This window comes from Coptis chinensis, chromosome 4, assembly GCF_015680905.1.
Source record: "Coptis chinensis isolate HL-2020 chromosome 4, ASM1568090v1, whole genome shotgun sequence".
NCBI lineage: Eukaryota > Viridiplantae > Streptophyta > Magnoliopsida > Ranunculales > Ranunculaceae > Coptis > Coptis chinensis.
This window is the reverse complement of record NC_141459.1, coordinates 62252400-62324488: the sequence shown is the minus strand read 5'-3', so window position 1 is coordinate 62324488 and position 72089 is coordinate 62252400. Positions and strand designations below refer to the sequence as shown.

Here is a 72089-nt window from a genome sequence, read left to right as displayed (position 1 = left end):
TTTAAATATGATGTGGTGGTGGTGGTTTGACTTGACCGACTGAAAGAAAACGGTGGTGGTGGTGGAGTGGTGGTGGCAAACACCAAATTTTGAATTTTTGGTGGTTTTTAGTTATTTAAATCGGTGGGGGTTGTGGTGGTTTGGTTTTAGAGAAGATTTGGGGTTAGGATTTGATTTTTGGCGTGGGTTTATGGTATTTTCTTTTTAATTTTTATTTTTCTAGGTTTGGAGCTTTGTTAATGGCGGTGGAAGATGAAAAAACGATGAACTGTTGCTGAAGAAGGTAAAGAGCTTGGCCGGTCATGCCGTCGTGGGTTGGTTTGCGAGGTTGGGCCCAAGCCCAAAATCGAAATTTTTGATTTTTTCGATTTTTTTAATTTCAAATCAAAATTGCCGCTTCGTTACCGGTCCGATTTTTGCGAATGAGATATGGAAATGATCAGGAGGGAATTTCCTATCCAATGATCCATAAAACACTCTATTCCGACTTTGGATGACATACGAGATAGTGGAAAACGCCTCGAAGTGCGTGCATGACGTAAGTTATCTTGAACGAATGAACTCTAAATTAATAGATTATGTCAATCCGAAGCGTAATACAATAAAACGGCCTAAACAACTCTAATGGGACATAAAACATTTATTACGGAAACACGAACACCCCACCCCCAAACAAATTTTTACAACGAAGCTTAGAAAATTTGTTTTTAGTAGTGGGTCTTTTAAAGTCAGATTCCCGAGACTTCCTAGATTACTATGTTTATTTTATTTTTTATTTTTATTTTTATTTTATTTTTAGAAGGAAAAACGATAAGCAATAAAGACATAATTCACACCATAGAGAAACATGACTCAAAAATCCGAGAAAAACATGCAAGAGTGGAAAACGTGAACTATGTGAACCGTGGACTTAGGATCCGGTACTTACAGCCACACACTCCATAGGGAAGGCCCGGTTACCTTAATGGTGCACTCACCAATATATTAAAGTGAAAGGAAATGCACCAAACACAGAAATTGAGTCGTTTATAGTCAGATACTCGAGACTTTATCTAAAACATATGTATGAACATGCAGTTGATCATATATCAACAACCGAAATAGTTGTGGATCATTCCATAAATAAATATCATAGAAAACATATCCAAACACAATGAAACACCAAGATTCCCTATAACTCAACCTAGTGAAATGAAAGCGAAGTCGGATTACCCTATTGTGTAACCTATCATGCACCTTCTTTTTAATTTTTGAATGAGTGGGTGTTCTAGTAAATAAGTGTGGAAAAGTGAATGGTTGTGGAGAATATGGTAGATATGGATAAGTTCTAGAAAGACAGCTTGTACACAATGAGGATGTGGTTTTAGCACCGAACTCCTTCATTGTGTGTGTAGGGACTGTCTCAATTCTGAAAATGAAGGTGTCAAATAGTTTGTCCTTCTGAAGTATCTGTTTGCTAGGAGGATTTAAAAAATTATGAAGCACAGGAGAAACAAAAGGATCGAGTGCAAACTCGAGGTTCCTTTGAAAGGGTGGAAGGAGGGGAATCGAGGTGGATGTTGTGCAAGTTAGTTCTTGATAGGGTGAATTTTCACCTACTCGAAAAAACTCATCGAATTCCCCATCTAGATTGGTCATATCCACATTAATATGGTAGTCCTCTACATCTTTGAGAAAGTCATCTATCCCGCCCCTCATCAATAACATGTGTATCGACTAGTGTAGGAATGAAAATGTTGGAGTCCGACTTTCCAAAGGAAAGAATTTTGGTAATATGATTATTAGGGGAGCGTGTTGTTGAAATAATCTCGAGCAAAGCTCTCGATCATGCTAACCTCTCCATCCATAGGCGAATCGGGTAATCGTGTGTCCTTGTTTTAAAACATTGACTTCAATGACAAGATGGCCAAAAGACATGGACATTGAACCATCCACGGCAATTAATGGCGCATTGGCGGTTGCGGAAAGGGCGCCCTAGAATGATCGGGACAGAGTCGTTAGCGACTTACGTATCGAGGACTACAAAATCAGCCGGATAGTAGAAATCCACGAACTTTTACCAATTACATTTTCGACTACACCCTTAGGATACTTAATAGACCGATCACTAATTGCAGCGTCATTTTAGTGGGTTGCATCTTGTCTAGACCTATTTGTCTATACAAATAAAATGGGAGTAAGTTAACACTAGCCCCCGTGTCTAATAACGCGGTCGTCATTATAGGAATCTCCTAAGGTGCATTGTCTGATGGGACGACCGGGGTCCTTGTACTTAACAATTCCATTATTTTCGGATAAGGTTGGGAATTGTTACTGTTAAAAAGCGTCTTTTGGTATATTTGTCTTCGCCTAGTAGTACACAATTCCTTAAGAAACTTAGCATGATGTGGTAGCTTTTTTAATAGCTTCGAGGAAGGGAAGGTTTATAGTTAGATTCTTGAAAACGCGTCCCTAATCTCCTCGTAATTTGTATCCCTAGTTAACATGGCTAATTTTTGTGGAAACGGTGGTTTCGTCTATATTTAGCAATGGTATCACTGGATGTTTAACCATGGCTTTTCGTTTCTTAGGTTGTGTTGTGGCGGGTACCTCTACCATGGTAGGCTCTTCGTTTCTATGTCGGTATCTAGTAAAGTAGTAGGTGTAGGTTACTCTTGGTGGGGTAACTATAGGCATAGTTACCTTGTTATCAACCACTCTGCCCGAGAACGGAGTGGTGATGGCATTTATCTCACCTACATTTTCAAATTCATTACTAGTATTATCCGTTACCTCAAAGGCTGTGTTTGTTGTTTTAGGATTATGTATTGCGTGACTTGGCAACACACCTTTGGTTTGGGCTTTATCTTGAGCCAACTGTTGGGTTAAATTATTAACGGATTGTAGAAATTTTGTTGGTTAGATTGAGCCATAGTTTGGAAAAGTTTTGGCTCACTTGTATGAAGGTGTCAAGGCGATCCGGTTGTGTGGGTGTAGTAGTCCGCGTGGTGTTTGGAACTATTTCCGCGTGAATTATTTATAGGTGGATTCGATAATTATTATTGGTAGGAACGATACCTCTATTAGCATTATAATTATTATAATTACCTTGACCTTGTGCTTGACTTTGTCGAGGTTGCACTTGGTTGTTATAATTATTAAAATTACCCTGACCCTGTCCTTGTCGTAGTGGAGCTTGGTTAAAGCTGTGTGTTGGCCTAACATATTGATTATTCACTACAACAATTTTATGATACAACATCACTTTTTTAAGATCACTTTTATGAGTGTGATGTTGTACCTAATATTTGACATCACTTGTTGTAGAAGTGATGTTATTAAATCAGTGTAAATTTGTTTTAAAGTCACTTTTACTGAAAGTGACTTAGTAATAGGTGTACAACATCACTTTTAAAACTGATTTGAATTTATGATGTGGTTTAGTGTTTTAAGATCACTTTAAAAACGATTTGAAAATTAGAAAATATGAAATCGCTTTTAAAAGTGATTTTAAATGTAGAAAAAAACAAGTCACTGCGTAAGTGATGTCATGTGGTTTCAGTTTTTTATTTTCTCGCCAAAAATTAGCTATTACCCACTTGTGTTCGGTGTTGGACGAAAAACTTGAAAACCCAAAAACTGAAGCCCACCAGCGGTTACTATGGCCCTGTAGGCAGAAGTCGAAGTTAGAATTAGATTGGTTTTAGGTATATGCCCTCTATCAAAAAAACAAAAGGTATACACCCAAAAAATTGGAAATTGAAACTTAATTTTTACCAGCCACAATGAAATTATCGTTTTCACGCTAAGATTAGAACTCTTAAGGGTGGCTAGTTCATCACCACACCAATTTACACTCAACACTTCATCAGGCGGCCATAAACGACGGTAAGGACTCAAGAGCCATTGTTGTGTGCACTCGTTCCCGCTTGCTACTTGGTGAAAATCTTGAGCAAGCCCGTCTGATTCTCAGGGATAGTTTCGTTAAATTCGCCTTCTAAAAATTTTAGTTCAAAGGTTGATTCTACTCCACCTCGAGTCAAGTCTAGGGCTCCTGGCCGTATTCTTCAGCACAACGCATAAAATTTTCATGCCAAGGATTTGATTAATTAACTCTCATCTCTCTGTGGATTCAGTTTGGGTTATCTACTCTATCTTCAATAATCAGGTACATCCACAAATTGGGGGTTTTTTTTTTGTTTTCTTTAAATTTAATTCAATAATAATCATTGGTATCCTGTGAACTCGATCAGTTCTTTCTTTACATTTCACATTATACCCTTTTTTTTTTCTCGAAGGACACTGAAACACTCAAACGGTGGGTTTTGTGCCGTGTCAGGAGCGCCGTTTGGAAAAAAAAAAGGTACTTATTTGCTATTGAAATTTTTTCCTTGCTATTCTTCTACTTATTTACTTCTAAGTTTTTCCCTCTTTATCTATGTTATCAATGTTGGTTCACACAAAGTTCAGTCGGCACAGCTTGATCTAAGCACCTTGAGTTGGTATACATAAATCTGGGATATGTGTTACGTATCAAAATTCTAAAATCCTTGTTGGTGATTGCACTGATTTTTGCTCTAGCTGATGAGATAATGATAAGTTCTCACTAGTAACTTGTTCTTTATAATTTTTGTCTTGATAATGAAGATACAAATACTCTTAGTATTGTTTGCCTCTTAAGAAGGCCGCTTGCATGAGACACAATCATATTTGAACAGCTAGTTCATGTGAAGGGTGCAAAACAGTATGTACATTTAGTAACACTCTATCGTGATTCAGTATCTTAGTTGAGATACCTAGATGCTTTAATTTCCTGTGCTTTAGGTTAAGAATGGACTCAAAGCCTACTTGTGCTTATATTGGTAGTTTTACCTACCTAAATTGTTGCCCTATTACCTTCAGATTACCCAATGCGTGCGCAGGAGGATCAACTGGGGTAGTAGAAATCTGGTAAGTTATGGGGCATTATTCATATGAATCTTGATTCTTGAATATTAATGCATGGACCCCAGCCGTGCTCTTTTTTGTAGTTTGGTAATGCATAGACTTAGTGTGAGTATGCTAAAATTGTTTATAGATTCTATTGGTCTTGTATAATGAAGTTGTTAGATTCTATTGACCCCGTTAATGGAGATTGTAGTAAATTGTTTGTATAATTTCATCTGAAGCCTCTTTTTCTTTTCATCATATCTGTTAAAATCAAGGTACCATCTAGCTTCAAGGAACTAGGTAAGACTGATAGTCACACCATTAGCATATAGTTGTAGCCATCTTAATAGAGTTTGAAAGTCAGCTTTTGAAGCTCAAGTAACCAGACTGCAGCGGTCTGTGAGTGGTGGTCTATTTAACAGTGTGACATCTTATCAGTTTCTTAGAATTATTTAGTACGTTGTTGTTATTATAATCTTCTATTTGCACTTATGCTATTTGATATATATATTTTTTTATATTACATTCTTTTGTCAGATCGTGGTTTCTGGAAACCTATTGCATAATACTTCCATGGGAACTTTGGAATCATTCGGATAATAATTCCGATAGTAAAGGTACGAAGATTATGATGTGCTTAATTGTGGATCAGTTTACTTGCAATCATTTTATTCTTTTTACTCGTGAATTTTCATTTCGTGCTTAACCATGCATCCTTTAAGGTTTTATCTAGACTATATTGGGTATCTCTGCCAAAGGTTGGATCCTCTTGGTATAGCTTTTACTTCCTTTCCCTTCTCTCTTTCTCAATCTCCCTCCTAGGTTATTATCAGTATTATTTTCTCCTTTTCTTTCTTTTCTGACCATTGGAATTGTTTGGACAACTTGTCTATGGTAATTTCTTACAATCTCCATTGTGGGCAAGTAACTTTTCTTAATCAAGATTAGGTTGACACCTAGTATTTCTTTTCTTATCCTTCCTTTACCTTTTATTTTTCTAGAATGTTTCTTGCTTATATTTTTCATGCCTTGCTGTTTTTTTCTCTTTTTCTAGTCTAACTTCTCATGGATAATCTAGAGGCCCAGACTTATGAGACATTTGAGACAGGTACAGTAAAATATAGTCAGGTGAAATTTTGCATCATAATGTTTTTTGACCTTTCAATCGTATATATATGTGTTCTGCTTATTTGTATGTAGTTTCTTAGGCTACTCTTGCGTTTTCTCTAGTAACTAGTCAATGTTCGTTTGTGATAAAATGGATCCATAAGCTCAAAATGGTAAGAGCACTCAAATATTTGAGAGGTTGATGGTTCGAATCCATCTGGATCCAATTATATTTTTGTTTTTCAATTTAAATTTGTGCTTTTCTGAATCAAGCACCCCTTTTTAAGTGATGTCAATGGGGTATATTACATCACGATAAAAGTGATTTCTATTATTATAACATAACTTTTGGACATCACTTCAGAACTGATGTCGTATCTTTACCTTTACAACATCTTTTCAAAAGTGATCTAAAATGTTACGACATCACTTATAGACATCAATTAAAAAGTGATGTTAAAAACACAAACTTTTAACGTCACCACTAGTAACATCACTTTCAAAAGTGATGTGATACAGTTTTAACATCACTTTTTCAGAAATGTAATACAGCTTTTCTATTATATTTATTGTACCCTTGAGGTGTGACTTGTTGGTTATTTCTCCAACCGAAGTTGGGATTTTGTCTCCAAGGGGCGTTAGGTTCACTATTAATGGAAGAAGCCTGTTCATAGGCTATAGGACAGTGGGAGTCGGGATGCTCAGGACTCCAACAGAAACTACATGGGTTTGAATTTACATTCATGACGGGGATAGGCTTTTGTTGTACAGAAATGGCCTCTACCTTTTAGTGAGTGATTCGATTAGAGTTTTAAGCTCGAATCATGTTTAATTTCAAACATACCGGGCGGCCTTAACTGTATTAGTAGAACAAGCGAGCCGGGGATATCATCACTACCCCCCAATTATTATTTCGCTTAGTTTGGTCCTAAAAATTTATAAGCCTCCGAGGCTCCTTTACTTAAGAAACTACCCCCATTCATAATGTCAAGGACTTCTTTATGGTGATGTTGAAGTCCTTTGAAAAGGCACTAACTAACGTGTCTTTTTTGCTAAGTTATGGTGTGGACACTCTATAAGCAGATCGGTGAAACGATTCCAAACCTCGAAAATGATTCATGAGAATTTTGTCGAAAGAAATGAATCTTGGAAAGCATCTCATCCGTCTTTAGGGGTGGGTAAAAATGTTCCATAAACGGTGAACAAGTTTAGCCCACGAGTCCATTTAATTAGGCTTGGGGCAGTTAACCAAGACGCGCCTTATCAGCTAAGGTGAAAGGGAATACCCTTAATTTAATTTGTTCCGCACCAACCGTAGGATGGTGGAATGTTGTTAAGACTTGTTCAATCCTACGACGTAAGCCGATAAGGTTTTTCATGGTCTAAACCATGAAAAACGGGTAACAAATTAAAAATATTTGGAGGGATTCTGAAATCCCATTTGGGTCTGCTAGAACGATGCAAGATTTGGGGCTATCGCTCAAGGCTTTGTAGAAGTCCGAGAGGAGTCTCTCTTTCTTCCCCATTATATCGGTGTGGTGTGTGTAAAATAGTAGCTAGAGGTGTAGTGTGTGGTATACTAGATAGATTTGTTTGTTGGTGTTGTTGTGTATTTACGTTAGGTGTTTTGTTCTACCCGGACCTTAATCTCATGCAAGACTAAGTCGAGCTTAACTAAACATGCAACACTCCAAACAATTCGATATACTAGTATAAAACCTCTAACGAGGGAGATGCGAGGTTTGGAAGGAAGGAATACCGATTGCGTCCTTGCTTCGCTTATAAATAGCGTCTTGTTTACACTTGTTCAGTGTATATAGCAGGTTAGAACACTGAAAAATATGAAAGATCAAAGTTCGAATCAAAACCGCCGAAATCCGAAAAATTTAACACGAGACACGCCAGGCTCGCATAGATAAGGCGCTCCGATGTATTTTCAATTTACAGTGTTTTTAGGCTGGTCGCTCCACATGGATAACATAGTGTCCGATAACACTCAAGGTCAAGCTCAAGGAGAAGGCCTTCGGTGTAAATTTTGCTCGAATTTTTCAACTCTAAAATGGGACGACCACAAGATGATTCAAACAAGGGTGGGTGGGTGAAATGGGACTTTAAAAATAGTACTAACACTATGAAAACAATACGAAAGTGAAACTAAGATGGCAGCGGCGCCATTTGATAAAAGTAAAATGAATAGTCTACCTACGAAATGAACGATGAATTCACAATGTAAGTAAACTAAAACTGGACTTTACGAATCTATTATCAATCTTCTACTCTCGATGCGAATTGCACTAAGTGGAGTAGGAAGTTCGTTCCACTCCTAGTTCCCTAGCATGAATTGTCTTCTAAGTCTAAGAAATCAGCCTTAAGTCAATGAGAGCTTTACGAAATGTTATGCTAACAAGACGCGTTATTTTAAATAACTAGATATAATAAATAACAAGATAAAATATAAACTAAAGATAATCTACGAAGCTACGGAAATACGATTGTTTGACTCTAGATAAAGAAATAGAGGGGAATTAAATCCACCTCGAATCCAACTTAATAACCTAGTATAGATTGTCGTATCTCGATTCTTACGTTTTCACGGCAAGAATTTTGAGTCTAATCCCTAGTGTTCATGGCATTCCTACCGGATACTAACTAGCATGTGAGGTCGTCCACCCATTCTCATGGCGAAACACGACCTTCTAGAGTGGAATAGATTCTACTACCAAATTTTATACTAACCACTAAGTTTTCATCAAGGCTTCATCAACCCCTCTAATGGAGGTTTAGCCTTGAATCATTCCGCAATCATTTCCATTTAAATTAAAACTACACATAATAATAAGCATTAAAATTTACTAATTTAAACAATAATGAAATCTAAATTAATGACTAAAATGAAATAAGAACAAGAATTGAAATTAGATCTAGAAATGGAAATGACAAAATCAAAATTGATAAAAAATACTACTTTATTGATCTAATCAAATGAAGAACAAGATCCAAAGGTTTAATCTAATAAAGGATTTGAAACTAATTAAATAAAACAATTAAATCTAGATCTAGAAGCTATTTTAATGGCTACTTTCTATTCTAAGCTATCTACCTAACCTAACTGCCATTAACAATGAGTTAAGCTTTTGTTCTTATACATTCAGATCCAAAAATCGTGCATGGGCTTGGAGCCATGTTTTGGGCCGAGAATCCGGCCCAAAACCCAATTCTTTCCAGTCCAAAAAGGCCTCTTCAGCTGCAGTTGGCTTCCACAGACTTTTCGTCCACTTCTGCTCCTCTGATTGGGTCAAGGCTTGGACCATTGCAAAGCTCTTTCCGAGCCGGTCGTTTTGACATAAGGTAGGCCTCAATCCGAGGTCTGAGTCCAAAGATATGGCATTCGGAAGTTCTGCTGACTTTTGCTCCTTTATCTCGCTAAAGTGGCACATTTCTGCACATAATGGACTTTGAAGCCTGAAATGCATAAAAACACGTAATCAGTATTAACTCTTACTTATTATTCACATAATTGGTCTAACAGTATGATTATTAAGGGGTTAAAACTACAGTTTTGGGCTCTTATCAGGACATCATCAACCCGACTTCTTGCGGGACAGATTCCTTCTATAATCAACAGCACACCTTACATACAATGTCATTACCCAATCCATCGAGTTTGTTTATTCACAAATGAATCTCACTCATTGATGATTTAAAGTAATGTACAATGCACGTAAGTGCCCGTTATTATATCCAGATTAGGAGGACAAGCATCCATAATAACAGAGGCGTTTGTTCTCTTACATAGTCAGTATAAAGAGAAACAACTTCACTTGGTCCTGTTCAATACACACAAAGTGTACTAGTGTAATCCCATAGTCAAGATAGACTAATACCAGATTATACTACAACCGTACTAATGGTTTGTCCAAATCCATCTAGGTTGTGAACGATTACTTATACTTTATAAGGTACTGATGATATGATCTTCTGTGTGTTCACACCATATCATCTACAACATAAAGTATTAGACACATACATATAACTAATATGCATAACATTTGCCCATATGATTCTTATTCAAAAAATGAAGAATTAGAGTTAATACAAAAGTAATTCTTTTAGTATATAACCTTATCAATGGGCACTGAACCTCTATTCTGGTCACCTAAGTTTTCTTGTCCTTGAGGTTGAGTTAAATGGTTAAAGTTTGATGGTTGTGGTAGTGGTTGTGCATAAACAAGAGGACAATAGAAGTTGGAATGCTCAAGATTAAAACAGACATTACAACGAGTAGATTTAATGTTCATGACAGGAGTGGGTTGTTATTTAACAGAGATGGCATCTACATTTTTAGTGAGGACATTGATAAGAGGTTTAAGCTCGGGATCAGGTTTAACCTCAGAAGAAGGAGTGGAGCAGGAAGAGTCGTTACCTCCCCAATTGTTGTTCCTCTTAGATTGATCTTCTAAGAATTTATAAGTCTCCAAAACTCCTCTACTAAGAAAACTACCCCCAGTCATGATATCTAGAACCTCTTTATGATCATGTGAAAGCCCTTTGAAGAAAGCACGAACAAGCATGTCTTTTGTAAGGTTATGATGCAGACATTCTATGAGAAGATTAGTGAAATGGTTCCAGGCCTCTAAAAAGGATTCATGTGGGTTATGGTGGAAGAAATGAATTTTTTGAAGCATTTCATCATTTAGTGCTTTATAAAAATCAAAGAGAGGTGTCTCTAGTTCTTTAGGCATTGATGTAGGTGTAGTGTGTGAAATTTTAGATAGGCGTGTGATATTGCGTCTACAAAAAACAAGCCTGATTATACTAGAATTGAAACTCTTCTGACAGAATAGACGAGGAGTGTAAGAAGGAGTACCTGAATGCCTCCTTACTACGCTTATGAATAGCGTCTTGTATACGCGAGCTTAGTGTATTTAACAAATTAGAAACACTAAATAACTTGAAGAAATGGAAGTTTGTACTAACCTGTGAAGATCGGGCTGTTCAAAAGAGGGCGCGGGGTGCGTTCAGAAATTGCCTATGAAGGGCGCGGGGTCGCGCTCCAGTCTAACTCGAGTTCCAGGTGCTTCAGCATAAGGTGCGCTCAGAATTTGTCTGTGAAGGGCGCAGGTCGCACTCGTGCTTGAAGCAATGTCCAGTGAGTTGCGCGCGGGGGGCGCTCAGAACTTGCCTGACACGGGCGCACCTTTGGCATTGTCCAGTAAGTTTAACGTGATCCAAAAAATTTGAAATTTTTACATTAGTTTTCTAAGACGTCTATCAAGTAGCCTGTAAAATTTTAGATCAATCGGAGCTATGAAAGTCCTTCTACTACCCTTCAAAGTTTGTGAAACAGTTTTCGGACACAATACAAACAACTGAATGGTTAACCAATCAAAATAGAGCCAAAAATTTCCAAAACTTTATTGGATACTCCTAACAGATCCTATGTGTTCCTGTACAAGTTTTAGAGGAATTGAAGTTCTACAAACCCTCCTTATCGGCTGGTGTTCCAAATATTAAGTGTTTGCAAAACTGCAGAAACATACTGAAAACAATCCACTAGTTAGGTGGCCAAAACAATTCAAAAACTCATCAAATTTTTACTATAAACTCTTGACTTATGATAGATACTCCTGTAAAAAATTTAAATTTTTTGAAACTGTGTAAGTAACCCTACTCGTCTGTTTTTCAAGAACTTATGATTTGGAAACTGAAATGCAGCACTGTAAATATTGTATTAGTTCACTAGGTAAACCAACTAGGAAAAATCGGAAACAATTACAGTAAATCAATAACACCTTAAGGATTATGCCTGTAAATTTTTAGAATTTTTCAAAATTTACAAATACCTTTACTGCAGTGTTTTCCTCTGTGAATCCGCAGCCCCTATGCCTAAAACAGTGAACAGTACCAAAAATACAAGAAATAAGAATGAAAAATTAAAAGGGTGGGTGGGTTGAGAATGGAGGATTGCCCCTTGGATTCAAGCAATTGAATTCTTGTCCTGAAAGAGTTTAAGATGGCAGCGGCACTATTTGATAATAGCAAATTTACGTTAACTAACTATCTATGCGTAAACACAAATAATCAATTAACTAAATAAGTGTATAGATCAATATTCCTACTCTCAATTTATTATGCAATATATAAAGAGTACGGATTCGTTCCACTCATAAACCATCAAGACATAAATAGAATTCAACTAATCAAACAAAAGGAACAATGGTGAGAGTAATGATTTGAATAAGAAATTAACTATTATGATGATACTACAAATTTATACTAAATTAACTAACAATATAATGATGTGAACCAAAGATAGAGAATGTTAAAAAGAGAATTAAATCTACTTTTCAATTCCTAGAAGTGTTAGAATAGATTGTTAAGAAACCCTAATCTTTATATTCTCACTAAAAGGTTAAATATAAATCTGAGAATTTTATGATCCCTAATTCAATTATACCATCTCTAGTCATAATCAAATTAGCATGAGATGAAGGTTTGTTTTCCATTCTCAGGGAAAAACTCACGATCCTCTAGTTTAGATTTTTCTCTTCTTATCTCTAAGTCAAAAAAATTCCAAACTTTAAACCTTAATCAACAAATCTATGCTAAACAAATCAAGTCATCTCAAAGCTCCATTAACCTCCCTCTAATGGGAGTTTAGCTTTGATTCATTGGACTGAAATTACTTAAACAATAAAGGGAAAACATAATAAAAGAACTTGAAGGTATTTTTATTGAAGGTTTAATGGAGGCTACAAACATAAACTAATTCTAACCCTAAACTAAACTATAGAGGGAAAGAGAGAGAACCCTAATTACACTAATTAAACTAATGGGGGATTAGCCAATCTTTGTTTTAGCTTTAACCCTCTTTATATAGGAGAGGGTTAGTTTACAATTTCATGCATGGGCTTTTAGGCTAGGTTATAGACCCATAAATCAAGTCCATAACCCAATTGGGTAAATCCAAGACTTCCAATTCTTGTTGTGTTACTATAGCATGCTATTTTACCAACTTATAATACTTTGATCGAGTCAAGGCCTAGACCATTTGAAAGTTCTTTCTGAGACGGTCATTTTGATATAAAATAGACCTAATTTTGAGGCGTGAGTCCAAAGATATAGCCTTTTGAATTTCTATTGACTTTTCTTCAGCTCTCTAATCCGGTTTGACTTTTACTTAACAGTGTTGACTTAGGCTTTTTAAGGGTTTTTTCTCCGTTAAACTTGGGCTTTCTTCATGGAACTTCTCTATCAATCACTTTAGCTCATTTTAACGCCTAATTAGTAACGAATTGACATTTATTCAACTCCGAAGCCTGAAATACTCAAAAACACGTAACTAGTGATAAACCTATATTATTAATAACATAATTGGCTAAATATAAATACTATTAAAGGGTTTAAACTACAGTTTTGGGCTCTTATAAAATATTGTATGCCAATTTACTTTAGAACCAGTGATACTGAGTTTGGGGAAGCTGAATTGTATGCCAGTTCCTTTTTCATCCCTATGCAGCCTGAACTGTACGCCAGTTCTTTCAGACTGCGATTATCCTCGATAGGTTAAGCCTTCAGGGAATCTAACCACACTAACTGTTCAGTAAACTGTATGCCAATTTGACTTGGAGCCAGAGATAGTGTTCTTGGGAGCCCGAACTGTATGCCAGTTCCATGAGCTCACAAACCATCAAAAATGGGAGTTACTGGGAAGATCTTGGTTGGATCCAGATCCTAACACACAATCATTGCCCTGGAATTATATCGGCATGATGGCGCTGAGGAAGACTCCCCCACTGTTGTTCTAGCAATAACCTATTTATTTTTTAAATAAATATGACCTATCATTATTAAACACAGTGTTGTGTTTAAGGCACCAAGTTACTTTCGCAAAGACACATGGCCCCTCTGGGCACTGTGTCTCTATTACGATCGAACTTTCAGTTACAGTTAACTTGAATGGCTCCCATGATATCCTGATCAGATTCTGGTTATGCCTTATTTTAACCTGTTTAGCCTACTAGGGTCACCTATTGTTGTTCCAAATAAACTTTGGGGGCATCAGGAGTAGAATATACATAATAGTACATGTCATTATATGTTATATAACATAAAATGCTTTAAATGTATGCATAAACTAGAAGAGCTGCAGAGCTCAGTAAGTTAATAGTATGTGAGCTACAAAGCTAAATATTACAAACCCATAGAATATTTGTTTTCTAAATCATGAACTGAATAGTTAAGTTTTTACTTAGCCTGTTAAGCAGGGGTAGAATCAACATTCGATTCAGCATCAGTACTTGCTGCTGCACCATCATCAAGAACTCCTGGACCACTCTCAAGAACTGACTGTGTGGTTGGACTGGCTAGAATGGTTGAAGGCTGAACAAAACACTCACCTGAAACTAGCACTGGCAAAAAAGGAAGCTGAACGGGGCTTCGGTGTCTTCTTCAGAAGATGAGGAGGCATCAGGCATAAGTTCATTCTGAATTGTGGAGATACTGGTGTTCAGATCAGGAAATAAGATGAAAGGGTTGGTCACCCGCCCCTGATCATCCAACGGAGAAACATACCCAGTAACCTCAATAGCCTCCTCAAACTTAACTTGTTTTGCTGCATTGAAGGACTCTTCAGAAACATCAAGTACTCTCAGAACAAAATGAATGGCATTTTTAGCTGACCTCTTCTTCACCTCCTGCACCACTTTGGAATAGAACTCAGAGGTCTCCGCCAAGAGATCACTAACCTTCTTCTCAAAATGTAGGCACTTCTCTTTGAGAGCCCTCTCATAACTAGTCATGACTTTATTAACATGGGTAATGGCTTGGCCAAGGGTTCTCATCTCGGTATTCCTGTGGTGAAGCTCCCCTTAGACTTGATCATGCTTTGCTTGCAGGATGGTGAAGTGGGAGCACAGTTCCAAGAACTTCACTTTCTAAGAGGCAGCATCAGCAACTCCTTTTTGGGCTTTATCTAGAGAGTTGCGGAGGTTGGAGATCGTATCTCTCATATTCTTGAAACCAGCATCAGATTTCTTCTCTTTTGCCAAAAGCTGGTCAACTTGGATCTGCAGTCCCTCAGCTCTTTTCTCAGTAGCCTCTTTCGCCCAGATTAGCTCACCAGTAGCCATGTTATTAGTGGTTGTATCGGTGAAGCCGCAAAGATTGGTTATTTCATGGCCAAAAAGTTATTCACTAACTGGAAAAGAATATAGAATGTGTAAGTAACACAATGAGAGAAACAGAACATTGAACAGAGAAGAAAGTCTTACCTTGGCAAGATGAATAGCAGATCTGTGGAAAGACAGATCTAGACTACCAGCCATATTGGCTTCAGCCTTATCAATAGGAAGTCGTGCAGCTTCTAGAACTTCAAGCGTGATATCAACATCATTAACAGAGTGTTTGTTGGTAACAGGAAGTTCATCAGTTCGGCCCCAACGCCTCATCTCCACTATCATCTCCCTTTTATGAGAATTTGGAGATTGTGGCGAGAAGGGAATGTCGTCACTCACCGTCCTCCTATTGGCAAATCGAGGAGGGGGGAGAGCAACATTTACAGCAGTTGTCTCAGCAACGCCCTACCCCTTTTAGTTATTGGGGAGGGAAGGATCAATAGTCAAAGGTACATAGTCACCACCATCTTCAAAACCTATAGGAGGATCTTAAACTGATAAAGGGGTATAGCTACTTTCTTAAAAGACTTACCAGAGGGGGGAATACTCACAGGAACCTTGAAAAGTGTTTCTTCATTCACAGTCAGAGGGCAAAATTTCATTTTCTTACCAGATAAGGCAACATCAGAAGCAAAAGCAGGATCAGCTCTCTTCAGTTTATAGCAGTTGGATGCACGTACTTCCCTCTTGAAATTGCTAGCAACCAAAAGTTCATGAGGCAGTTCAAGGCCCCTCCTGCCAGTGATCACACAATCATCAGTGACATCAGGCTCTTGAACTGTACCCGATGTCACAGCATCACTATAGGTGGCCACATAACTCTTCTCTTTGCGGTTTCCTCTTCTTATAGTACTCAAAGAGGATTCATCCTGAACTGGAGGAGGAAGAAGTCCATCCTGATCCACAGGAGGAGGAAGTACTGTGCGCCCAGAATTCACAGTGTTTATCCCAAAAGGGGAAAAGCCGGGGGAAAATTCTAGCAATTCTTCAGCAGACATGTTAAAATATTCAAAAAGATGGGTAGGGTCAGGAACTATCACCCAAGGAATCCTTTGTTCCTTGGGGATCTTCTTGATGAAGTCCACCATAGCAACATCAGTTGCAGTTAATTGATTCCAGGGGGAAGAGTCATTTAAAGAATAATAGCAAAGAAACTCAATCGAAAGACTCTTATAATGGTTACAAGATTCGTGAGAAAATAGACTTACTGGTTGGAGCATGAGTGTGTTTTTTGGGAACAAGAATTCCCACTGGCTTACCATCAGCATCAGAAGGACGAACATCCCACGCATCACCCAACACATGAAAGTGGTGATCAGCCCAACCCTCGTCACTCTGCTTCACCTCGAAAAAGACAATCGGTGAGTTCTTGTCTCTGGTCATGAGGTAGTAGTAAGATTGGTCATGAATACACCGGACCTCATAAAAATACCTAAACACCCAACGATTCAGAACAAATCTATGCCTCTTTGCCAGTATGGCAGAGTACATGACAGTTCTGTATAACAGGGGTGCTGCTTGACCAAGAGCAAGATTAAAGTGGATCAGACATTCTCTTAGTAGTGGGTCGAGGGGAAGGGTGAGTCCGACCCTAAGTTGACCGATTGTGATGAGCACTACTTCCTTGTAGACCAACTCATCAGACAATCTCCCCCACTCCAGACTAATATCATCATGGATGTGAAATTTCTCTCGGATCAATTCTAGAGAAGAGAGATCCCTGAAGTTTATAAGTGACCAATTGGGATTCATGATCAGAAAAGAGAGAAAGTTTCGAGTTTTGGTTAAACCCTAAATGGGAGATCAAAGGGTTCTATATACATGGAAAAGGTAGCGGAAGAGATAATAAGGGTTCTCTCACAAGATCCTTTATATACAAATAAGATGGACGGTTACGATTAGCCCAAGCATTGCATCTTTTCAGGATGGAACTGCCATCATTACCTTTTTTGGGAAACAACATATCTATTTCAAGTCATCTTAGCACAAGCACTGAGGACAACCTAAACCCTAGGACTATCAAAGCTCTTCTTATATAAACCATAGTGATTCACTCTTAGGAACTATGCAAAATAGGGTTTAATTCTCCTAAATAAACAAGGAGATACGTAAACATCCGTCAGGCGGTTCAACCCTGAACTCTATATCATCTCATCCCTTCTCCTTCAAGAACAGGGCTCCTGAATCACAAGGCACAGAGGAGGATCAGGGATACTCAGAAAATCCCCTACATCTCCTTCTACCAAGGTCGGATGTGCAGGCCGTTTGTTTCTGGTGACACCAGACACATTGAGCTTTCCAACGTTGTATGGTGGTGTTCCTGGGTTATCCTGGGAAGAAACCTAATTACCGACATTTTGGACGCTACATAGCAGTATGGAACTGGTAGTTCTAGTGCTCACAGATGCAAGTAGGTGTCTACCTATTGCACTGAGGCTGCAAACCAACTCTAATCTATGTTCTTAAAAGTCGAGAATTATGATGGGACTTTTGGTCTTGGCTTCTTGACTTTTTTATGGAATGGGGGTAGTTTCTCTACTATCCGCCTGAGCCATAATAGACAACTTCACCTCCGCTCGACCTAAGAAAAACTGGGGGTAAGTGTGTATCTTATCATCGTTGCTTACAACTTTGTTTTTGACAGGATTCTTAATGCCGTCGCTTATAACTTTGCCTAAGTTTTCCTTCGACTGACCAGTGAAGATTCTAACTTTAAAAGCATACGATGCGTGACATCAGGAATTAATTGAACATGGTTGGTCACATGAGAAATTGACTCCAGTGTTTATATTAAGTTTCGGATCAGATCCTTGATGGAGTGCGCCTCCAAGAAGGGTAATCAATAGCATTTGATCGGTGAACTGCATGCTAGTTCGACCTGGATCTAACATGCTCACTAGCATTTGATCGGTGAACTGCATGCCAGTTCGACATGGATCTAACATGCTCACTAGCATTTGATCGGTAAATTGCATGCCAATTTGACCTAGATCTAATATGCTCACTAACATTTGATCGGTGAACTGTATGCGAGTTCGACTTGGATCTAACATGCTTACTAGCATTTGATCGGTGAACTGTACACCAGTTCAACCTAGATCTACATGCTCAAATTCTTGATGGATTGCACTTCTAGGAAGGGCAATCATCAGCATTTGTTCGGTGAACTATATGCTAGTTCGACCTGGAATTTAGAATCCTCGATGGGTTAAGCCTTTAGGGAAAATGACCACACTATCTGTTTAGTAAATTATATGCCAGTTTGACTTGGAACTAGAGATAATGTTCCTGGGGACCTGAGTTGTATGCTAGTTCCTTGCATTCCCATGACATCACGACCGGGGTTGCTAGGAAGATTTGGGTTGGATCCAAATCCTAGCACATGATCACTGGACTAGACTTCTGTCAGCATGATTATGCTGAGGAAGACTCCCCCAACGTTGTTCTAGCGATAACCTATTTATTTTTTAAATAAACAGGACCTATATCGTTATTGAACATAGTGTCGTGCTCAAGGCACCGAGTTACCTTCGCGTAGACATTCAAATCCCCTAAGACGTTGTTTCTCTACTACGATCGTACTCTCTGTTATGGTTAAACATGAATGGCTCCCATGATGTCCTGATCAGATTCTGGTTATACCTTTATTTAACCTGTTTAGCCTATTAGGGTCACCTATTGTTGTTCCAAATAAACTTTAGGGGCATCAAGAATAAAATAGTATGCAAAATAGTGAAATACTAGATGAGTTAAGCTACTTAGTCACTACTGCATTATATAAGCAAAATGCCTAAGTGCATGCATAAATAAGCGTAGAAGTTAAGTGAGCTACAAAGTTCAATATTACAAAACCACAGACTATTGGTTTCTTATCTTTTTTGATGTCCTAATATCATAAAAGGTGTGTGCGTACAAATTCCTTTGGTTTAAGACACTGGTTTTGTGATGACACTCAACTTTGTGGTTAGTATAATTGGTGGTCCAATCAGTTCATGAGACACACCTACATTACTAAGATAGATTACTTTTGCCTACGGTTAGTCTCTTTGATGATCTATCGGACTCGTGAATTGATCCGGTAGAGGCTTCTACACGACTAAGGTAGAACACATTGTTTCTTTTGCACTTCACTAACTCCAAGTTATTCCAAATAAGCTATGGAGGCATTTGGACTCAAGGGTTTGAAGTTGGTAAAGTTTTTTGGTTTCAGTCCATGTATATATAGACATGAACTGAAGAGCAAGGTAAAGTGAACTTAAGTACTCAATTTGGTATATTAGATGGAAATGTGAAATCACAAGTGTATCATATCCTAGATAAGTTGTTTGACAGTTTAGTCTGAGCAAAGACACTAAGTTGTAGGCAACTTCAGAGAATTTCTCGCTCAATGAACCGGCGCTCAGTCTACATGTAAATTAGAGTTCATTTTATATGAGCGCTGGAGGTGTTAGTAGCACTTATTCAATCATAACTAAACTAGTTACTGTTGGAGATGAATATGTGTTAAACATGGATCTAAGCCAGCCAAAGTAAAGTTCTGAAGTGAAACGCAACATTTGCATTAGATCTCCTGCCAAGAGTCACATCTCAGTGGTGTCAGCTAACTCTTGACAGGATAAGGGGTATCTGTAGGGGTAATATTCTGCCAGTGTCCTAAAGACACGTGGTAGAGTGAGATTACACTGAAGGATCGTTATTAGAAAGGGAATATAGCATAAGATAATGGCTTTAGAATTGACTTGGTTAGTTCTAGTCAATTCCTACGAGTTCATGACAGTTCCTTTAGTTTGACTAGTCAGTTCCGCAAAGTAGTTCAGGAACTGGGCAAGTCAGTTCCGAAATTGGTCCAGAACTGGATGACGACCTTGTACAGCTGTATTTTAGTATTAAAAGGACTTTTGAATGTGTTTAGAATAGGTGTTCCATTTATAGCAGACTTCTAGGTCTAAAGGCTTATTATGGAAACCTAGTCCAACTATGTCTCCTTCTATGTGATAACTTCTATTATGATGTTGATCCTATCTTGACAAGAAAAGAGGAAACCCTAACGAGAGGATGGTTCTTGGTAGTCAAGGAAACCTTATTCTGGGGCCTTCCATAAGTCACTATATATAGGAGGCAGCAGTATGGGAATAGGGGACGGATCCCTAATGGCCAAGATATAGAGGTGGCTCTCTAGAGGCCGACTTCTAGTCATCTCTTCTTCCCCACTCAGTATGCTATTCAGCTGCATAAAGAACTACAGCAGACTTGATTCCTGAAAGAGGATACGTAGGCAGCCACTTCGTGGTTCAGTCCATATTATCAAATACTCCTATTAGTTTCGGTAGATACGCTTTGAACTAGAACACGGTGTGAAGACATCAGCAGAGGATTGTGAGAACCTAGAAAAAACCCCACAAGTGGCATTTTTGCTAATTCTATATTCCTCAGGCACGTCTTGTGTACCTCCATATGGTTGTTGTGAATCGAAGTCATCTTTATTTGCCTCCTCATTATCAGTGACAGTCTCTAGCAATGAGAAGCAACACAGACAGGAACCGTCAGCAAGTCCTACTATAAGAAGAAAAACTGACAACACAACAATGAAAATCCCAGTTTACCTTCAATCGCGAAAGATGGAGGTACACTCTGTTCATTTCCACCATCTGAATGAAGTACTATAATGGAAGAAGTAGTCGCATTATACTGATTTGAAGTAACCTCCGGAAAGAAATCTGCACGTGTTCACCTAATAGTCAGTATTTACGTAAATGTCTGTCAACAACATGGTACAAGTTATAACAAAGATACTCAATTACCTGCCATAACCTTTTGATAAGTAGCAAAACTATGGGGCTCTGCAGGAACCACATCTTTGGCAATTATATGATCTCTCTGACTTTGTTATCCAAGTGGATTATATTGGAAATACAATTTAGCACAATGTTAGCAACTAAACCAACGACTATCAGCCAATAAAACATAAACAAAATGTGTTATGTACCTATAGGTTCGTCTACTAGTGTGAAAGACTTCTTACGCGCTAATGTCTTTTGGTTCAACAAACATTATTTTATAGGAGATCGATGGTTGTAGAAGGTGATAAGCACCCAAAACTGTTTTATAAACCCCATAGAGACATAACATTTGAGTTAATTATGTGTCTAATAAATATAAATTAATTATACTTTCGTGCTTTCACAGGTTTCGACAGTTGATGACAAATTTGTAGCAAAACCTGCATTGTAGCATGAAGAAGTGGTACATAATAGTGCTTGAACGTGAAGCCTTATCCCTTTGCCCATTTGAAGCTCACAAAAGGCCAAACTAAATCTCGTGGACTCAACACCAACCATTTCCGATTCAAATCAAGACAACAGCGCAGAAAAGTCGTGGAACTTCTGAAGATCATATCTCCTAATTCTAGACTCCGAGTTTGACACAGGAACTGTCAAATTTATCAATGCGACAAGCTCTACGCAAAGACGTGTAGTTGTAAAAACCAGCATGGCCCACATGGACCCACCACTGGTCAAAGCACGTGGGAGTGGGTCCATCCACTTAGTGTGTGCTGTATTATTTGAGCACTATAATTGATGTCAAAATTAAGTAGTGCACTAAAATGTATAAGTGGAGCACTATATTGATTATTTTTAATGAATGGATGAGAGCAATTATGCTTTGCACTCATTCATTCCACTAGAAAATATTGTAAGTAAGATGAAATTCCATTCCATACGTAGATTTCATTCCATGATTTTAATTTTATTTAGTTTTTAGTTTGAGAGCTTGTAAGTCTTTAATGGAATCCTCTCCATACTCTCTCTAAGAAAGCAATCTCTTCTTCTTCTACTATTTCTTCTTCCTATCTTACTTCTTCTTCTTTTTGTTTGTAGTTCATTCCTCCTAGAATCATGAGCTAAAGCCCTCCCTTGGGGAAGGTTAATGATGTTATCATGTGAGGAGAAGCTCCATTAATGGAGTCTTTCATTACTTCAATTTTTCACAAGCTTGTTATCACATCAACTCCACAATAGTTGATGTTGATAACAAGCTAGGACTTGTTAGGTTCTTCTAGAGATAGAGTACTATAACAAGTCCTCATGCTAGTAGGTTTTCTTAAAGATAATATAAATCCACTAAGGATAAAACTCTAGTTCTATTCTTGGGTTTGTTTATGAACCTAAGAATATGATTATAGTTTTTGTAAGGAAGTCTTTAAAATGGTAGTTATCCTTGCTGAGTGGACTTAACTCTCCACATCTTTTTCTCTCTCTCAATTCTCTTATAAGTAGTTAAAAGATAAATTTACATTAGTTGTAAGTTTAAAGAAATCAAAGTCAAGTGTAGTGTAAAAACATCAAATCAAACCCTTCTCTCATATAAGTTCTCTTGTGAAGTAGTTGAGTAAAGTTGTGAACCAAGTGCGCTAGGAGTTAGGCATGGGACGAACCCTTGCTCAAGCTAATTATAACATGATTTGAGAACAAGGTACTTGATATAAACCTGCTGAAACTTGAACTATCAGAAGGTTTTCAACTTCTTCTTTAAACAACTCAATATACACATTTGGATTCTTCAATTTGCTTAGTCTAGGAGATGATGTGGTAGAGTTGTGCTTCAACTGAACAGGTTCATCATTCAATACAACATGCACATTTGGATTCTTCAATCTATTTATTCCAGGAGATGATTTGGTAGACTTATGCTTCAACTAAACATGTTCATCCTTCAATTCAACATGCACTTTTTCTTTCATAGCAACACCTTTTCCTTAACTTCTTTGAACAACAAATCTTGCAAGACTTTCTTCCTTAATAACCCATACCTTCATAGTTTTGGTTAGATACTTTTCATGCCTCTTGATCATGTTTACATAATCTGTATTTCGTGGCTAATTCTACATGGGTTCTTACTCATCAAGTACCACAATGAAAACTCTAGTCTACTATTTGAACAAGCATCTTCAACAATACTAACGAAGCCTTTATACAATACTGTCTTACATAACACTCTCAGTTTAACCTCACCACCAACATACCTATACAGACCATGATTGTCGATTTTCATTTCATCCCCCCGTAGTAAATTAGAACTTCTAAAGTACCACCTAAAAACAAAAACAAAAAATCAGTTTTTTAAAATAGTAAAAGCTCCCACCTTTAAAACTGGGTTCACATTTATGACACAAAATCTACAATAAATACTAGATAGTAAATAATTGATAGTAAACAAAAGAAAACTTTTGGACCACCTTCAAAGCATAGTAAAACCCACGGCAGCAACAACCCATGCAAAACAACATATATAAAATAAGAAGAAAACAATAATAACCTTTAGACCCTAAGCTTTACTTTTGTTGATGTTTATGTTATTGTTTTCTTCTATTATTTCATAAACAAATCGAAAAGGCGAAAGACAATGAGAAAGAAGAAGAAAGTAACAAGTTTTTGTGTTTTTGAGATTGGTACAAATAAAGTTTTGGAATTTGGGAGTGCGGAAACCGAGGTATAAGCTGTCTATGTGACAATAATATTAAAGTTGTTGATAGTTATTTAATTTATTGTTATTTTCAATATGTGATAGCTACTTCTCTACACTGAACAAAATACTATCATTTCTTTCCTCTAATTCGACTTTAATCTAACGGTCCAGATTTTTTAGTGCGAATATTTAAGATCGTCTTATAGTGTATGTTGACTGTAAGGTCACATCATATAAAAGAAAGTGTTGCAGATTGTGTAAGAAGAGTGAGAGAGGGTTTGTCTCCCAAGTCTAAAAGGCAAAAGTGTCAAATTTCCTTTGAATATGTCAAAATTGAGTGTTTTGGCTAGATTGAGAAGAAATAGTACTTTTCTTGCCTTGTTTAGGATATTACCCTATTATCATTATGTCATTATGCAATGTATCCCGAAAATCAGAAATTCCGAAGACGATTATGAATAAATGACATTGGTGTAGTACTTGCACAAACTATATTATTTTGATTTTGACATGTTTCTATAAGGTGGTCAACATTTTCCCTTTCATAGGTGCATTTTGTTTCGGTAAAATCTGAGATTCTACCTTAACACCCACTACTGTCAATTTCATGTGAGAGCGATGAGACTGGACCGCATTTGCATGTAAGGCTTTGTAAGCTATGCTACATTTGTTAATCTTCCAGACTTCCACCCAAAATGGCCACGCATCATCGGTTATTCGTTACAATTCGCCGGTTATTCGTTACAATTCGCTATTTGTGATCCCAAGCCAGTTAAGTGTCTCTGAGAAGATACGCTGAACAGAAAAGACAAAATGCCCTGAAGAGCTATTTCGAGATTTCCTATCCTGATCGTAATTAGAAAGCAAGAAATCAACAAAAATCATTATATAAGATGCCTCACTTAGTATTCCTAAACAAAGTACAAGAAATACATATAAGATATTAACTTGGAGACAATGGGCGATACGTTGTAGACATATTTTTTCATTTGCAGCACATTATGTTGGCGTAACCGTTAAGGCCTTAAAAGAATGTGTTGATGTTTAAGATGCACAGAGTAACTTATATACAAGAAAAGTACTTGAAGGCATGAACCATGTCTAAATGACACCAGAAGTCCCTTATACACAGTACGCATCCCAATACCATGTCCAATTAAGAGATAAATATCTTCACCCTTGAGGAGGTTCCAGGTAGAGATTGTAGTCTGTTACTGAAATTTACCAGTTCCTCTTGCTTAGCCCACAGTAATCCTTTAGCTTTAACAATAGTAATCTTCTTTAAGGCCATTGCATTCTTCAGTACAAACTTGAGAAACTTTAGTTCAAGTTCACACCCTTGGAGATTATGGATCTCAACATATCTGAGTTGATGAAGTATGCACGCAAGTGAAAACTGTTCATCATTTCCAGATCTGTATTGACCCTAATTACAGGAAAAAACAATAGTTGGAATCATATCCATTTCTGTAAAAGAACCAACCAAAACAATTTCATTGCTCCATAGTTATCGCATTCACTTATGTGTCTTTTCAAATCAAATATACTATATGGAGCTTATGCTGTAGAGTAAAGCCTAAGAGAATGTTCAGTTCATACCTGAGCCATTTGCAGGGAAAGAGTTTTTAAATAAGGAAAGAACCCAAGAAATCTCACGACTTCATTAAGATAAAAAGCATTATACTTGCAAAGCATCAAATACTTCAGATTATGAAATGGCTTGTGCAATCGATCCAAGACACCTGGGGACGCTAAGAAAGCCTAACAAACCAAAAATGAGTCATCAAAATAAATGGTTGTACAAACAGAGCACAAAATAAGAAAAAAAAATGCTTAAGCTGATAAAAGTGAATTACACTATCCGAGAAGATTAAAGGTATACAAAATAATAACATTCAAATAAGGAAGAATACCATTGTTATCTAAGTAGTTCCAATCAGCAGATGCTGGTATATTGTTGAATATGGCATGATGCAAGTGCCACAAGGCACCAACCTTTAACTTAGACAGTTCTCACCACCAATAACTTGGCCTAGCCTTAAGGGGTTTAGTTAAGCATCTGCAATATGCTATGTTACATGGACACTTCATATTTCAAAAAAAATCAACACATATCCACATGTCCGTGTCAGACACACACGGACACATATCGTATGTGATATACCTAACTTTCTAATATTTAGCCGTGTCAGACACTTTGTATCCATGTCGGATACAGACACATGTGTCCGTGTCAATGTAACTTAGGTAACATGCAGTTGTTGGATTTTCCACTATTAAGGAAGGGTGGTCTGTGATCCTACCATGACTTGTCTCCTTTGACCAAGGGCAACACCTTTCTGGGCACATACATCAGCACTTTGACGTTCATTTCATGCCGCGTACTATTAAAAGGTAGCCCTACAACCGAACAGTTAATTGTTCCAATTTTGCATGAATGCTCCACTGAACTTTGTCCCTATGAAATACTTGTGCAGCAGCATCTGAATCGCTCTCTATCCACGAGTCTCTCCGTTCTTCTCCAATGGCTTTAGTAATTCCTTCTTTACTCAATAGAATAGTTGTAACTACATAATTGGTGGTGTTACACAGACCTCCAATGAATGCACCCACATTGTATATTTGTTCCAATACTCCACTTCCATTATGCTGTAACAGGTGGCTTTAGAGTTTAGACCCTCCATCTATGTTCAACTTGAAGATGTTAGTAGGAGGAGCTGACCAATATCACTCAAGCTTCGACATTAAAATTGTACAAAGAGTTAAGGTATTGAATACTGTCATTTACATGCCAGGATGAGTAGTTATTTGAATATCTGTCCTGGTAGCATTCTTCACTGCGTACAACAAGCTGGCAATAGATCCTGCATGATAGATCTTTTAGCCTTGAAGTATTTTAGCATATCAGCATGGTGTAGACCACCTGTTTTCACAAAACCAGTATGCTACTGTTCTCCAGAATATCTAAGTATACGCATTCGAAGAATGGGTAAGCCTGTGTTTCAACTTTATGTTCGCAATCAACATAACGAAGCAAGCTTTAATTTTCATCTAAAGTAGTTTGTCATCTGCATGCAACCGACCATGCATAACCATGCATAATTCCCATCACAGTAGGTTTAGGGGTCCATCTTCGCCAGTGTATATTAAGCAGTACAAACGAGGTTTTGGCCTTTTTATGACAACCTTAAGTCGTTTTAACAGAGAAGAGGCCATTGGTTGAATTCATCCGTAACACTTGTTTCATTTTTTGTTCAGGTACTGGAGCCAGAAGTTCTAAATATAAATACCCTGACCTGATTCAGGTACACCCGATTCAGGATGCAAAAGAAGTTCCATCCATTCATATTGACGTACTTTCTAAGAGAAGGACGACTTGCCTTCCAGCCAATAAAATTCTAAGACGTGAATATCATCTCCATTTGATCATGAGTAGTGGTTGGGCAGTTCTTCAGTTTAACTTCACTTCAAACAATTGATGTTTCGTCCCCCCCCCCCCCCCTCTCCCTCTGCATATGTACTTACTAAGAGACAATTTGATTGCCTTCCCAAATCTGTTGCCACTTTCTATTCCATCTTTCCAGCCAGTAAAATAAACTAACATGAACATCATCTCCATTTCCAGAGACCCATGACTAGGGGTTGGGCAGTTCTTTCAGCGCTAACTTAACTTCAGTTCAAACATTTGATGTTTCAGATCCCTGCTTTCTTAACATCTGGCACAGTGGGCATTTTCATTCTGCAATGCCCATGCTTGCTCTATTAGCATATCCATGTTGATGCCTGTGAATTCTTCATTCCAATGCCCCCTTCATCTTTTGGCATCCGCGCATTATCCCACAAACAGCAATCAACTTTTTTCAGACGGATTACCTGACAAAAGAAAGTTCCTAAGCATGGTTACATATTCTTTTTTAAACTGAGGTCGGTCACTAGTAGTCTGCCATATTATGGATTGTTACACTAGTAAGCATGTGTTTAGCAAATCGGATCTCCCCTTGGAAACAGTGCTCTAACAGCCCAGCTTAATGATTTTTTCTGAAAGTAAGTCTCAACTAGCAGAGCTAGGGCACACCCAAATACCTCTCAAGTAGAGTTCCCCATTTAATTCCAAATGTATTCTGAACTTCCACCTTCTTGGCATTAGAGATGTCATTCATGAAGGTATTACATTTCTCCTTACTGATGATTTTTCCAATAGATTGTTAGGTCTCTCTCCAAGAAGCCAGACACATTCCCCAGGATTCTTTTGCTAGCATTGGTGATAAGGAAGATCACAAGCAAACTTTAAGTGAGTAAGACTTGAATAACCAGCTGTTCACCACCATTCATTTTATCCTATTACTAGCATAAAGCCATTTGATCCTCTAAATAGACCCTCCCCAAAGGCGAGAGAGGGAGGTCACCCTGTCTCAGTCACCTCTCTGTATGCATCAAAATAACCAATAGGAATTCCACTTAATATAATAGATGAAGAGTGATTGTTTATTGCACCCTATATCCAAGAGATTTGTTACTAAGTGAAGCCAAAGTGTTTGAGAACCAGTCAGAGAAAGCTCCAAATGAATGTCTCAGAAGCCTGATTCATGTCTATTTTCATACAAATACCTTTATTCTTGAGTTTACTTCACGTCTCTCTTAGGTATGAAATTGCACTGTTCTTTTAAGATAACTCTCGTAGTTTTATGAGTGACCCTGGTAGCAAAGATCTTAGTGATGATTGTAGCTGATCTTCGACATATAAATAGGCCTTTACCAGTTTGGTCTACACTCTACAGGCTATTTTCGCTTAAGGAATTAGTACCAGGAAAGTGGAATCATAGCTTGCGGGTAGCCTGTTTTTGTTGTAGCTTGCAGCTCTAACGGCATCTCTTTGTATTATGTGCCAACAAAATTGGTAAAAGAATTTATTGAAGCCATTTAAAAGTCTGAATATAATCTAGTTCCTTCGTGGAATCTGCCCCATCTACAATGGTTGAACTACATAAAAAAATGTCTAGATTACTCGACAGAAAATTTCTAGTTTTCTAGATTACAATGGAATCTGGCCCATCTACAATAAGTGAGAAAGTAGTGTATAATGATACACTCTTTATAATTTGTCTTGATTGTTTTATTTCACTCTTTAAATGGTGAGGCTGATTAAGACAATGTATTCACTACTTCACTAGTGTTATTTGACAGTAGTGATCTACAACTTCTATGTTTACTATGTAGCAAAGAATACCATTTCTCATGTAAGGTTCTTGTCAAAATTTTCACTTGTAGCGACCGTTAATGTTGTACTGAAATAAATAAAAAATAAAATAACAAGCTACTTGAATCATAAACTTACCTTAAGCCAGTGGCCAGAATCAGTGGTCCATGTCAAAGTTGTTACACTATAAAGCCCTTCAAGAATTCGACAGACACGCTGAGCATTCCCTTCCAAAGAGAGACTAAACTGAAGCTTAGCACTAACTAGAGAAGAAAGTTTCTCCAGAGAGTAATCTTTATACATGTCACATTCTAATCGCAACGATAAGAGGTTTGGAGTACAAATCTTGATCTTACAAGGACTAGCCTCAGGAAAATAAGAGTGATTGACCACCAAATTCTTTAAAACAAAAGCAGAAATAGTGAAAACGTTGAGGTGTTTAGATTCACAGTTATGTAAGAGCAAGATTTCCAAAACTGGGCAACTCAAGACTAATTCCCCATTCAAATCGCCTTTTGGAAGTTTCGCTGATACCAATTTTAAAGTTTTCAGATGTGCAGCTGTACCCACTGAATTTGGCAACTGGACTGGAAAATCAGTATGCAAAGTGAATACTCTAATTTCTGAAACAAATACAGAGTGAGGCAATTCAACGATTTCTTGTTGCCTAATATTCACATGAACCTCCTGAGTATTTTTTCTCACTGCCGCAATGACCATGGAACAAATGCGGTCTTCACTACGATCACGGTCGCAAATAAAACAATCAAGACAAAATTTATAGACAGGGGAGTTGTCACGGTAAAGAAGAACATTATGAACAAAGTCAATGAAACATTTACTTTCACCACTGCTTTTCCAAGCTAAATCATTGAAGTTGAGATATGGAAGAGATACCCATATATACCTCCATCTTTTTGAAAGAAGGCTTGTTTGAATAATTTGAGACATGTCCAAGAAAGAGAGAATATGATGAAGAACTTCTTCGGGTAACCTACTAATCCTGTCAATCTTTTTCTTTATTTTTTCAGGGGATTTCAATTTCTTATTAGGATTTAAACTCCCTTCCATCTTTCAATTTTCACTTACAAAACAGCAAACACTTTTGATTTTTATGTTTAGGAGGAAGAGGAAAATGTTTGAGCTGGCATGTACTCTGGGATAAAATGGTTCATAACAACTCAACAAGCTCAAACTCGAAAAACGAGCAAAAACTCAATGTTCGAAACGAAGAAATGATGAAACTAGGTTTAGTCTACCACTAGTATATAGAAACACGGTGGGCTCTGAACGAAGAAGGTGAATTACCTGAAAATAACAGAGCAATTGAACTGTATTAATTTATTAGCTTAGATGTTGAACAACGTATATTACTTGGATACTAAAACCCTCACCATATGATATATGTAACAATGTGAAACATAATTTAAGGTAATGGTCTTAAAGTAACATACAAAGGAAGCATGTGTGTGAAAAGAAAAATGAAGTGATCATGATTTCCTAAGATGTTTTACTTTGCTCATTCAATTTAACAAGTAAACAGATTAAAAGAGTTAAGATAAACAATGACATCTCCAAGACAAGAAAAGTGAAGAATACATACCAGTATTTTGTATCAGCAACTTTCCTTTCGGTCACTAACTTTCTCGTTTGCAGGTTCGTCCTACTTATACGCCTTTTTTTCATCACTCCAACTCTCCGTATTCACACTTACACAAACAAATCGGCCATTGGGCTAGCGGGCCCGGCCCATTAAATGGATTAGTTATATATCCACATCTTCGGGTCCAAACCCGCACCATTTGACCATTTCCATGATAGCATATATCAGTCAAAGAAATTCTATTCCATTATCGAATCGGGTTTGGATACACCTGAACCGATTCTTGCCCCTGGGGAAATATCTCTACTACTTATAAGGGGAGTGGGCGAGTGAGCCGTTTGAGCTGTAACTCGGTTCTAACAAGTGTTGTTTTATTGACACGTGTCTAATGTTAGCCATATGAGCTGGAATTTTGATTTTTTGTGGGACAAAAATTTGTTATGGGCTGTTTTTCGGTGCTGACAGTCTCTTTATAATATTTCACTTTTGGGGCCTACTACTAAACTATTATAAAAGTAAAGTTAAATTAGATAAAATTAGGCAAATGTAATAAAAAAGGAAAGTGTAGGCTCCCCAAAAACAACTCTAATTTTTGGATCTAACTTACGACATGACGGATCTAAAGATTTATAGGGTGTGGGCAAAATAATAAGAAAACGAATTTGCCCACAAACAACAGCTTTTTATTGGTCTAAACCATTTTTGAGCACATAAACAATTTTTTCGGCATAATAAACAGTTTTTTGGGGCACCAACTCCACCAATCAGCACATACTGTCTTGTGGACAGCAATTAATAGTATGTCCACAAAGTTATTCTAGAATAATAAAGGGCAACAAGAGTAGTGGATCCTTGTTAAAGTCAACAAAGGCTGTCGGAATTTTGGTGGGCCTTTGGGCTTTTTTTGTGAGACTTCTGCTGGGCGGGATTCGGTTGGGTTTTTCAGTGGTTATGTACTAGTCTCAACTCTCAAATAAAAACACAACCAAATTCTCTTCCCTCTCACTGCCTTCCAAATTTATAAGCAGCCTGGTCCGGTCGTAATGGAAGGAACAAAGTTCCGTACCTACCAGAATCCATCTGTATCAGCTGTCCTAACAGCAAACAGTCTCCGTCCAACAAAGTCTACTTTTCTAACAATCTTTTCTCTCTCCACTATTTCCGCTTTCCTTCTCCTCACCATCTTTTCCAGGTAACCGCTTAACAACATTCTTGTCTAAATCATTATATTTTTCATTTTAATTAACAGTCTTTCCATTTTAACTTATTGTAGGGAAGATGGGTTTATTAACAATTTGAGACTTGTCAAACATGTTTCTCAATCTGCGGCATGTAAGTAGACACTTTACTGAAGCATAATGTCAAATACATACTATACAACTTTTTTAAAACTTAGTTTTCCTTGTGTTGTTTTTTCAGATTTGGTTGCGAAGATTATACAGGTTATCGTGGGTTTCGTGTTCGTAGGGACTGTTATTGCCTTTGTTAGAGCGTTTTTATTGCAAAGAGCTAGTGGAGGAGGATATTCTTCTTCTTCTACCAGAACAAGTGGTAATAAGGAGCAGAAACATCTCTCGGAACATCAACTAGGACTTGTTGGAATAAAACCAAAAGCAATTGAAAAATTAGAACCTGAGTATGAGTCTCCTGCTAAGAAACCCCCCAAGTCTAGGATGCCTTACTCGGGAGGATGGTCTTCTCCTTCTACTGCCCTTTTCCCATTACATCGGAATAATGGCTCTAGTCCAAAAAGTCCCTACAAGGCAGGCAGCACTGTTAGTGGAAGTAACAAGATGAGTTCTCGTTATACAACACCGTCATCGTCTAAATCCCCTGGATCTCCGTCTACTTCACTGTATCTTGTCTCCTCGCCTTCTTTGCAGGGGTCATTAGTGAAGACCTCTCCTGGACTAGAAAGAAATGTGTCAAGTCCATGGTCAAAGCAGCGCACCCCTCCTCGAAAGGATATTGCTAATGAGGAAATGCTTGAACAGTTCTTGGTGGATGTTGATGAAAAAATTTCGGAATTGGCTGAAAAGCAGACTACCACTCCTCCACCAGCCGTTGGTGGTTTTGGAATAGCTAGTCCTAGTACTGTGAATTCTGCTAATACCTCGGGAACTACAAGGAGTACACCACTTAGGCCTGTAAGGATGTCCCCCAGCTCTCAGAAATTTAGTACACCCCCGAAGAAAGGTGAGGGCGACCTTCCTCCGCCCATGTCGATGGAAGAGTCAATTGAAGCCTTTGAGAATTTGGGTATATACCCTGAAATTGAGGAGTGGAGAGACCGTCTTAGGCAGTGGTTTTCTTCAGTGCTATTAAATCCACTAATCGACAAGATTGAAACAACTCATATTCAGGTCTGTCGTCACCTTTTATATTTGCATATTGGAGTCTTAGACTAAGGAAAGTCCGGTTTGTTTATCTTTTGTTTAATTTTGTGTCTAATTATCCTTGTGATTTTAGGTAAATCATGCAGCTGCTAGACTTGGTTATGCAATCACTATTAGTCAAGTGGGTAGTGACTCCACAAGTAGCACAGTTCCTTCAACAGTGTCTCCGGTCGATGGGACAAAAGAATGGCAACCAGCATTTGCGATGGATGAAGATGGGCATCTTCATCAGCTCCGTGCTAAACTAGTGCAAGCTCTTGATGCTCCTACTAGTAAGTTTACTGTATTTGGGTTCCGTGCCTATGGCACTATATTTTGGATTCACTTCATGCAAACAAACTTTGGGGTTTATTACTATACACATCTTCTGATTCCTACGGACTTCGAATGTTTCGTGTAAAACTGTTAAATATTGTTTGTATTTTTGACATAGTTGAAGCGATGCGCATCTTCGTACTTTGTTTTTCTTTTTATCTCATTTTAGTGTCACTTTCATCTGTGACGTGGATTTGAAAATATCCAGTCTTGGTGAGTTCTTTCCAGTTACCCGCTTTGCACTGTTGATGAGCCCAAAATAAAAATAAAAAAGAAGAAGATAAATTCTAGGAAACGATATTGCAGATTTGCAAATGATAAGTAGTGGCGTTTTTGCAAATTGCAAAATGAAACATTGGCAAAATGATATTCTGCCATGTGTGCCTATTGTCAACCCCCCCTCCATACACCACACCCCAGGAAAACAAACACACACACACACAAACTTTCGCTTTGTTTTTTCACTTCGTTTTACCTTCAAATGTTTTCTATTTTTTCACTTTTGCCAATGAGTGGGAACGTGATTCTCCCCCTGAAGCAAATGCAATAGTTTAACTCACAGCTTTCCATGTATCTTCCCTTCAATTTTTGTTTTTTTTTTGTTGAGCAAAGTTGTTTCCATTAATATCAAAATGTTACATAGATATTTCCTTCCTTGTCCTCCCATACAGTATTTGAAACGTTTTCATGAAGGGGAGGTAAAAAGAACATACAACAATCATCATTAACCTCACCTATAGCAGCAAGCAAATTTTCTGCTGTATTGCCTTCTCAGAAAACACGACTAGTACTTACGTATTCAAATGATTCAATTAGTCGTCTAAAAGCAGCAACTATGTTCCAGCAGTACCATGGTTCCTTCTCTTCTCCCATAAGTACTTTAACTGCTCTCATAGAATCTGAGGCCACTTTGACCTATGTATAGTTCATCTTCGAACATCCCCTTAAAACCATTTCATCTCCCTTCAATATAGTAGCAGAGATTGGTCTACCTCCTATATAGTAGCAGAGATTGACTGCACCAAATTTTACCCCATATAATCCTCCATAGCCCTGTTTAATTGCTTTCATAGCTCCATCAAAATTTATTTCTTAAAACCTTCCTCAGGTGGTATCCATTTGCATAATATAGGGCATATCCAGCAAACATCTCACCTTGACTACTTCAAAAATCTGTTATACTTGTGTCTGTATATATAACTCCACATCTCTTAAATTCTATTTCTAACTACTTCCCATGTTTGGCCTGTATTTCTGAACTTCCTGAAATTTCTCTCTCCCTTCAAAAGTGTTATGTTGCTTATCGATCTGTATTTTGTATTTCTTCTGCTTCTGTTGACAGCAAACCAACCTACAACCAATTTACTGCAACCCGAGCAGAAAAACCTGCTACAGGAGTGTGTAGATGCAATCACTGAACACCAAAGGTCGCACGCACTGATGAAGGGCGAGTGGGTTAAGGGATTGCTGCCACAAAGCAGTGTCCGGGCCGATTATACAGTTCAGAGGATTAGAGGTAGGGTTTTCCTTCTTGGCTTATTTTATGATTGTCTCTGAGTTTCTTTTCTGTTAAAAGTGAAGCTGTCCTAGTTAATTTTGTGCAATCTATTTGACCAGTACAACACAATGTTTCCACTTGTGACATTGCAGAGCTTGCAGAAGGAACTTGCTTGAAGAATTATGAATATATGGGAAGTGGGGAGGTTTATGACAAGGTGAATAAGAAGTGGACTCTTGAGCTTCCCACTGATTCTCATTTGCTGCTATATCTATTTTGTGCTTTCTTGGAACACCCAAAATGGATGTTACACGTGGATCCTACATTATATGCTAGTGCACAATCTAGCAAGAATCCGTTGTTTATAGGAGTTTTGCCTCCAAAGGAGAGGTTTCCTGAGAAATATGTCGCTGTCATATCTGGTGTACCTCCTGTTCTTCATCCAGGAGCTTGCATTGCCGTCGTTGGAAAGCAAAGCCCTCCACTTTTTGCATTGTACTGGGACAAGAAGCTGCAGTTCTCTCTTCAGGTAACTTCAAGATTGAATATGTTTCATTTGAGATGAAAGTAGATCTTGGTTTATGACTTTTTTGATTGGGATTTTGGTAGATTATTTTTCCCCTGTATTTACGAACTGAGTTTAAGTAGGATGACGAGACCTACTATTGAGGAGAAGTGTATAATCATAGTTATTTGTTGGGGTATCATATCTGAATTACATATTAGAGTATGGTTATCATAATCCATATCGTGTAGTGTCTTAAAGATAGAAACCCTACATTATTTTAGTAAATGAAAAACTCATATGTTTTGTTCGTTTTTCATGTTCCAATAATGTTGCATGTACAATTTACAGTATTAACATGTGTATTAAAGCCACAGGTGGGTTATACCCTACCGGGATGGTATTGAGTAGAATATTGGTCACCATATTTTCTGTCTTTTCCCAGGGAAGAACAGCTCTTTGGGATGCAATCTTACTCCTCTGCCATAGGATAAAGCTGGATTATGGAGGGGTAGTTCGGGGTATGCATCTTAGTTCAGCAGCTTTCAACATTCTCCCTGTTATTGAATCGGAAGCTGAGAATTGAAAGAAATCATACTATGGTGATTTTTTTTTTTTAAGAAGTCCCCTAGGTAGCAGAAGACTGCCCATAAGTTTTTGGAGGGATAATGGATCTACTAAGATCGGTTGACATTGCTGCATGCTTAACTGTGGGTAGAGATACTGAGCCAATAAACTGGGAACAGATTTTCTGGGAACAGTTTGGTTCTAGAACCTTGGTTTTATGTTTTGGATGTTTATCACTGTGAGGAATCAATTAATTTGCTCAGAGTGTTAATTAGTTGAGTTAGCAGGAGGCTCCGGCTATTGATGTAATTTGAGTGTTAACCATTAGGATTCAAATTGTTGAAGTTCTGCCCAAGGAAACAAGTGTTTGTTCTGAGGATTGTTCCTTAAATCAAATTCTGGTGTACCTTTAATAGACTTTTTGCTTAATGAAACCACTTCTGATGTCATATGTAATCCTTTGCTTTTTCACTTGTTTGCTTTCTAGTTTCAGAAGTAGATACCAAGGATGTTTAAATGTTGCAGTTCGTGTCTGAAGAGGTCATTAAAAAAGTCTGATGAAAAATTTATTACTTTTACCACTGCTTTTCCAAGTTAGATCATTGAAATATTAGATCTGGAATAGATACCTATAAATCCCTCCAATATGCATTAATTTAATTTTACAAATCCAATCCAAATTATTTTGTGTAGTGAGTAGATGCTTAGTAATAATTTGGAGTTTTGGACCACATAAAGCCTAAATACAATTTTCTTATTGGGGTTTTTAGGTTTTGCCTCCTAATATTTAGCCATAATTAGGTTTTGGCCCTTTTTTTTCATTTATTAGGGTTTGGTCCCTTTTTCTCCAAATGAACTAGCGCCAGAACCAAAACCGGTCGGTTTAAATAGATAATTTTCTTAAACCCATTTTTGCCCCTGCACAAGCTTCTCACGTGACTTTTAAAGTTGTGGAGATTAAAAGGTAACGTGACATACCCTTGGTAAATGTTTCATTAAAAAAAAAACTTTAACAGAAGTATGTTGTTGGACACACATAAATTAATTGTAACACTGCTAGTGGGTATGTGCGCAGAGGCGGAACCAGAATTTTACTCAAGGGGGCTATTATGAAGTTGAAATGTATAAACTTTTTTATGAAGGGTGGGGCCTAGATGAAACTAATGAAAGTAGGTATATATATCTAGAATGGACCTATAGTTTAACGATATAGATCAAAGATGAAATATCCGATATATCCGGAGATTTTATATGGGTGAGATTGATATTTTAGAAACATGCCCAAAAACATATTAATATGACATCGAAATTTTGGGCCTTGGATGAAAGTAGGTATATATATCTAGAATGGATATATAAATATAAATATAGTAATGCCCATTAATTGGATTATAAATATTTTTTTTTTTTGGTGGGGAAGTTAGATGGGGGCTATAGCCCCTGTTAGCCCTTTCCTAGGTCCGCCCCTGTATGTGCGCTATTCATTAACATTGCTAAGGGATGCTTGGGGCATAGAATAAAAATCTTTTGAAGTCTCTTGTAAATAGGATTATTCTGTAACACATATTAGAATAAGAAAAAGTTGTTATGTTATCTACTTTTACCATGCATGTAATGTTATGGTTCTTGCGCCAAAAGGTCACTTTGTTGTTAGAATTATCGTATTACTGAATCATTGTTTTATCAAACCAGACTTTCTTGCGCTAAAAGGCTTCTTCTAAAGCAGTAATAAGAGGTGTCGACCCTAGAAATAAAATCAAGACTAGTTCAGATATAAAGAGAAGTTATGATGTAAAGTTGTGCAGGCAACCTAGCAATATCAATGGATTAGACTCTGTACATACAGTAGAATGTAAAAAAGAAAGCTCTCAAGTTTTAGTATCTGGTATCTCCAATTCGATGGGTTGTATTTACACTGGTAAGTCTAGGTCCAATGAATCCTGAAGTAAACAAGAGACAAGCCTCCCGCTCTCTTCACAGGAGGACCATCTCGCAGAGTTGATTGCTTTGATAAACATGTCCAGTCATCAAAATATAGTCTGAAAACAACAAGACATAGCAACTGACAGTCGGCATGTCAATGTATTTGCAAAAAAAATCTAACAACACATAAAAAACAAAATTCACCTCACTGGGTTTGGGTGAGTGGATCATAATATAGTGGCTGGGTTATACCACTTGGTGCTGATGGTATTTCTGGTGCAGAAATATTAAACCACTCAACATCGACACCACTAACACTTCCTCCTCCTCCTCCTCTGTTACCAATTGCAGTCCTTCCCCTGGTACTGTTTCCTCTACCTCCCCTGTTACCATTTCCTCTGCCCTTCCTCCTCTCCATGTACCTCTTAAAAGTGGTGGCGCAGGAATGACCAAAGGGACCCTTGGTTGTTGACTTGTCTCCCCCATGCTCACATTTGCACCAGATTGCTGACTAGTCTCCCCCATGGTCATATCTGCACCAGATTGCTGACTTGTCTCTCCACCTGACTTCTTTTCTTTTTTTGTCCTTCTAGGTGCCGCATCATGCTGCTCTCCTTGGCAATCTTCACTAATACCTAATACACAATACAAGTCAAAACAACATAATTCATTCAACACTAATCCCCACCAAAATAGAAACACAATTCATAATTTTTTACATGTCCTCTTTGGCTTTGGCGGCATGTTATCCTTGCAAGTCCTACTATTGTGTCCTACAACTCCACATTTGCTGCATTTTTTCATTGGACCCTTGGCTTGAGGTTCATCTTCAACTCTTATCCTCTGCTTCTTGGGTCTACCAGCTTTTGACTCAAATGGAGGAGGAAATACCATCTTATCAAGCTACACCAACAAAATAGATATTTAACAATACATTAGTTACAATATAACAGGAAGTATTTAACGCAAGTATTTAACATAAATATTTAGCAACTTACAACTTTCCAGTCTTCTAAATTCTCAATGGACATCACATATCCAGCATACGTCTTTTTAAATGAATCAATAGAGAAAAAAGGACTAGTGTACCTATAAACCAAGTATTGAGTCATAAAATAATTTAAAAAAAATTTATCAATATTTAATGAAGTTTTACAAAACTTACTAGATCCATTTATCTCTTCTCTTTCTAATGACAACAACTGCATGTACACAGGGGATGCCTGTAATTTGCCACTTACAACAGCTGCAAGTCATCTTCAACAAGTCCACATTCCACTTCTTACCAGACTTGGTCATCACAAGTGAGATGTGCTCAGCTACACCTGACACTTCATATTTGTTGTATTTTTTCTCAAATGTCTTGATGATAGCAAAAACCCTAGTAACCAACCCAATGTAGCAACTGATAAGAGCCCAAAACTGTAGTTTTAACCCTGTAACAGTCATACTTAGACCAATTATGTGAGTAATAATTAAGAGTTAACACTGATCACGTGTTTTTATGCATTTCGGGCTTCAAAGTCCATTATAATGCGAGAAATGTGCCATTTTAGCGAGATAAAGGAGCAAAGGTCGGTTACTAAGGAGTTTCATGATTAAAGGCCAAGATTCAAGAAGACAAAGCCTTCAAGCCCGGCCAAAACTGAAAAGTCGACGCTGGTAGAAACAAAGACACAAAAGCCAGAACTCCGAAGGCCATATCTTTGGACTCGGACCTCGGAATGGGGCCTACCTTATTTCAAAACGACCGGCTCGGAAAGAGCTTTTCAATGGTCTAAGCCGTGATCCAATCAGAGGAGCAGAAGTGGACGAAAAGTCTATTGAAGCCAACTGCAGCTGAAGAGGCCTTTTGATCGAAGAATTGGGTTTTGGGCCAGAGAATCTGGCCCAAAACATGGCTCCAAGCCCATACACAATTTTTGGATCTGAACATATAAAAACAAAAGCTTAGCTCTTTGTTAATGGTAGCTAGTTAGACCTAAAACTATAGATAATTATAGATCTAGTTTTCATGTAATAAAATTAAGTTTAGTTTAAATTTAATTCTTGTTTTAGATTAAACTCTTAGAATCATTATTCTTAATTAGTTTGATTAAATAAATAGCTAGTTTGTCAATTTTGATTCTTGTCATTTACAATTGTGTAGATCTAATTTCCCTTATTACGTAGATAGCTAGACTTAGATTAGTTAGATTATTAATTTAGTATTTGAATCATTGTTTTATTATTCCTTAGATTAATAAAATAGTGTTCTCCATAAGTTAGTTTCATTTCCATTAATTGTTTAGTTTCAATTCGTAGATTCAATTAATTGTCATTATTAGTTTAATTAAATTATTACATTAGTAGTTTTGAATTGAGTTTAAACAAGCAAAGTTTCAATCTTTATATCATGTCTTGTTTGAATTCCATGGGAATGATAGCGTGATGATTCTCGGCTAAACCTCCATTTGGGGGTTGAGAAGCCTTGATGAAAGCTTGATCCCGATTATCGTAAAGAGTCGCCGTAATTTCCTTTCCACTCTAGAAATGATTAGTTCACCATGAGAATGGGTGTAATCGCTCACATGCTAGTTATGAATTGGTAGAACTGTCATGTGTAATTAGGGATTAGGAGTAACTGCATTATTCTCGCTGGGCGATTCAATTCGGATCTGACGATTCGTGGTTAGTAGGATTAAGTCGAAGTTAAGGTGGAATCAATCCCCTCTAACTCCTTATCATAGAATCAAACGAGCATTCCCATAGTTGTTCTAATAGTCTACTAGTTAAGCGTCTTGTGGGTAGTTGCATCATAGTCTAGTTGCCATTTCAGTAAAATCTCTCATTAGACTTTAGTTTTAGAGTAATTATAACGTAGAAAAACAAAGATCTTGAAGGAAGGACTAGGAGTGGAACTAATCATCTACTCCACTATATATCATAGGATTGAGAGTAGAATCTTAAATAAAATTTAGGCACATAAGATAGTTTTAGTTTACTTACGTTTTGAGTTTTATCGTTCATTTCGTAGGTAAACTATCAATTTTATGTTTTATCAAATGGCGCCGCTGCCATCTTAGTTTCACTTTCGCATTGTTTTCGTAGTATAACAACTCTTCTTAAAGTCCCATTTCACCCACCTACCCTTGTTCGATTATAACTGTGGTTGTCTTTTTCAGCTTTAAACTTCCTCAGAATTTTTTTTTTTTGCATGGAGCGTGACTCGCCAAAAAAGGGCCTCCTACCAAGCTATCGAAGTTCTTGGAAGCGCTGACCAAACAAACACCAGAAACTTGAACTTACACCGGCGACCCGCCTGAGAGGAATTTTCCGGATTTCTACAGGTTTGTTTCAAACTTCGATTTTTTAAGTTTTTTAGTGTTCTAACTTGCTATTTACACTGAACATGCGTAAACAAGACGCTATTCATAAGCGAAGCAAGGACGCTATCAGGTATTCCTTTCTTCCATACCTCGCATCTCTAGTTAGAGGTTTATACTAAAATATCAAGATTGTTTGGAGTGTTGTCGTGTTTAGACTTAGACTTGCATGAGATTAAAGTCTGGTCGGAGAAAAACACCGAACATAATTAACCGTCAATGTCAACAAACAAATCTATCGAGTATACCAATCACTACACCTCTAGCTACTATTCCACCAACCACACCTGACATAATGGTGAAGAAAGAGAGACTCCTCTCTCCGACTTTTACAAAGCCTTGAGCGATAGCCCGATAAGAGCCCAAAACTGTAGTTTTAACCCTTGTAACAGACATACTTTTAGACCAATTATGTGAGTAATAATTAAGAGTTAACACCGACACGTGTTTTATGCATTTCAGGCTTCAAAGTCCATTATGTGCAGAAATGTGCCACTTTAGCGAGATAAAGAAGCAAAGGTCGGTTACTAAGGAGTTCCGTGATTAAAGGCCAAGATTCAAGAAGACAAAGCATTTCTAAAGCCCGGTCAAAAGCTGAAAAGTCGACGCGGGCAGAAACAGCACACAAAGTCAACAGAACTTCCGAAGGCCATATCTTTGGACTCAGACCTCGGAATAGGGCCTACCTTATGTCAAAACGACCGGCTCGGAAAGAGCTTTCCAATGGTCTAAGCCATGATCCAATCAGAGGAGCAGAAGTGGACGAAAAGTCTGTTGAAGCCAACTGCAGCTGAAGAGGCCTTTCTGGACTGAAAGAATTGGGTTTTGGGCCTGATTCTCTGGCCCAAAACATGGCTCCAAGCCCATGCACGATTTTTGGATCTGAAAGTATAAAAACAAAAGCTTAGCTCTTTGTTAATGGTAGATTGTTTAGTAGAGAATAGTAGATTTTTAGGTTAGAAAATAAAGGAGCTTAGAATAGAAAGTAGCCATTAGAATAGCTTCTAGATCTAGATTTAATTGTTTTAATTAAGTTTAATTTCAAATCCAATTCTTGTTTTAGATTAAACTATTAGAATCATTACTCTTAATTAGTTTGATTAATAAAATAGCTAGTTGTTAAATTTCGATTCTTGTCATTTACATTTGTGTTAGATCTGATTCATTTACTACTTGTTATTCAATTCTTAGTTATTAATTAGATTTTAATTATTGTGTAATTTAGATTAGTAAATTTCAATTCTTTATATCATGTTTAGTTTAACTTTAATCGAAATGATTATGTAATGATTCTCGGCTAAACCTCCATTAGAGGGGGTTGAGAAGCCCGATGAAAGCTTGATTTCACTCACTATCGTAGAATCGTCGTAATTTCTTTTCCACTCTAGAAACGATTAGTTCACCATGAGAATGGGTTTAATCGTTCACATGCTAGTTATGAATTGGTAGGAATGCCATGTGTAATTAGGGATTAGGAAGAACTAAATTGTTCTCAAGGGCGATTCAATTCGGATTACGATTATGATTCGTCGTTAATAGGATTAAGTCGAGTTAAGGTGGAATCAATCCCCCTCTAACTTCTTATCATCGAATCAACGTAGCATTCCCTTAGTTATTTTGATAACCGACTAGTTGCATCTTGTGGGTAGTTGCATCGTAGTCTAGTTGCCTTTTCGTAAATCTCTCATTAGACCTTAAGAAGAATACTTACACGTAGAGAACATTTACATGCGGAAGGACTAGGAGTGGAACGAATCACTCTACTCCACTATATCTCATAGGATTGAGAGTAGAAATCTTTGATAAATATAGGATCATAATTAGTTTTAGTTTACTTACGTTTTGAGTTTCATCGTTCATTTCGTAGGTAGACTATTCAATTTTATCATTAATCATAGCCCTAAATCTTGCATCGTTCTAGTAGACCCAGTGGGGGATTTTCGAATTCCCCCAAACATATTTAATTTGTTACCCGTTTTTCATGGTTTAGACCATGAAAAACCTTATCAACACATGCGTAGGATTGAACAAGTCCTAACAACATTCCACCATCCTACGGTTGGTGCGGAACAAATTAAACTCAGGGTATTCCCTTTCACCTTAGCTTAATAAAGGCGTCTTGGTTAAGCTGCCCAAACGCCTAATTCTCGTGGACTCGTGGGCTAAACTTGTTCAAATTTGTTTATGGAACATTTTTACCCACTCCTAAAGACGGATGAGATGCTTTCCAAGATTCATTTCTTTCGACAAAATCCTCATGAATCATTTTCAGAGGCTTGGAATTGTTTCACCGATCTCCTTATAGAGTGTCCACATCATAACTTAGTGAATGACACATTAGTTCGTGCCTTTTTCAAAGGACTTCTACACCACCATAAAGAAGTCCTAGACATAATGAATGGGTGTAGTTTTCTAAGTAAAGGAGCCTCAGAGGCTTATAAATTTTAGAGGATCAAACTAAAGTTTAAATAACAACTGGGGTAGTGACGATATCCACCACTCCGCTAGTTCTTCAAATACAGATTAGGGTCACGGTATGTTTGAAATTAAACACACATCCCGAGCTTAAAACTCTAATCGAATCACTCACTAAAAAGGTAGAGGCCATTTCTCGCTCAACAAAAGCCTATCCCGTCATGAATGTAAATTCAAATCCATGTAGTTTCTGTTGGAGCCCTCAAAGATCCCGACTCCATCGGTCCCTATAGCCTATGAACAGGCTTATTCCATTAATAGTGAACCTAACGCCCCTTGGAGACAAAATCCCAACTTCGGTTGGAGAAATAACCAACACGTCACACCTCCAGGGTACAATAATCAATATGTTAGGCCAACGCACAGTTTTAACCAAGCTCCACCACGACAAGGAGAGGGTCAGGGTAATTTTAATAATTATAACAACCAAGTGCAACCTCGACAAGGTCAAGCACAAGGTTAAGGTAGTTATAATAATTATAATGCTAATAGAGGTATTATTCTAGTCAATAATAATTATCAAAATCCACCCATAAATAATTCACGTGAAATAGTTCGGTCCACACCTCGTGACTGACTACTACACCCACACAACGGATCGTCTTGACACCTTCATACAAGTGAGCCAAAAACTTTTCCAAACCATGGCTCAATCTAACCAACGCCTTCTACAACGTTAATAATTTAACCCAACGGTTGGCCCAAGATAAAGCCCAACCCAAAGTGTGTGTTGCCAGTCACGCAATACCTAATCCTAAAACAACAAACACAGCCTTTGAGGTAATCGATAATACTAGTAATGAATATGAAAATATAGGTGAGCTAAATGCCATCACCACTCTCCGTTCTGGCAGAGTGGTTGATAACAAAGTAACTATGCCTATAGTTACCCCACCAGTAGCCCCTACACCTGCTATTTTACTAGATACCGAAATAGAAACCCAAGAGCCTACCACCGTAGAGGTACCAGCCACAACACAACCTAAGAAACAAAAGCCACGGTTAAACATCCGGGTGATACCATTGCTAAATATAGCGAAACCACGTTTCCACAAAAATTAGCCGTGTTAACTAGGAATACTAATTATGAGGAGATTAGGGGACGTTTTCAAGAATCTAACTATCAACCTTCCCTTCCTCGAAGCTATTAAAAGCTACCACACCATGCTAAGTTTCTTAAGGAGTTGTGTACTACTAGGCGTAAGACCAATATACCAAAAGACGTCTTTTAACGTAACAATTCCCAACTCTATCGAACATAATGGAATTGTTAAGTACAAGGACCTTGGTCGCCCCACTGCATAATGCACCTTAGGAGAGATTCTTATATGACGACCGCGTTATTAGACCCGGGGCTTAGTGTTAACTTACTCCCGCTTTTATTTGTATAGACAAATAGGTCTAGACGAGATGCAACCCACTAAAATGACGTTGCAATTAGGCGATCGGTCTATTATCCTAAGTGTGTGGTCGAAAATGTCTTTGGTAAAAGTTCAAGATTTTTACTATCCCGGCTGATTTTGTCATCCTCGATACGAAGTCGCTAACGACTCGTCTCCATCATCTTAGAGGCGCCCTTTCCGGCGCAACCGCCAACGCGCCATTAATTGTCGCGGATGGTTCGATGTCCATATTTTGGCCATCTTGTCATTTGAAGTAAATGTTTTAAAACAAAGACACATTTATCGATTCGATCTATAGATGGAGAGGTTAGCATGATCGAGAGCTTTGCTCGAGATTATTTCAACAACACGTTCCCTGATAATCATATGCCCAAATTTCTTTCCTTTGGAAGTTCAGACTCCAATATTTTCATCCCTACACTAGTCGATACACATATTGCGGATGAGGATGACATAGATGATCGACTTTCTCAAAGATATAGAGGACTATCATAGTAACGTGGATATGACAAATCTAGATGAGGAATTCGATGAGTTTCTTAGAGCAGATGATGATTCACCCTATCAAGAACTACTTTGCACAACAGCCACCTCGACTCCCCTCCTTCCACCCTTTCAAAGAAATCTCGAGTTTGCACTCGATCCTTTTGTTTCTTTTGTGATTCATAATTTTTTAAATCCACCTAGTAAACAAATACTTCAGAAGAACCAAGCATTTGACACCTTCATTTTCAGACTTGAAACAGTCCCTACCTACACCATGAATGAGTTTTGTGCTAAACCCACATCCTCATTGTTTACATGCTTTCCTTCTACAACTTATCCATATCCACCATATTCTCCACAACCATTCACTTTTCCACACTTATTCACTAAAACACCCTCTCGTTCAAAAATGAAAAAGAAGGTGCATGCTAGGTTACGTTATAGGGTTATTCGACTTCGTTTTCATTTCACTAGGTTGCGTCATAGGAAATCTTGGTGCTTGATTGTGTTTGGATTTGTTTTCTGTGATATTTATTTTTAGAATGATCCACAACTATTTCGGTTGTTGATATATGATAAACTGCATGTTCATACATATGTTAGATAAAGTCTCGAGTATCTGAATATAAATGCCTCAATTTGTTGTGTTTGGCGCATTCCTTTCATTTCCAGATATTGGTGAGTGCACCATTAAGGTAACCGGGCCCTCCCTATGGAGTGTGTGGCTGTAAATACCGGATCCTAAGTCCACGTTTAACATAATTCACGTTTTCCACTCTTGCATGTTTTCTCAGATTTTTGAGTCATGTGTTTCTCTATGGGGTGAATTATGTCTTTTTTGTTTATTGTTTTTCATTATAAAAGTAAATATATATATATATATATATATATATATATATATATATATATATATATATATATATATATATATATATATCGGTTTGTCTAGGGTGCCACTCTTATAGTGACACCCTTTATCTCACACTTCTCTGAGCCGCCGGATCTAAGCCCTCTAGATGTGAAGATCTAATTCACCCAATTTACCGATATTTACCGATATTTCAAAATTTTGGTTTATTTCAAAATAAAAAAGAAACGAAAATACCAAAACAAATTAAATTGGGGTTCTCTCTCTCTCTCTCGGCTTCTTCTCCAATTTGAACCAAGCTTCTGGATTAAGGTATTTTCGAACATTTAATTCGTTTGATTTGTTGTTTAATTAGTAAACAACAAATTGGGTATATTGTTGGATGTTGTTTAAACGGTTGAACCTAGTAAACTTTATTCTTGGCAATTGTTTAAAACGTGAAATTGGGTGAATACTGTAACAAGCAAACAAGTTTAAAACGCTTGGTTCAACCGTTTATTGGGTATGAAATTGTTTATATTGTTGTTTGGAACAAGAAACTTGGAAGTAAACAAGTTTCTGTATTTGAAGAAAACATTAGACAACCGCGTGTATGAACTTTATTCAAATTGGGTAACCTTCTGTGTAGTGAATTTATTCGAATTGGGTAACCTTTATTCAAATTGGGTACATATAATAATTTTGCAAATTTAATTAGCTTTGAATGGTATTTAATTTAATTAGCTTTAATGGTATTTTCGTTGTCGTATTCTTCATGCTTTAATGGTATTTTCGTTGAAGTTTGAATGTTATTTAATTAGCTTGAACTCTGTCGTATTCTTCATGCCGTATTCTGGCAGAGTTTTGAACTTCTCGGGAGTAGGTGAACTCTGTCGAGTTTTAAATTGTCGAGTTTTGAACTCGGCCGAGTTTTAAATTGGTCGAGTTCGTGAACTAGCATATTCGTGAACTCGTTAGAGTTTTAAATTATGTGAGGGTTTTGAACTCTGTCAGAGTTCGGTGAACTCTGTCGAGTTTTGAATTTGTCGAGTTTTGAACTCTGTCAGAGTTCTAAATTATGTCGAGTTCGGTGAATTCGGCCGAGTTTTGAACTTTGTCGAGTTTTTTAAATTTCGTCGAGTTCTAAATGGGCCGTCGAAGTTCGTGAATTCTGTCAAAGTTTTGAACTGTCAAAGTTCGTGAAGTAGCATATTCGTGAACTCGCCGAGTTCGGTGAATTAGCATATTCGGTGAACTCTGTCAGAGTTTTGAACTCTGTCAGAGTTCGGTGAACTCTATCAGAGTTTTGAGCTAAAGTGGATTGATCCGGTCGACGTGGCTAAGCTGAAAAAAGAAGGGAGTCCTATATATTCTATACTGTATTGATGGCTCATTTTGGCTCACTTCCTCGATATGGGATCGAAAATGTTAAGTACTCAGATTTCTTAGAGAGGTAGCGGGTTAGCTGTACAAGCAATTCAACCTCTTATAGGGGGGATGGGGTTTAAAGTGACTTCTCTAGAGGGGCAGCCCAGAAGCAAGATTCTAGGCAGGCTTAAGTGGGGATTTTGGTCTAGCCATTAGAGATAGAGAAAAAGTTGAGCCAACCAAGGCTTTGGTAAGAAACCAGTAATATGCTTAACACACCCAAGTCAAGGGCTACGAGTGGGGATTTCTAGGGAGATTCAAGCTGTGGCGCAGCTAGCTTTAGTTGGCATAAGAACAAACAACTAAATGGGTATCCTTAGCCTTTTGTTAGCTTCGGTGGCCTGGAGTCTTCTCTGGGGGCATCTCTTCTTTATAGCTTTATAGATTATGAATTCGATTCAGAACACGCAAGAAAAGCGTTGATGGAACCATGCAAACAATGCTCATTAACTCACTAGCGTCCCAATCAAATCATTCCAAAGTACTTCCCCCATGCGCCCCATTTCGGAACAAGCTCTTGGTGAAAAAGAGGGGTGTAGTCCGAACGAAGATTATCCGTCGAAGTTATTTCCTTTTTCTTGAGAAAGCTCGCCGAGTAAGGGAATGCTCGTGTAGTCGACACTTGCACTAAGCTTTTAGAAAATCTTCCAAGAAACCGAATAACCTGGAGTCCGGTCGTCCCCGAAAGTGATAAGCACCGCTAAACCTCGATTCGGTGCCTAATTTCTTCCATAGCACCCTTTATTAGAATTAGAGCGCAGTGGTGTATTGATCGGACATAATGCTCCCTTTTCGTCATAAGGCGTGGTTTCTCACGCCCTATAATGATGATCAAATCACGATCATGGGATAGCCCGGTTCTAATTCTATATGCGGATTAGAATTGAAATTAAAACCGAAGCTTATTTAGTTCCGGATGATGTAGAGCCAATTCGAATTTATTTCCTTAGGTTCCTAGCTCTCCTCTCGGGTGGGTTGGAAAACTTTCATATCAAAGGGGTTAGCTCTATCGAACGAAGGTTAGGTTTTCAAAGTGGTAGGCTTAGAGCCAGCAATAAAGCTAGAAAAGTCTACCGCGAAAGTGAGTAGTCTTTGCCAAAGCAAAAAGGTAAATGCTTATTTCATCTTTCTTGAGATGAAATGCAAACGCTTGGTGGTTTGGGGTCCAACTTCTTTCTTTTTGTTTGTATTGGACTTGCCGACATATCGAAACGTAAGTGAGTCGAATCAAGCTCTTGTCGTTCGGTCCATTCAAACAATGCTATAACTTAAGAAAGAGGGCGCCCCTCTTTATAATAATAGTAGATCATTTTCGGCATGCTATCCATTTGAATTGTTTTCTCCTCCCTTTCCAGCCCAGTCCTTTCTGATCATTTTTGCATTATAGTCCTCCTTAACTAAACAAAAAACACCTAAGATGATGCTGGTTTTGCTTTACTTTTCAGTTTGTGTTAGTTGAGATGATGCGGGGAGTGTTTATTGGCATTTGAGATGATGCGGGTTTTGCTTTACTTTTCCGTTTGTGTTAGTTGAGATGATGCAGGGAGTGTTTATTGGCATTTGTCTTTCTTTGTTCTTTTGAGAGTTGATCATGACTTAAGTTCAAGAGTTTTCCAATCAATGAGGTTTCTAGATTTGGTGTTGAATTTGACATATGTGGTAGTATTTATACTGATTCATGTGTTTTTATTGGGGGGTAATTAGGCAAATGGTGGTGGCGGAAGATGGTGAACATGAGGAAGCAAGTGGAGAGGTTAGTTTTTCTGTCAGACCTTAATAAAGCAGTTTGATTTAACTTTGCTTGACTGATCTGTTTATTCAATTTTTTTGTTTTGCAGGAAGGAGATAAAGTCAGAAAGTTAGATTGGAAATCTCTTTGTAGTCAAAAAATGTTATGTTATGACTCTTTTGTAAGTGCAAGTTGTTGATATGTAGCAACTTAGCTTTATGTTCAGTAATTCAGACAATGTAATTCAGACATGGTGTCACATTGTTGAAATATGAAATGATAGTGATCTTGCTTTGGACTTGTCATTCTTTTCATGTTCACCTAAGATCCTAGGGTTTCATGTATTTCATGTCACATTGCCTTTGGTTATGTTTCCGCTATTAGCGTGCATTGATTTTAATAGGACGCCTGCTGTCGATGGAGTAAAACAGTTATACTACTTTAGTGGTCTTGCGTATGTGCTTTGCTTAGATCTCAGTTTATATCCATTCAATGGCTCTTCTTGTGCTTTCCAACAATTTGCGCATTTTAATTTGTCACATCGAAGTATCTCTATTAATAATCTAATGCAGAACATTGTCCCAATGTTATCTCTAATGTCCCAATGTTATCTCTATTAGTATCTCTAATGCAGAACACAAAAATCCCAATGTTATCAACAAAAATCCCAATGTTATTTACCAAAACACAAAAATCTAATGCAGTACGCAATGTTTTTGCCAAAACACAAAAGATCTGTTTTTTTGCCTCTTGAACGGTGTGGTCACACCGTTTGGGACTAAGGCCAAACGGTGTGGCCATATCGTTTGGATTTGAACTTGCAAAAAAAATGGCGTGTCTGTTTGGACTTTGTCCCAAACGGCATGGCGTGTCTGTTTGGACTTAGTCCCAAACGGCATGGCCACACCGTTTTGTTTAGTTCCAAACGGCATGGCCACACCGTTTGGCCTTAGTCTCAAACGGTGTGGCCATGCCCGTTTGGAACTAAGGCCAAACGGTGTGGCCATGTCGCTTTGACTTTGAACTTGCAAAAAAAAAATGGCGGTTCTGTTTGATCGTGTTAGCGGCATGGCCACACCATTGGACTTAGTCCCAAATGGCATGGCCACACCGTTTGGTACTAAGGCCAAATGGTGTGGCCATGCCATTTGGGACTAAGTCCAAACGGTGTGGCCATGCCGTTTGGACTTTGAACTTGCAAAAAAAAATGGCGTGTCTGTTTGGACTAAGTCCAAACGGTGTGGGCGGAAAGGACCAACGGGTAAAGAAAACTGAAGGGGAAGTGAAGAAATTGTACAATTTGTGAATATCCAAGATAAATAACATTGTCAACTAAGTTGGTCTCAAACGAAGTGTGCATATGGATTGTAAAAAATATGTGTTTTCAACAGTCGAACTTGGCAAAATGCAATTTTTGAGCATGGTTTCTCTGTCCTGTATCTCTGAGTTTCTGAATCAAACGAAACATATAAAATGGCAGTTCCCCCACGGAACTATATTCCTACAAATCAAACACATCCTAAGATTATTCAATTCGGACTTGGTTTTTCAATGGGCATTCATGTACATCCTTCAAATTTTTATTACATGCACTATTTGGTAGTTCGAAGTGTACACTGGAATCACAATCCTCTCTCAGAACGTAAGTGGCCATCAATGACATTATATCATTTCTCGGCGGGCGGTTCAATTTGTATTTGCTTGGCTTAATGCGAACCGAAGAGCTTTAAGTTGACTAAATTTAAGTTAAGAATTATGGTTAGCTACTATATCACAATAGACAAATGTCATGTTAAAATCACCATTACATCCCAAAATGCGCAGTCCGTTTCAATATGCTTTCGAGACGAATGCTCCAATAGAATACATAATATGCCCAGGGATAGAATGCTTCAATAGAATACATAATATGCCCGGGGACAGAATACTTCAATAGAGTACATAAACAACTGCGTCCTCGAATCCAAACCAATTTATTTTTCAAAGCTGAACAAAGGTAAGGTACAAATCTCCAACAAATGCACCCTAGTTACATTGATTTAGTGGGTTGCTGAAAAGCTCTTGCAAAGACCTCGGGGTTTGGCCATCGAGCTTGCTTTTTTTCCATTGATCCGTCGGAAGAATCGCCTTAGTAAGGCAAAAAAAAAATCCATAATATCAACAGAAGGAAAATTTTCTTTTACTTCTTAGTGAGAATAATGATGAGATGGAGCACATACCACATAGTATGGAATGCCTGTTATGTGGTCGGAGTACTTCTCAAGTTCAGCGTAAACCTTCAGATAACCACCAAGAAGAATGTCAGTTTTAAAAAGAAAATAATAAGTGTAAATGTAAGAAAAAACCTATTTGTTTATGGAGAATAGACCTCTTGGACTCCCTTATTAGGGTTATCAAGAAACTCCGCTGCTCCTTCTATTCCAACCTTTTTAGTAGCTTCTACAAGAAACTCCCTGCATCAGTTACAAAGAGTCACACTGTTAATATTTCTAAAATAAAAACTGCAAACCATTGTCGGGCTATGATCACAGAATGAACACTTGTCTCCTATATACTTCCCCTGGGTGAAATAGCCGAGGTGCAACTCCTCCACAAGAGCATTTTGCTTATCGTAACCCTGATGCCCTGCAAATGTTATGAGTCTGTGGTTATCTAAAGTGTTTCCCCTACATATTTAAGCATATCGGTCAATGTTAATTTAGCAACAGTTTCTTGATTCATCTATTTGTAACGATTGGAATTAAAGTTTGATTCAAGCTTACGTGAGCCCATCCACATCGTAGTCAAGACCATGACCACGGAACAGCTACATGATTCAAAACCTCATTAACACCAAATGCATTGGACCAAAGAAACACACAGTATATATAGATAAAAAGAACGGAAGAAAAACCTCAGCCATTCGAGCTTTTATTATTTCAGATTGAGGTCCAAATTTCTCCATGTAATGAACTTTCTTAACAACACCTTCTTTTGGAGCTGAAGGATTCAGGAAATAAAGGTGCCACCTGACCTGTAAAATATAGTCTCGTTATCTGTAGAAATGTAACTAACCTGTAAAATATAGTCTAGTTATCCATTGAAATGTAACTAAGTAAAATAGCAGTACAACAATGAGATCGAAGCAGTGAAGGGAAGGAAACCTCAAAATCAAACTGATCATTTGATGAGGCTATAGCCTTGTCTAGATTCTGCCACTGCTAGTTAGCTAATGAACAAAGAGGACTTTATCAGCAGCATAAGGCACTACACAAGTGTGAAGGAGGTCGCAAAGGACATGTACCAAGGGAGAAAGAATATATATCGATTCTTGACTAAATAGTTAACTGGGACGCTTTGGCTAAAATCGGATTGAGTGTTCAAATTTATACATTAAAGGAAATTAAATGAATGAAATGCTAAACTAAATTATGGTTAGCAACTTTACATATTCATCATGATACAACATAAAAATAGAAGGAATTGAACCCTTAATGTGGACTTTGAACTTGCAAAAATATGGCATGTCCCTCGTTTCAACATATTGATAAGTAGAAAACTAGTAGCATTTGCAGTGGATTGCAGAACACCAAGCACTATGTGAAACTGAAATATTAGATCTAAACAACCAATAAACTACTAAGATTAGATCAGATCAAAGCATGATTATCATAAAAATGAAACAAACAATAATAATAAATCTTATGAAAATAAAAGAGTGAAAGAGATTTACAGTTGCGGTAAACGTTAGCATGCACCATGATTTTGGGTTATTTGATTTTGGGTTTCGATTTTTGAAGAGGCAAATTTGTGAATCAAACGTGAAATCAATTCGTGAATCAATTTGTGGGTTTCAAAATTTTGGGTTTGATTTTGGATTATGAATGATAGCTATTGTTGATTTTGGGTTTCGATTTTTGAAGATTTTCTGTAGTGAGAGGAGAGAGAGAGAGAGAAGGCGTTGGTTTTGCTGGAGATTGAGAAACGAAATTTGGGAGAGAAACACTATAATTACCATTATACCCTTTATTTCAAATTAGATCTGATGATCTCAGAAATAGATCTGACGGACCAGCAGAAGTGTGAGATAAGGGTGTCACTATAAGAGTGGCACCCTAGACAAACCGAATCGTATATATATATATATATATATATATTAAAGGATAAACATAGTAATCTAGGAAGTCTCGGGAATCTGACTTTAAAAGACCCACTGCTAAAAAACAAATTTTCTAAGCTTTGTTGTAAAAAATTTGTTTGGGGGTGGGGTGTTCGTGTTTCCGTCCTAGAATGTTTTATGTCCCATTAGAGTTGCTTAGGGCCGTTTAATTGTATTTCGATCCGGGTTGACATAATCTATGAATTTAGAGTTCAGTCGTTCGCATAACGTACGTCATGCACGCACTTTGAGGCGTTTTCCACTATCTTATATGTCATCCACGGTCGGAATAGAGTGTTTTATGGATCATTGGATTGGAAATTCTCTCCTGATCATTTCCGTATCTCATTCGCAAAAAATCGGACCGGTAACGAAGCGGCAATTTTAGTTTGAAGTTTCACGAAAAATCGAAAAATTCAAAAGTTTCGAATTGGGCTTGGCCCAACCCACAAGACCGGCGCAAGACCCGCGCCTTTTACCTTTGCCCCAACAGTCGCGTTCATCCTTCCAAATCGCCATTAACGACCACCAAAGCTCCAAACCTAAAAAAAAAAAAAAAAAAATTAAAAAGAAACCTAATGAAACCCACGCCCACATTCAAATCAACTTCAAATCTTCTAAAATCCTTCCACCACCACCTCCACCAAGTAGAAAAAAGCCAAAAACCACCGAAAATTTAAAAAATTGTGAACTGTCGCGCCACCACCACTGGTTGTTTCAGTCGGTCGAATCAAATTCCAACACCACATCCCATTTAAACCCCCACTACATTCCAAACACTAAAATGGCTCAACAACGTTGAATTTTGCCGGAGCAAGCATTTACTGGTGACCACTTCGCTACCGCTTTTTACGGTGATTTGAAAATGATCGAAGAGACTGGAATAGCTTGTGGTAATTCGAAAAGCCTTTTACCACTTAAGACTTAATCGACGGTTCTACAACACGAGGGAGTTGGAGGGGACTAGAATTTTGTTATGGTGGCAAAGAGGAGGAAGGAAGTAACCATGGGTTGTTGGTGAGATTCTAGGCATTCCGCCTAGAATCCATCCGATGTCACGCTACAGAGTCCCAATATAATGGGGTAGAGCCGTTGATGCACGTGGCGGATTTACGAAGGGAACTACAATGCGAGATCGCATTGTGTTCGCCAGCATCCTCGAAACCAACCCGGTGGCCGCAGCTCGATGGATTGTTCGGAAAGTCCCGGGAAGGAGAAGGTCGGCGACATCGGTCCGAATCTGCCTCCACATTTTATGGATACTCCGGGGAGCAGAATACGAAGTTCTCAGATCCCCGGAGTTTTGCTTAGCATGATTAGGGGAGTAGGGAAAGCTGTTGCACCTCTCCCTGTGTTGATAACCAAGATCATCTTTGAAGTTGAGAGAAGCAGCTCCGGCGTCTGATAGGTCTTACATCACCCTACACCGAAATCCTCGCATCTATAAAGATTGTGTCCAACGAGTTTGGAGGTTGCCTGAGGATAGGGTAGAGGACGAGGAGGATGGTGGAAATGAGAATGCCGAGGAGGATGGGGAAATGAGAATGCCTCGGAGGATGAGGAGGACTTGACTTGTTTTGATGCGGATGCCTTGGAGAGGTGTTGGTCAGATGCAGAACGGATGGCCGTAATTCATCGTGGCATGCGCTCACTCAACACTATCTGTGAAGACCTCCGGACTCGACAGGCTACTATCCATCATAACTTCGAGATCCGATCCCAGCGGGAGGACGAGTGGTGGGAACAGATGAGGGCCGAGCTAGAAGCTCAACGCCAGTTCCGGGCCGACATGCTTGCACGATTCCCACCTCACGGGGATTCTCCTTCTGAGGACACACCATCGAGGCACGAGCGTCATCGCCGAAAGACGAATGGGGCTGGCCCATCGGGAGCTCAGGAGCCATCTCCTGAGTGTGTGCCCTCCGCTACTAGTACCGAAGTGGTTAGGGATAGTATAGTTTGATGTTTTTTTTTATTTTTTTATTTTTTTTTATTTTTTTATTTGTAGTTTCATTATTGTTATTTATTTTAATGTAAGTTAAATTCTGTAATTTGAATTTTGTAGTGAAATGTACTTCGAATGAAAATTTTAATATAATGTGGTTATTTTCTTTGTGCGTGGTTGTTTCATATTGATCCCACCTTCCCAAATTGTTTGGGGGTGGTGTTATCTATTTCAGCATGATTTTTATATGACCCTCGTTTTAGAATTTATTGCGGAGTCAAGGTGAAAATATAGCCGATTAGGCATATCTATGAATAAGTATCATGGTAGGATGAAATCTCGATTAAATAGGTAGATTCTATCCTAAATTCAACCTAAAAGATACTAGGTTTGTTTTAGAATCAATGAAATGATTTGTTTCCGCTGGTTTGGAAATTTTAGGATTTTCGAAACCGCCAGAAAAACTTTTGGCAACTTCCCGATCCGTTTTAGCAATTTTAAACCTATATAAACTTCATTCATTCTACACTCACAACCCACACTACACCTAACTTCCATCACTCACCTTTCACTCCCACGATTCCCACGCTTCGCGTCTCATTTTTCCGATTTTCAAGACCTCGAGTGCGCTGCTGAGGGAGGCGACTCGCTACCGAGACTTTTTTTTTTCAGAATTTTTGTCGAGGACTCAAGGCTTCAAGATGAGCGCCAACCGGGCTCAAACACTGGAATTCTAATACCTTCAGAGCGCTTTTCGCTTCAAGTAGAGCGACTCGCTACCGACTTCCGTGGACCAGAAAAATTCCAGTTTTTCGCGGGTTGTTCCCGGATCTTTTCGCAGCTATTTTGAGCATAATTTTGAGATGACATCTCCTACATTGATCTTTGGAACAGTCTTTTTGAAGATTTGTTCCAAAGTACTACTTACGGTGCTTGGTTTTCGCTGGTTTATCACATACGCAGCCGGGAACCGCTTATGGTAAGACGATGCACTTTATTCTCCAACACTAGCATCTTATTTTTATGATAACTGCATTTTCTTTGAGAGACCAGATGGAGAACAAGTGTTCTCCATTAACATTGATAATGAACCAATGGAAATTACCAGGTTCTTGCTAGCATTTGTTCTTGGACTTGCTATGCCCGCTGAAATACAAGACCCATGGTGTTATTGGGTAGATAATATGTATGTCTACACTTATGAGTTTTTGCATGAGTCGTATGGTGCAAGCATTTTCCGTATCGAGGACTAAGGGGAATATAACGTCGCCTTTGGTAGCCTGTCCATGAACATAGGAACTGTTATGTTTTGGATCATGCTAAATATTTTAGGGGAATGGCGTTTTTCTTCTGTGAATGATGTCACTTGCAGCGTCTTCCTTGCTTTAGCCACGGGACGTATGTGTCATGACCTTCCCCGAACCTTGATGTCTAGTTTAGCTCGATCCCATAGCATGAGGCATAAGTACCTTCTTATGCCTGTTCTAATTTCCCGTATTATGCTATGTTTCTTTCCTAGTTTTTTGTACACGTTTCACGGATTGGATTACGGTCGACACTCTAAGACCCACAAATAGTATTATTCGATCTTTCCGTGCAATGACTTGGCAAGGGTAGAGGATACAACCTTATCAGGTTGCACCCTACACCCCATCAGACCAAGTGGCACTTAATAGGTTAGCAATAATAGATGATAAATGGCGGGAAGCCTGGCAAATTATCATGGCATGGCAGGACGCGAAGGAACCTCACTTCTTTATAGAAGAAGATGATAAGCAGGATGATGAATAAGCGGGAGATAAGGTAAGTTTTAATTCTAGTTAGTGTCTGCTTATGTCCAAAGCAATTTCATTCTTTTAACCCCATAATGGGTAGAACTCGTATAGAGTTGCGTCAGTTTTTATTTCCTATATTAGTATGTTCTAACCTTGTTTTGCATATGTTCCTAAATTTCACGCGATTAAATGGTATTTTTCCAACCCTCTTTATTTAAAATGCTTTGAGGACAAAGCATGCTTCTTGTTTGGGGCATAGAAACACGTGTAATTAAGGCATCTGTTAGGATATAGATAGGTATAATATGCATTTGTTTTCTAGTTAAAATTTAAAAAAATTCAAAAATATAAATAAATAAGTTATGCTATACACTTAGGAATATTGGTATTGTTTTCTTTCTCTATGCTCTTAATAATCTAGAAGTCTCATGTAGCTTTTGCATTAGAATAATTTTTAGAAACTTAGGTTAATATGTAGGTAATAATCTTTGCATCTATCTATAAATATATTACATGAGTATCTATGATTGTTAGCAGTGAGTTTCTGAAATCTAGGCTAGAGTACTTATTCTACAAATCCTGTGAGAATATAGCCTAAACCTTATATGAGCTTAAAACATTTGAGAAATGACACAAGGGAGAAGTAAAATCCGGATAGAGATATCACATGTCCACTTGCTTGATCACTAAACCATATCCTAAGCGAGAATTTAGGCCCCTCTTTGGATCGATATAGCCAAATTCAAACCTATGAATTATTTTCCGCTAGTAAGCCCCTCGAGCCTTTCTTTAGCCTTTCATAAACCACAAATCCTTTACCCTGTACAAAACAAAACAAAAAAAAAAAATCAACCTACCCAATTTAGATAAGTCTGAGAATAGAATGAGGAAGAAAGAAGAAGAGAAAAACCTGTGTAAACAAAAGTTAGTTAATTGCTTCAGAAAATAAAGAAAAGAAGTTTCCATCCAAAGAAAAGAAAAATAAAAATAGAAATAAAATAAAAACTCCAAAAATAAAATAAAAAATAAAAAGAGTCAAAAGCCAAAGAAAAAAAAAAAAAAATATGGCTAAGGATGGAAACAAAGTGTAGAAGCAAAAGTAAATAACAAGGTTTTCTCTAGTTACATAATATAAAGACTCTATTATCTCAGACTTATCCTTTTTGAATATCCATTTCCTTCCTTCTTAAACCATCTCCTAATCCCCGCAACACCTAATAAAGACCTCTAGCTCAATTAGGAATAGGTTAGTGTGATAGTAAGTGGCAAATGTGTTTGATCGACTCAGGCTTCCTTGTTGTCATTGAGATTGTAAGGTAAAGTGTGCCCACTACACACTGTAGTAGCGAAACTTGAGTGGAAACATCAGAGTGTTGTATCTTGACTATTATTGTGAGAACCTACTTAAGGACGCTATCCCGAGTTTCAGAAACGAACCTGCTAGGCATTTCATAGTATTACTCATTGTATATATGTTTATTTTAGATGATTGATTATTATGCATATATTAGCTTAGGTTTCGACTTGATTACTCTATATGCATTGCTAGTGAGGGGTATAGTTAATTTAGAGCATGAATAAGGAAACAATAGTTTTATTTCTTAGTTGTTGTAGTATAGATGAAGTTTGTGAGTACCTTCAATGGAAAACTCTCACGAGGCTATAACTCGTCCACTAGGGAATTCCTAGTGGTTTAAGGCTTTGTTGCATATGGTCAATGCAATCACACTCAGCAAAACGAGAGTAGATAAAACTCCATTTTTGGTCACTTATTCTAATTTCTCATCTTTGCTTGAGGACAAGCAAAATGTTGTTTGGGGGTGGTTTGATAAGAGCCCAAAACTATAGTTTTAACCCTGTAACAGTCATACTTTTAGACCAATTATGTGAGTAATAATTAAGAGTTAACACCGACACGTGTTTTATGCATTTCGGGCTTCAAAGTCCATTATGTGCAGAAATGTGCGACTTTAGCGAGATAAAGGAGCAAAGGTCAGTTACTAAGGAGTTCCATAATTAAAGGCCAAGATTCAAGAAGACAAAGCCTTTCGATTGCCCGGTCAAAGCTGAAAAGTCGACGGGCGTATAAAGACACAAAGTTAGCAGAACTTCCGAAGGCCGTATCTTTGGACTCAGACCTCGGAATGGGGCCTATCTTATGTAAAAACGACCGGCTCGGAAAGAACTTTCCAATGGTCTAAGCCTTGACCCAATCAGAGGAGCAAATGTAGACAAAAAATCTGTTGAAGCCAACTGCAGCTGAAGAGGCCTTTTTGGACTGAAAGAATTGGGTTTTGGGCCTGATTCTCTGGCCCAAAACATGGCTCCAAGCCCATGCACGATTTTTGGATCTGAACTTATAAATAAAAAAGCTTAGCTCTTTGTTAATGGTAGCTAGTTAGACCTAAAACTATAGATAATTATAGATCTAGTTTTCATGTAATAAAATTAAGTTTAGTTTAAATTCAATTCTTGTTTTAGATTAAACTCTTAGAATCATTATTCTTAATTAGTTTGATTAAATAAATAGCTAGTTTGTCAATTTTGATTCTTGTCATTTACAATTGTGTAGATCTAATTTCCCTTATTACGTAGATAGCTAGACTTAGATTAGTTAGATTATTAATTTAGTATTTGAATCATTGTTTTATTATTCATTAGATTAATAAAATAGTGTTCTCCATAAGTTAGTTTCATTTCCATTAATTGTTTAGTTTCAATTCGTAGATTCAATTAATTGTCATTATTAGTTTAATTAAATTATTGCATTAGTAGTTTTGAATTGAGTTTAAACAAGCAAAGTTTCAATCTTTATATCATGTCTTGTTTGAATTCCATTGGGAATGATAGCGTGATGATTCTCGGCTAAACCTCCATTTGAGGGGGTTGAGAAGCCTTGATGAAAGCTTGATCCCGATTATCGTAGAGTCGTCGTAATTTCCTTTCCACTCTAGAAATGATTAGTTCACCATGAGAATGGGTGTAATCATTCACATGCTAGTTATGAATTGGTAGAAATGCCATGTGTAATTAGGGATTAGGAGTAACTGCATTGTTTGCTGGCGATTCAATTCGGATTATGACGATTCGTCGTTAGTAGGATTAAGTCGAGTTAAGGTGGAATCAATCCCCCTCTAACTGCTTATCATAGAATCAACGTAGCATTCCCATAGTTGTTCTAATAGTCGACTAGTTGCATCTTGTGGGTAGTTGCATCGTAGTCTAGTTGCCATTTCGTAAATCTCTCATTAGACTTTAGTTTAGAGTAATTATACGTAGAGAACACAGCATGCGGAAGGACTAGGAGTGGAACGAATCATCTACTCCACTATATCTCATAGGATTGAGAGTAGAATCTTTGATAAAATTTAGGCACATAAGATAGTTTTAGTTTACTTACGTTATGAGTTTCATCGTTCATTTCGTAGGTAAACTATCAATTTTATGTTTTATCAGCAACCCTCACTTGTCATCTCATGAGCCAATCTCCTTCTCTCATGCAGTAGTGAAGTCAATATAAGATTATATTTGTCAACAAACCGAACCAAAGGCATGTCCCTCAAATCCAAGATCCAACTGTTAAAGGACTCACTAAAATTGTTGCTCACATGCTCACATTTTGAGCTCAAGTCAAAGTAAGATCTTGCCCATGCCTTAACTATTGCAGTCTTATCCAACCAAGCTTTAGCTTCCTTGTTATCTTCCTCAATCACTTTCATGAACCTTTCATGCTCAGTCTTCTTGAATGGCTTCGATGCAGCCTATGCGAAACTTTCCAAGTGTTCACCCTTAAATACCTTTTTGAAAATTTTATACATGTGTTTAAAACAAAACCTATGATAGGAATAAGGAAATACTTCAAACACATATTTGAGTAAGCCCTTTTGCCTATTTGAGATGAAAGTGAGTGATTTAGTATGCTTGTCAAAGTGAGGCTTCAACAATTTGAGAAAAGAATATCATGTGTGTTCATTCTCACCCCTACAAATGTATATTGCTAGGGGAAACAAACCATTCATGGCATCTAAGGCCACTGCACTTAAAACACATCCACCATATTTACCCTTCAGAAAAGCTCCATCAAGACCTATAATAGGTCTGCAACCATCCACCCAACCAGATAAAGAAGCTTCAAAAGTCACAAAGAACCCTGTAAACTCATGAGTATCTTTCTCCCTGTAACATCTAAAAAGACTACCTGGATTTGAAGTCAAAATTTGTCTCATCAACTCAGGAGCCAACATGTAACCATCCTCATAGTTACCATGAATACTCTCTTGCATCTTATTTTTTGCTCCCCATGCAGTAAAATAACTAATTTTAACTCCATAGTTCCTCATTATCCAAGCAGTGATGTCTCTAGGCTTGAAGTGTGGATGATCTCTAAGAGTTTCTTCCATTATCTGTGCAACCCATGGAGATTTTGCCTGTTTCACCTTATCAGTTTTGTCAGCTTCACAAGTATGCTCACCCTTGAAATGCATCAACCTCATAGTGTGTTGGTTTACACTACTTGTAAATATGTTCCAAGAGCACCCCTCAATTGCACACTTCAATCTAAGTTTGCCTTTCTCATTCTTAACTTGCTTATAGCTGAATTTGTTTGCAACTGCCAATGACTTGAAGTATGCTCTAACTGCTTTAATAGTGGGTCACTCCATGCCTACATACATAGGCTGCACTTTTGGAACCTATTCAATATGAACATTTTCATGTTCTTCATCTGCATATAGATTAGAAGTCTTAGTGACAAACTATAAATGTTCATTTTCCTTTTCATATTCTTGTTCATCTACCAACCATTCCACACCTTCATCTTCACTTTCACTATCTGGTTCAAAGTCACTTTCTTCAGAAGAGTGTTGACTCACATACCCTTTATCCTCAACTACAGATGGACCAAACAAGTTAAAATCAGTCCCCAAATCCACATCATCTTCTATATCCACATCTACATCATCATTTTCAAGAAAAATATCTTCAGCAAGAATATCATAACTAAGAATACTTCAGCATCACTCTCGATGTTTATTGTTACTTCTTCTTCATCATAACCACCAAGTCCTAGCTTTCTGATAGCATTTTGCTTGTCCTCAAGCAAATATGAGAAATTAGAATAAGTGACCAAAAATGGAGTTCTAACTACTCTCATTTCGCTGAGTGCGATTGCATTGACCATATGCAACAAGGCCTTAAACCACTAGGAATTCCCTAATGGACGAGTTATAGCCTCGTGAGAGTTTTCTAGTGAAGGTACTCACAAACTTCATCTATACTACAACGACTAAGAAATAAAACTATTGTTTCCTCATTCATGCCTCAACTATCTATACATCTCACTAGCAATTGAATAAGAATAACCAAGTCAAAAACCTAAACTAATATATGCATAATAAGCAATCATCTATGATACAAATATATATACTATGAGTAATACTATGAAATGCCTAGCAGGTTCGTTTATGAAAACTCGGAATAGCGTCCTTAAGTAGGTCCTCACAAAAATGTCAAGACAAAAACCACTCTGATTTTTCTGCTCAAGTTTCGCTACTCCAGTGTGCAGTGGGCACACTTTACCTTACAAACTCAATGACAACAAGGAAGCCGGAGTTGATCAAACACATCTGCCACTTACTATCAAACTAACCTATTCCTAATTGAGTTAGAGGTCTTTATTAGGTGTTATGGGGATTAGGAGATGGTTTAAGAAGGAAGGAAATGGATATTCAAAAAGGACAAGTCTGAAATAATAGAGTCTTCATATTATGTAACTAGAGAAAACCTTGTTATTTACTTTTGCTTCTACACTTTGTTTCCATCCTTAGCCATATTTTTTTCTTTTTCTTTGGCCTTTGACTCCTTTTATTATTTTTTTTGGAGTTTTTATTTATTTCTATTTTTATTTTTATTTTTCTTTTCTTTGGATGGAAACTTCTTTTCTTTATTTTCTGAAGCAACTAACTAATTTTTGTTTACACAGGTTTTTCTCTTCTTCTTTCTTCCTCATTCTATTCTCAGACTTATTCTAAATTGGGTAGGTTGATTTATATATATATTTTTATTTTGTTTTGTTTTTGTAACAGGGTAAAGGAATTGTGGTTCATGGAAGGCTAAGGAAAGGCTCGAGAGGGGCTTATTAGCGGAAAATAATTTATAGGTTTGAATTTTGGCTATATCGATCCAAAGAGGGCCTAAATTCTCGCTTAGGATATGGCATAGTGATCAAGCAAGTGGACGTGTGATATCTCTATCCGATTTTACTTCTCCCCTTGTGTCATTTCTAATGTTTTCGCTCATATAAGGCTTTTAAGCTATATTCTCACAGGATTTGTAGAATAAGTACTCTAGCCTAGATTTCAGAAACTTACTGCTAACAATCATAGATACTCATGTAATATATTTATTGATAGATGCAAAAATTATTACCTACATATTAACATAAGTTTCTAACAATTATTTTGATGCAAAAGCTACGTGAGACTTCTAGATTGTTAAGAGCATAGAGAAAGAAAACAATACCAATATTCCTAAGTGTATAGCATAACTTATTTATTTATATTTTTGAATTTTTTTAAAATTCTAACTAGAAAACAAGTGCATATTATACCTATATATATCCTAACAGATGCCTCAATTACACGTGTTTCTATGCCCCCCCCCCCGAAACAAGAATCATGCTTTGTCCTTAAAGTATTGTAAATAAAGAGGGTAGGAAAAATACCATTGAAACGTGTGAAATTCAGGAACATCTGCAAAACAAAGTTAGAACGTATTAATATAGGAAATAAAAACTGACTCAACTCTATAAGAGTTCTACCCTTTATGGGGTTAACAAGAATGAAATTGCTTGGGACATAAGCGGACACTAATCAAACAAAAACTTACCTCCACTCCAAATAAGTTTTTTCGTCATCCTCCTCTTCTATAAAGAAGTAAGGTTCATTAAGATCCCCCGCCATGCCATTATAATTTGCCAAGCTTGCCGCCATTTATCATCTACGGATGCTAACCTGTTAAGCGCCACTTGGTCGGATGGGGTGTAAGGTGCAACCTGATGAGGTTGTATCCTCCACCCTTGACAAGTCATTGCACGGAAAGGTCGGATAATACAATTGGTGGGTCTCACAATTTCGACCCCAACCCAATCCGTGAAACGGGCACAAAAAATAGGGAAGAAACATAGCATAATACGGCAAACTAAAACAGGCATAAGAAGATACTTATGCCTCATGCTATGGGCTCGTTCTAAACTAGACATCAAGGTTCTGGGAAGGTCATGACACATACGTCCCGTGTCTAAAGCAAGGAAGACGCTGCAAGTGGCATCATTCACAGAAAAAAACACGCCATTCCCCTAAAATGTTTAGCATGATCCAAAACATAACAGTTCCTATGTTCATGGACAGGCTACCAAGGGCGACGTTATATTCGCCTTGGTCCTCAATACGGAAAATGCCTGCCCCATAAGCCTCATGCAAAAAGTCATAAGTGTAGACATGCATATTATCTACCCAATAGCATCATGGGTCTTGTATTTCAGCGGGCATGGCAAGTCCAAGAACAAATGCTAGCAAGAACCATAAGCGTTTCCCTAACGATGTGATCGCCTAGCGAAACCAAGCACCATAAGTAGTGCTTTGGAACAAATCTTCGAAAGACTATTCCGGTATCAATGTTGGAGATGTCATCTCAAAATTACACTTTGGAAAAGCTGCGAATGATCCGGATACTACTCGCGAAAAAACTGGAATTTTTGGTCCACGGAAGTCGTATGAGTGCGCCCGAAAGTATTTGGAATTTCCAGTGTTTGAGCTGAGCTGCTTATGCTTGGGCGCTGAAAAGCGCTGTGACAAAAGTCAGAAAAAATACAGAGAAGGGAGGGCCTCTAGAAGGGCGAAAAGTCTTCGGAGTTCTTGAAACTTCGGAAAAAAGAAAACGAGGGAATCGTAGGAGTGAAAGGTGAGTGGTGGAAGTTAGGTGTAGTGTGGGTTGTGAGTGTAGAATGAATGAAGTTTTTATAGGTTTTGAATTGTTAAAACGAATCGGTAGGTTGCCAAAAAGCTTTAAGGCAATTTTTGGAAACAATAAAATTTTCGAACCCGAAAACGGAAACAACTCATATTCTTGATTCTATAACAACCCTAATATCTTTTATACTGGATTTAGACTAGTAACTTCTAAACTCTCTTAGATTTCATCCTACCACCACATCTAATCATAGGTATGCCAATTACGACAATATTCTCAACCTTCACTCCAAAACAAACTCTAAAATGGAGGATCTTCTACAATCATGATAGAATAAATAATACCACCCCCAAACAATTCGGGAAGGTGGGATTAACAATAAAATCCATGCACAATTTGAAAAGAACAACATTATATTAAAATTGAATTTCAAACAACATTTAACTACCAAATTCAAAGTTAACTACGGAATTTAACAACGTAACATCCTATCTACTAAAAATAATAAAAAAAACAACATCAAAACAACAAACAAGAAGAAATCTAGCTACCCTTCAAGGGAGGGGGGTTGGGGGTAAGAATAGGAATTTGAGAGATCAAGAATGGAAAAACCAAACACCCTACCCACCTCCAAACAAATTTTTGAAAACAGGTTTGTAAAAATTTGTTTTAAAACGTGGGTCTTTTAAAGTCAAATTCCCGAGACTTAATGTGGGGTCATTTTACGCCGATTCTTTCTAGGCGTGCACACCCCAAACAAGCATGAAACTGGGGTGGCACAAAGTGGATGATACGTGGTCAACTATAAACAAATAGTCGGAAGAGTTGGGGGTCTAGCCATAAAAACATGATACTAAATGCACCCCCAAATAGAATAATGTTGTATAATTGGAAGCAAACATAAGTTGAAGGAATGAAAACTTATGCATCCTATCAAAGAACACATGCAAACCATCATGTTGTAATTGTTTTAAATAGTTGGAATGACCAAAAAGATGAATTAGCGATACTTTAGGTGAGAAGGGAATGAAGTGTGGATCCTGATGTCTTTCATGAAGCTCAGATAAGGAAAAATAAGAAAAACTAGGTTTCTCACTACACTCGGTCAGAGCTTGTCTCTTAATTACCGGAATGGTGTACTCATGGGATTGTGTACTAGGCAAACATTCTTCACTGTGAGGGTTGAAAAAATTATAGATGGTCTCTGAGGCAATTGGCTCAAGGGCAAAATCGAGGTTCCTTTTAAATGGTGGGTGAATGGATGGCTTAGTTGTGGTAGATGGTTGGATTATAGGAGGTGGTAACTCAGGTGGATGGTGGTTGGTTGGTGGTTCATCGGGTGGTGGATCCTCACATGCTCTTAAGAACTCTACATCTGGCTTAGCTAAATCCACAAGGTTGTGGTTCGTGGCTTTATCTTTAAGATTTTCCTCTATTTCTTTCCTTGTTATTTCTTCAGTTGCCAAATTGAATTGAGATTCACATTGCTCTAAAGATGTAACTTCCTCGTTTTCTTGCACATTAACTTGTTCATGCCTTAGATTTGAATTGTTAATCTCCATGTCCTCACCCTCTTCCTCTAAAACACTACAAGTATCATCTATGGCCTCATTCGAATGTGTCGAGACATCATCCAGCCGAGTGCAGTTAGCAAACTCAAAGGCCTGGACATGCTCAACAAGGGAGGGTCCATATTACGAGAATGCCAATAGTTATCAAATTCTTCTTCCTTCGTCACACCTTTATAAATATCTTCTAAAGTGTAATCATTATATTCATCGTCAGGTGGATCAGTGGGAAGTTCCTCGGAGCCATCGCTCAAGTTTGAGTGGTCATCCGAAACTAGTCCTAAAGAGTTGTCTACAAGAATTTCCTCATCTAGGTGGGGTGTGGAGTTAATATCATGGTTAATGGGAGGGTCTTCGGAAGGTAATAGTTCATGAAATGTAGGGTAGGTGTGAACTAGGTTGACTGGGTTAGTTATAGGAATAGTGTCGATCTCTAGCATGGTAGAAATGTCTGGCGTAGGTGAACCTAGTTTCTTTAGGTTCCGGTTTATTTCCTGAAGTATTATTTTGTTTTGGGCCATTATTTCATCGAATGTTGTTAGCTGAGGGGAAGCTTGGTGGTGTGGGTCTGGTTGGTATGGTGTTTGATAGTCATAGTTATTGGCGTTTGAGTGACTCTGGTTGATGTAAATCTTGTGATGGGTTAGGTTGAATTTGAATGGCCGGGTTGATTGTTATTGGTGGAATTACATGAATAGTTTGGATGACTAGAAAACTCTTGATTGTATGAGTCACTATAAAAATTTGAAAATTGAGGCTTATAATTATTATTATATCCTATAGTAGGCTCAGACTCTTGATATGATGGGCATTGAGAAGCCCAATGGTTAGGACTACCACAACATGAACATGGTGAAGGGTTCCCATAATAATTACAAGATTGCTCTTGATATGATGGGCATTGAGAAGCCCAATGATCAGGACTACCACAACATGAACATGGTGAAGGGTTTTCATAATAATTACATGATTGCTCTTGATATGATGGGCATTGAGAAGCCCAATGGTTAGGTCTACCACAGCATGAACATGGTGAAGGGTTTGCATAATTATCATATGATTGTTGGTCTACATATTGATATGCCATATTGGTTTTTCAAATATATTATAGGGCAACTAATATGCAACCACAACTCTAAGCATACATTTCTAGATAGGCGTGTGGTATTTATTTTTACGAAAAATAAGCCTGATTATACTAGAATTAAAACTCCTCTGACAGAAGAGGCGAGGAGTGGAAGGAGTACCTGAATGCCTCCTTGCTACGCGTTTGAATAGCGTCTTGTATACATGATCTCAGTGTATTTAACAAGTTAGAAACACTGAGTAACTTGAAGACATAAAAATTTGCATTTACCTATGAAAATTGGGCTGTTCACACTGAATTTTCCCTTGAGGGCGCGAGTGCCCTCTGTTTGGCGCGAGTGTCTGTTTTTGTCGAATGTCGGTGTTTTTGGGGCGGTCGCTTCGGTTTTGGCGCGGGTCGCGCTCCAAGGTTTTCAAGTTTTAGGCCTTTTATCGTACTTCAAAAAATCTGAAATTTTTAAAGTAATTTACTAAGACGTCTATCAAGTAGCCTGTAAAATTTCAGATCAATCGGAGCTGTGAAAGTCCCTCTACTGCCCCCCAAAGTTTGCGAAACGGTTTTCGGACACAATACAAACAACCGAATGGTTAACCCTTCAAAACAAATCCAAAAATTGCCAAATTTTTACTGGAGACTCCTGACAGATCCTCATTGTTTCTGTAAAAAATTTAGAGAAATTGGAGTTGTACAACCTCTCCTTATTGGCTGGTGTTCCAGATATTAAGTGTTTGCAACATTGCAGAAACACACTGGAAACACTCTACTATTTAGGAGGTCAAAACAAATTAAAAACTCGTTAAATTTTTACTACAAACTCCTGACTTAGGATAGATACTCCTGTAAAAATTATAGAATTTTTAGAACTCCTTAAGTAACCTTATTCGTCTGTTTTTCAAGAACATACGGTGTGAAAACTGAAATGCAGCACTGTAAAGATCGTATTTTTTCACAAGGTAAACCAACTTTGAAAATTCTAAAAATATTCCAGTAAATCAACAACACATTAAATATTATGTATGAAAATTTTTAGAAGTTTCGAAAATTTAAAAATACCTTCACCGCAGTGTTTTTCTCAGTGAATCCAGCCCCAAATGCTAAAAAAAACAAGTGAGCAGTTCCAAAAATCAAGAAATACTGAATGAAAAATTAAAAGGGTGGGTGGGTAGAGAATGGGGGATTGCCCTTTGGATTCAAGCAATTGAATTCTTGTCTTGAACGAGATTAAGATGGCAGCGGCGCCATTTGATAACCCGAAAAAACTCAATTAGATTACTCTAACCTTATTCTTACGGTATCAATAATTTATTTCCTACTCTCACATATATATTCATGCAATATATAGAGTACGGAATCGTTCTACTCTTAACTCTCAAGACTTAAACAAATTCAATTGAACAAACACAAAGAACAATGGTGAGAGTAATGTGTTATATGAAATATCTATTCTATGATTATACTACAGATTCAATTTATACTAACAAGATACGATAATTCAACTATAGAAATACTAACTGGACTCTATGATAAGGAATTAGGGGGATTGATTCCGCCTTAACTCTACTTAATCTACTAACCAAGAACTGTCGCACTCTAAATTGAAATGCTATCGCATAACAATTGGTAAATCTAATCCCTAACTATTCATGGCAATCTCTACCAAGTAATAACTAGCATGTGAAGAATTAAACCCATTCTCATGGTGAACTAATTACTTCTAGAATTGAATAGATTATCAGGACAAATTCTAAGCTAACAAAATCAAGTTTTCTTCAAGGCTTCCTCAACCCCTGTAATGGAGGGTTAGCCTAGAGTCATTAAACTATCATTTCTCATGGAATCTAAACAAGACATAATATAAAGATTTGAACTTTACTTGTTTAAACTCAATTCGAAACTACTCATGCAATAATTGAATTAAACTAATAATGACAAATAAGTAAAATCTAAGGATTTAAGCTAATAAATAAATGAAAATGAAACTAGATTATGGAGAACTAATTAACTTTATTTATCTAATGAATAGCAATAACAATAATTTAATACTAAATTTAAGGCAAGAATAAAAACTAATTAATTAATGTAAAACTAGATCTAGAACTAAGGTTTAATGGCTACTTTTCTTATCCTAACCTAATTTATTTTCTAACCTAACTATCTACCATTAACAAAGAGTCAAGCTCTTGTTTTTATACTTTCAGATCCAAAAATCGTGCATGGGCTTGGAGCCATGTTTTGGGCCAGAGAATCAGGCCCAAAACCCAATTCTTTCAGTCCAAAAAGGCCTCTTCAGCTGCAGTTGACTTCGATAGACTTTTTGTCCACTTCTGCTCCTCTGATTGGGCCAAGGATTAGACCATTGGAAAGCTCTTTCCGAGATGGTCGTTTTGACGTAAGGTAGGCCCAATTCCGAGGTCTGAGTCCAAAGATATGGTATTCGGAAGTTCTGTTGACTTTGTGCACTGTTTCTGCCCACGTGGACTTTGACTTTTCATCTTTTGACCAGGCTTTACAGAGGCTTTGTCTTCTTGGAAATTGGCCTTTAATCACAGAACTCCTTAGAAACCGACCTTTGCTCCTTTATCTCGCTAAAGTGGCACATTTCTGCACATAATGGACTCTGAAGCCTGAAATGCATAAAAACACGTAATCAGTATTAACTCTTACTTATTATTCACATAATTGGTCTAAAAGTACGATTGTTAAGGGGTTAAAACTACAGTTTTGGGCTCTTATCAAACCAAGCCTATTCCCGTCATGAATGTCAACTCCAACCCATGTAATTTCTGTTTGAGTCCTGAGCACCCTGACTCCTATTGTCCTCTCGCCTATGAACAACAACAATCAGAGCAAGATAATGTTTGCTCCATTAATAACTATCCTATTCCTAATGCCCCATGGAGACAACATCCCAACTATAGTTGGCGAAACAATCAACAAGTTACAACTCCAGGGTTTAATAACCAAAATGTTAGGCAAACAAACAACTATAATCAAGCTCCACCTAGGCAAGGACAGGGACAAGGTCAGGAAATTATAATAATTATAACAACCAGCCAACCACGACAAGGTGTAGCACAAGGTCAGAATAATTATAATAATTATAATACCAATAGAGGTATCGCGTTCAGGTTAACAATAGTAATTATCAAAACCCACCCATAAATAATCAGCGTGAGATAGTTCGATTCACCACCCGCGTGACTACTACACCTACACAACCGGACCGTATCGATGCTTTTATACAAGGTTACCCAACAACTTTTCCAATCAATGACTCAATCAAACCAACAGATATTACAATCCATAAATCAGGGCATACAACAGTTAGCCCAAGAGAAAGCCCAACCAAAAGGCGTGTTTCCGGGACAAGCGATACCAAACCCTAAAACAACAAACACGGCTTTTCGAGGTAAACGGTAATACTAGTACGGAAACGACTATAGTAGGTGACCTGAATGCCATCACCACTCTCCGCCTCGGAAAGGTGGTTGATAACAAAGTAACTATGCCTATAGTTACCCCATCAAGATACTCCTACACCGGATATCGAACTAAATACCGACATAGAAACTGAAGAACCTACCTTTGTAGAGGTACCGGTTAAACCACAACCTAAGAAACGAAAGCCAAGGTTACACATCAAGTCGAGCCATACGCTAAATATAGAGCGAAACCACCATTCCCTCAAAAATTAGCCATGCTAACCGGGGATACCAACCGAGGAGATTAGGAACGCGTTTTCAAAAATCTAACGATAAACCTTCCTTTTTCGAAGCTATTAAAAGCTACCTAATTACACTAAGTTTCTTAAAGAGTTGTGCACTACTAGGCGTAAGACCAACATACCTAAAGGCGCTTTTTTAACTGAACAATTCCCAACTTTATCCGAAAATAATGGAATGGAATTTAAGTACAAGGACCCCGGGTCGATCCCTATTTGTAAAATGCACCTTAGGAGATTCCCACATGACGACCGCTTTATTAGACCTGGGGGCGAGTGTTAACTTACTCCCGTATTACTTGTATAAACAAATAGGTCTACAGGAAATGCAACCTACAAAAATAACGTTGCAATTAGCGGACAGGTCTATTAAGTATCCTAAGGGTGTAGTGGAAAACGTGCTTGTTAAGGTTCAGGATTTCTACTATCCTGCGGATTTTGTTATCCTCGATACAGAAGTCGCTAATGACTCTGTACCGATCATCTTAGGGCG

General features: G+C 37.7%; 4 protein-coding genes across 4 annotated transcripts; 1 reads left to right on the top strand and 3 right to left on the bottom strand.

Annotated features, from left to right (window-relative positions):
- Positions 1 to 24620: 24620 nt before the first annotated feature.
- Positions 24621 to 30600, bottom strand: LOC147504305 (F-box/LRR-repeat protein At3g58900-like). Its single transcript, XM_086557266.1, has 4 exons — positions 30458 to 30600; positions 28993 to 30162; positions 25257 to 25418; positions 24621 to 25083 (listed from the first exon to the last, which is right to left on the bottom strand). Exons 2-4 carry the CDS (start codon positions 29923 to 29925, stop codon positions 24814 to 24816), a joined length of 1365 nt encoding a protein of 454 aa, XP_086413392.1. The 5' UTR covers positions 29926 to 30162; positions 30458 to 30600; the 3' UTR covers positions 24621 to 24813.
- Positions 30601 to 31432: 832 nt separating this feature from the next.
- LOC147504304 (cytochrome B561, amino-terminal protein) lies at positions 31433 to 36194 on the top strand. The gene is made up of 7 exons (XM_086557265.1): positions 31433 to 31649; positions 31731 to 31789; positions 31877 to 32820; positions 32927 to 33125; positions 34511 to 34684; positions 34819 to 35195; positions 35617 to 36194. The coding sequence occupies exons 1-7, from the start codon at positions 31501 to 31503 to the stop codon at positions 35755 to 35757; spliced, it is 2043 nt and encodes a 680-aa protein (XP_086413391.1). The 5' UTR covers positions 31433 to 31500; the 3' UTR covers positions 35758 to 36194.
- A 14584-nt stretch (positions 36195 to 50778) lies between these two features.
- LOC147504303 (uncharacterized) lies at positions 50779 to 60971 on the bottom strand. The gene is made up of 8 exons (XM_086605139.1): positions 60861 to 60971; positions 52538 to 52591; positions 52288 to 52407; positions 52157 to 52200; positions 51935 to 52060; positions 51763 to 51847; positions 51614 to 51670; positions 50779 to 50895 (listed from the first exon to the last, which is right to left on the bottom strand). The coding sequence occupies exons 1-8, from the start codon at positions 60969 to 60971 to the stop codon at positions 50779 to 50781; spliced, it is 714 nt and encodes a 237-aa protein (XP_086461265.1).
- A 240-nt stretch (positions 60972 to 61211) lies between these two features.
- Positions 61212 to 61745, bottom strand: LOC147504302 (uncharacterized). Its single transcript, XM_086605138.1, has one exon. It carries the CDS (start codon positions 61743 to 61745, stop codon positions 61212 to 61214), a length of 534 nt encoding a protein of 177 aa, XP_086461264.1.
- Between the last annotated feature and the right edge of the window lie 10344 nt (positions 61746 to 72089).

What these genes read in the sequence shown, in the direction of transcription:
- LOC147504305 (XM_086557266.1), bottom strand. Translation starts at nt 29,925, where the DNA reads ATGGAAGGGAGTTTAAATCCTAATAAGAAATTGAAATCCCCTGAAAAA. An exon ending in ATTCTGGCCACTGGCTTAAG is followed by an intron (nt 25,419 to 28,992) that starts GTAAGTTTATGA and finishes TTGGTTTGTTAG; the next exon opens with GCTTTCTTAGCGTCCCCAGG. An exon ending in TTTCCCTGCAAATGGCTCAG is followed by an intron (nt 25,084 to 25,256) that starts GTATGAACTGAA and finishes TCCTGTAATTAG; the next exon opens with GGTCAATACAGATCTGGAAA.
- LOC147504304 (XM_086557265.1), top strand. Translation starts at nt 31,501, where the DNA reads ATGGAAGGAACAAAGTTCCGTACCTACCAGAATCCATCTGTATCAGCT. An exon ending in TTGAAACAACTCATATTCAG is followed by an intron (nt 32,821 to 32,926) that starts GTCTGTCGTCAC and finishes TTGTGATTTTAG; the next exon opens with GTAAATCATGCAGCTGCTAG. An exon ending in AGCTCTTGATGCTCCTACTA is followed by an intron (nt 33,126 to 34,510) that starts GTAAGTTTACTG and finishes TTCTGTTGACAG; the next exon opens with CAAACCAACCTACAACCAAT.
- LOC147504303 (XM_086605139.1), bottom strand. Translation starts at nt 60,971, where the DNA reads ATGAAAGTGATTGAGGAAGATAACAAGGAAGCTAAAGCTTGGTTGGAT. An exon ending in TAAAAGCTCGAATGGCTGAG is followed by an intron (nt 52,201 to 52,287) that starts GTTTTTCTTCCG and finishes TGAATCATGTAG; the next exon opens with CTGTTCCGTGGTCATGGTCT. An exon ending in GGGAAGTATATAGGAGACAA is followed by an intron (nt 51,848 to 51,934) that starts GTGTTCATTCTG and finishes TAACTGATGCAG; the next exon opens with GGAGTTTCTTGTAGAAGCTA.
- LOC147504302 (XM_086605138.1), bottom strand. Translation starts at nt 61,745, where the DNA reads ATGAGGTTGATGCATTTCAAGGGTGAGCATACTTGTGAAGCTGACAAA.